We start from the raw sequence: 58,580 nt of genomic DNA on the forward strand, positions 1-58,580 counted from the left end.
GCAACTTGTTACTTTGAGGTCTTTTTACCCTAAACTGCCTAGTCAATTTCTACCTCCAGTTCTTATCCCACCTCCCTTTGAAAAGGTAACCCTAACTGCCATTATAGGATTGGGGCGATGAACAATCTGATCTGACTTTTTCCAGCTGAATTGGGGATATCAAGTGGCAGTATTGGGATACCCTTCCACGGGGCCTCTCATAAAGACTGAACTCTCAGATACAGACAAAAAAGGAATTCCCTTACTGGTGTCTGGAAAGGACTGAAATGTCCAAAGTCCATAAGACATTCTTGATGGGCTCACAATAGTCCCCATCTATTAGATGTTTCCCTTTGACTTCTACAGTTGGTCACCAGAGTGATGAATCCACAATTAACTTTTACACCCTTCCATAGCTGTTTCATCAGCCAAAAGTCAGCGTGATGCCTTTCCCATGTGTCTTCTGGATAGGGAGAGAAGATAATCATGGGCCTGTCTTCCTTAGCTGTGGGCAGTTGCTCAGTGAGCCAAGGCGCGGTGATATTTTATGTATGCTCTAACAAATAAAGCTTGCCTGAAAATCAGAAAGCAAAATCAGCCACTAGTTAGGCATAGTGGCCAGGCAGTGGTGGCACACACCTTTAATCCCAGCACTTAGGATCTTACACCTTTGCTCACAGTACTTGGGAGGCACACACACCGTTAATCCAGCACTGGGGGTGGGGGTGGGGATTGAAACAGGAAGTGATATGGCTGGGTGGAGAAAAGAAATATAAGGAAGTAGGAGACAGGAACTCAGTCTTTTTCAGGCTGAGGATTCAGTAGAGGTAAGAACTCTATTGGCTAGCTGTTCTGCTTTCTGACCTTTCAGCTTTCACCCTGATATCTGACTCTAGGTTTTTATTATTAAGACCAGTTAGAATTTATGCTACACTAAGGTCCTATGACTCACATTTACATAGTATCTTTTTGTAAAGAAGAAAATATTAGTGAGATTGGTTGTCTAAATAACATCTCATGTGGCCTTATGTCTAATTTCTGTCGGAGTGTGATCCCAATTCTCTTAGTCTTTAGTTAAACTTCCCTGCTGATGATGAAGACCATGCTGGTGGCTAAAATTAATCTTTCTTTTTGTGCTGTCAAGACCAGTGCAGCAACTAGTCCTAGGGGTCACTTGGGCTTTAGAGGAACCTCAGACTCTTCTAGTCTTTCTTTTACCAGTTGTCCACCAATGTGAGGTTAAGTCAAAGGCTTCGCTTTATGTACTGTGGCTTCTTTTGAAGCCTCGAGGAAATCTTCCCCACCTTGACCCTCCTTTTGTAGACTGGACAGTGTTTCAAATTCATTGAGTGGGGTCTCCATGGCCTCCATTAACAAGACAAGTGATCAATGGCCTTAGTCCCCAGCTAGAGACCTCATTAACCTCATAGGGAAAGGGGAGAAATACTCTCTGTTTTAGTCTCTCTAACCACATTAGAATTGCCTCCTAGAATGATTATGAAACACCCAGATCATTTTACACCAGTTTGATAATTTCAACTACTATATGCTATTTCAATAGCCAGACATAACTCAATACACTTTTGTTTGACATATATTTTAGCCAGTCCTTGAAACAGCTGTTATCTGACCTTGCCAACTTTAATACAATATGTGATCTCTACATCTCATCCTTTATGTACCTGAGTCAACTTAGTCCTTCATAACTTCCAAAAACTTTCTAGTCTTTTTTTATTCTGTAGCTGTCCAGTCATTATCAAGTTCATTTATCTAAGTCCTTCTTTACAAAGATCATTTCCATATTTACATTCTTCTAACATGTTCTTTTATGTATCACTTCCTTTTTCTAATACCATGAGACATAGGAACATTAAGAAATAAATTTATGATCTGTTGTGAGAAGTTTCTCCCCAGTGTAAGGGGACAAGGCAATATCTATCCCATCCCCATAAGTCCCAATGACAATGCAAAGTACAATTTGACCAAGTCCATCCTGGGGAACCAATGAGTTTTACTAAGCTTACTTACTGAACGTGGTGGAGGAGATACTTACAGGAGTTTGGATACTGTGGTAGTTGAAGTTAAAATGCTCCACATAGACCCATAGGCAGTGGCACTATTAGGAGGTGTGGATTTGTGTGAGTGAGTATGGCCTTTTTGCAGGAAGTATGTCACAGTCATTTTCTGCTGCCTGATGATCTGGATGTAGAACTCTCAGCTCTTTTTCCAACACGATGTTTGTCTGCATGTAACTATGCTCCATGCCCTGATGATAATAGACTAAGCTCTCTGAAACTGTAAGCCAGCCCTGATGAAATGTTGTCCTTTATAGGAGTTGCTGTAGTCATGGTGTCTCTTTACAGCAATAGAAACTATAACTAAGACAAATACCCAAAAGCAGCCACACAGGCATGTCTCCACCTAGTGTGTACAATGGCTCTCCCATAGTTGCAGATGTGGAGCTCACCTTCTCTCTATACTTCCACTGCCTATGTACTTATCATTACACTACATTTCTCAGTGTACATAGGTGGTAAGTCTGATGTTACTCAAGGTAAATTTCCACTTTTACAATGGCTTTATCATAGCTGCATATGCAGAATCCACCTCCTCACAAGTCTTTCCCAGGCTATGTACTCTAGCTCCTCCCCAAAACCACAAGGCCACATGTCATTAGGACTGAGTTGGAAAAGAGGCTGTATACTCATAAGGAGGGGATTTCTCCTTCTATGATGGAATACCAACAGTCAGCAAACCTGGTGGTGATCATCCTTTGTAAGCAGGCACAGCTGATCATCGGAAAGGTGCAATTGCTTTTCCTAATATAGTGCTGAGCAATAAGAATTAAATAAAAGAAAGTTGAATAGAAACTGTATATAAGATAATATAATAAATTAATATTTCCTAGGTACAACCTGTTAAAGTAAACCTTAGAGAAGACCCAAGACAGTCTTAATATAGTGTATGGAATCACTACTATAACCATGCTTTGGGATTTTAATGGGTGTATATAGATGATACAGAGAAACAACAAATACATAACAAAACATCATCAAATTGATGTGTATAGCATCTAGTACAACACAACTAAGAAATCCCTCTTAAAACTATGATGCCCCAGCTTACTATGGAAAGAATTTTGCACAGGTGGTCTCTCTATCCTCTTTGTGGATGAGCATCCCATTAGCTGTTTTTACCACAGACATGTGACCAATAACAGTATATATAAAAGGTGAACAAATATTTACATCCTAACATCCTAATATCTAACAGGCCTGGTTATCATACTCTTTATCTGTGGGGTATTTTAGAGGCAGTCCTCCCTTAGCTAAATTCTACTTTGCAAGATTTACTACCTCCTAATCATTGGTAAATCCTTTATACCAACAATTCTATTTTTCTACATCGCAGCTTAGTAGTGGAGTGCTACCCAGTACATGAGAGGCTATTTATAATCTCCACAAAATTAACTCCAAATGGATCTTACACCTAAATTTAAATGCAAAGTGCTGAATTTCTAGATCATCCTTGAGAAACGGGCTTGTTGAGTTTGGCAACCTGCCTAGGCCTTGGTAGTTTTCTCTAAGGCCCTGGTGGAAAGAGAAGCGAACAGAGCTTCTTCTCTCAAATCAGGAATATGCTTGGGAGAGTTGGTGGAGGTCTGTGGCCAGGGCGTTTGGTTCAGATCCTGAGAACTCAACTCTTTCCACACATGGGGCTGTGGTTATCAGTCCTAATGCCATTGTGGACTTTGTTTTTAATTTTCTTGAGTTACGCTGTGTTCCTCTTGTGCAAAGTTGTCTGATTAGCATCCTTCAGAATTTGCATACTTCCTTTTAAAATTGAACCCATTGGTTTATATTAACAAAAGACTTGCTGTTAAATTGGGCACAAATCTCTAGCCAATCTGGGACAGACAGGTCTGTGCCTTACTGTGGAAGCCGGGGCTGAGAATCCCTGTGCTTTGCTCATGCCACTCACCGGTCCTGTCACTCAGGCTTCACTAGCCAATCAGAGCTCCCAGTCCGTCAGATGGGCGGGTTCTTCCGGGTGCCAGGCTCTAGTGGTCGGCGGAGGAAGTCGGAAGTTGGTTTGTGTATATCACTGCGTGCTCCGTCTTAGGGAAAGCGTGGGTGAGCTCTGCAGGCATGCCATGGTGAGCGACAGGTAGCTGTCCCCAGAGGAGGAGTGACCGGCCATGGTGAGCGTGGGTGCATTATCTCCAGACTCGGTGGAGGCCGGTGGTGTTAGTCCATCCTTGGCTGGGTAGGAGTGAGTAGCCAGACAGTTTGGCTTGTTCCTGCTGGTCCTGTGTGGTTCTTGCAACTGCCCAGGCTTGGGCGGCAGCCTCTGAAAAACTTCACTCCGTGGGCTGCATCTGCGAAGAGCTTTGGGAATGGGACTGTACTTAGAAATATCCTTTTGTTGACATCACTGTGAAATGTTGGCGCCTGTAGAGCTTATATTGTTACCATGGAAGGCAGATTTGCCAAACTCAGAGAGCTCTGATCTATCTAGTATTGTACAGAAGTTCTGCACTTTTAACGTTCCACATTTAGGTTTGGGATCTGTCTTCAGTTAATTTTGTGGCGGTTGTAAATGATATCACACGTGTATATAGCACTCCAGTACTAAACTGTGATGTAGACAAGTAGAATTGATGGTATAAGGAGTTACCAATTCTTAGGAGACATTAAGTCACACAAACTAGAATTTAGGTAAGGGAGGACTGCCTCCCAAATACCCCAAAGATGAGTGGTATGCAAACCATGCCTGTTAGAGATGTAAATGTTTGTTCGCCAGGATTAACATTAAACTTCATTGCCAAAACAAAGGAGACATCCCTGACTTACAACTACTGGAAAGCCCCTCATCAAAGAAAAAGCCTCTAACATGCTGCTCAAGGGGCCATCAGAGGGTTACAAGAAACATGTAGTCCTGGTGTGCCAGAAAGATTTATTAATTCTAGAACAGTGGCATCTCCAGCCTTTTGAAAAGTAGTTTTGAGTTAGGGTTTCCTATGTTGATTGAGGTGGACTTGAACCCTGTCTCTTAGCCCTACAGGGCATTCATTGCCCTTGCTATCCCCCTGACTAACCACCCTAAATTCTTGGATTACAGGTCTGTAGCACCAAATAGTTGAAATATTTAAGTTGAGTCATATAGTGGATTGTCCATTGCGTTAAAAGGAAAAGGATTTGTTTGGGGCATGGCTTCTCCCTTCAGACCAGAAGAGGAGGAACAGTGTACTGTGTACACTGCAGGGGAATCAGACTAGACAATAGGCAGATCATAGACTGAAGTTTAAGGCAGTTAGCTGCAGGGGTCTCCATTTTAAAGGACCTGCTGGGGCAGGGTGACTGTCCGTGTAATTTCCCAGTGTCTATTAATTCCTTCCATGTGAGTGGAGACAGACAGAGTTGGTGGGTGTACAATTTAGGGAGGGTAGCTACTGAGTATTCAGCTTTCAGTTAAGGAACTCTCCTATGCAGATATGTGCAGTTAACTGTGTGGTTGACACAGTTAAGTCAGCTCAGAGGTTTGAGCCCCCGGCCATTGGCTGTATGTAAATCTGTGTCAGCTTACAGCACCCAGCAGCTAACATTTTACAGTGGACAAAGTCATACAATGTCTTATTAATGGCATTCTCTCTACTAGAGAAATGCCTGTTCTGTTTCAAAGTCAGTATAACTAAGTGTTCTTGTAATTATGTTTATCACTTTAAAAAGTCAATTATTGGTATGACTTTTTAAAGTTCATTTTCTTTAAATGCATTACTGCTCTAATCTTTGTTTCTATTTTCCAATGTTTCCTGGCCATGAAGAATTTCATTACAGTTTTTTCTTAAGTGCTATTTGTTTATTTATTTTTTATTTATTTATATCAGTTTAGAGCAGTAGTTCTCAACCTGTGGGATTGTGACTCCCTTTGAGGGATCAAATGACGCTATCACAGGAGTGGCCTAAGAACATTGGAAAACACAGATATTTATATTACAACTCATAACAGTCACAAAATTATAGTTATGAAGTAGCAATGATAATTTTATAGTTGGGGGGGTCACCACAACCTAAGGAAATGTATTAAAGGGTCACGGCATTAAGAAGGTTGAGAACCACTAATTTAGATCAATGTCTCCTGTAGCTCAGGCTTGCCTCACACTATGCATTTGAGAATTGCTTTGAATGTTTAATCCTGCCTCTGCTGCCCAGGGATGGGAAGACAGTCCTGCAATTCCTTCCAGGCTGGGCCTTGACTGGTCTGTGAGAAGGAAAAATATACCAGTTAATGAGTGTCCTCCAATCTCTCAGATTTTTATTAGGACTTACAGATGAAGAGGGAACTGTGTAAGAACTGAGTTCACTGACCAGCTGTAAAGCAGGTGTAGTCACAGCACAGAAAGGGAGGAGCAAGAAGAAACTTTTCCTGCTATGACAGTAGTTGACATTAGCAATGAATAGTGAGGTAATCAATCTTAGATGATATGTAAGTGTCCTGACTGGCCAATTCTTGGGTTCACAGACCAGACAATGAAGAATATGGACAAAGAATTGAACTTTCACAAAACCAAATTACTGTAGTCACACTAGTTGAACCAAAATAGAAGTGTATAAAATGGTGTGGCCCTATCTAATATGACTGTACTTTCCAGGTTTAAGATGTACAACCTGAAATAGATGCCATGAATAGTACTTGGTGTGTGCTAATAGAAATCCCTCATCTCTGGGGCATGTGGGCGTAAAGCCTGTTTCAACTTTTGAGCATAATTTTTTAGGATTATAATTTCATCATTTTCAGTATCTCTTTCTTGCCTCTAAGCCCTCCCATAGACCCTTCACTGTTTTCTAATTCATGGCCTCTTTTTGCTTTAACAACAGTTACTGTTTGAATGTGAACTGTGTTTGGCTGTAGATCCTCCCAGCTATGAAGCAAAGGGTTGGCTGCATGGGACATTGAGTGTGTAATGGAGTGTGCACACAAAGGACCCTGTGCCTTGGAAGAGGAACAGGAAGTGCTCTGGGAATGGAAGATTCTATTAAACTACAAATTTCCCAGACTAGGGCCTTGTCTGACCCTAGCTAGGGTGGAAGCCAGAGCTGGGAAGGCCTGTGCTGCCAGTTATTTATCTAATGTTGATCTCTGCTTACCCAGTGGGGGAGCTGCAAATGTCCTGAGGCCCAGCTTGGTAGTCCTAGCTAATGAGGAACTCTGGAAGGTTGAGTAATCAGGAGCACCAATGGGAGGTAGTTTACAGCTTCTTTCTAGGATTCTTCTCTGGTTCTTCTGTAAAGAGCTATAAGGAAGACCACAAGCCATGCCATGGTGAGTGAGGGGGCCACTGTCCCCAGACCAGGAAGAGCAAGTTGGCTTAGCTGTCAGAATCCGAGCTGCTGGGATTGGATGGACTGTGAACCAGATAGTGGGTCTTTTGGTCCCTGTAGTGACGTGGGCAATGGCACTTGGCCTCTGAGCCTCAGTGAGTATGGATCCCCTGGGTAGGGGGAGGCGCTGCCGCCCTGGCATGGGAGGCTATGCTGCTTGTAATATCACTGTCCAGTGTGCACACAGAGGCATTGTTGTTGGTGTGCAGTGAGAAGCCAGGTTGGAAAACTGAAGGCCTGGTTTCTGGAAGTTCTGAACATTGCATTCCACATTCAGGTTTGTCTTATAAATGTTACAGATAGTTTAGAAAATGGTAGAAATGAGGTGATGGGGATCACCCTTCAGCAATACATAATGAGGATGCTTTTACCTTTCTGCTACTGCCAGCCACCATGGTGAGAATCAGGGAAGTTCAGTTCAGGGTACAAAAGGTGTTTCTGAGCTCTGGAGGTATCTCAGGTTAGCATGGTGTTAAGGAGGTGGATAGGGCGGACTCCACATCTTCTGCTATAATTCATGTGGCAGGAAGTAGATCTTAAATTATTTTTCTACTTGTGTTTTGGTTGGGCGTGATTAGGGCTGGGTTTGCCTGAAACCACAAGGGAGCATGAGTGGGTGTAGAGCCATAGTTGGCTCTGCAGGGAATCACCTCCATTTGCAGAGAGAGCTCTAGAGTATGGAGCCTCTCCGGAAGAAATATCAGTAGCTGAAGGGTCAGAAACAGAACAGTTTAAGGGTTAAGGGTCTCTTTGAGTTAACTTTGTGGGAGTTGTGAAGTCTGTGTTTATTTAATTTCTATACACATAGATACACATTGGTCAAGATCAAACTTTTCCCTGCTTTTGTTCTTGGCTTTTTCTCTCTGTCTCCTTTATTCTTTCACAAATATTGTACATATTCTTGATTATTGTAGATTTTGTGCTAAATATAGCACAGTCACATTGTGTCAGTCTGTGTCCTAATTTTTAATAATCCCATTGAGCCTTCTGAGTATTTCCACTTTCATGTAGATTTAGAATCAGCTTTTCTGTTGTAAATGGTTGGGCACTTTTGCCTGATTGTATTAAATTTTTCATGCAAATTGACCATATACAACATCTTCATATTGACACATCCTCTTCCCAAGGATCATTTATTTACTTATTTATTTATTTAGGTTTTGTTGTTGTTGTTAACCTGTGAAAGAGTTTTAATTTATTGAATAAAAAATACTATGAGGCTTGGTAGGTCGCTCAGTGCATGTTCTTCTTAGGGATGACTTCAGATCTCAGCACCCAAGTTGGGAGCCTCATAACCACCTGCTACTCCAGGTCCAGGGGATCTGATGTCCTCTTTTCTGGTGTGTCACCTGTACACACATGGAAGACATTCACTTGAACACATAAAAATACACATAAAAATGGGGATATATTTGTTTTCAAAAGTGCTTGTATCTTATAAAGCAGTTACAGTAAAACAAGTTGCTTTGGGTATAATACAAGTCATGCAATGTTTCCTTGAAAATCTGTTATCTTGTATTTGGTTTGGAGAAGTTTCCCTTTCCTCACACTGATGCAGACTTACATCTAATCATTCATCATAGAAAAGTGATCCTAACTTTCCTGAGCAAGAAGGTAGATATGTGTCATTAGTGTAACAAAAGTTATATTTTATTATGCTGGTGGTCATCACACTAGATTCATACTCTGAATTCCAAACTAAGATCCTAAGGCTGTATCTCAAAGGCTGCTCACGTGTGTCATGTAAATTTAGCTGAAGGTCAGCTTCAATCTCAATTCAGCTTCAATTCAATCAGATTGAATCTCTGATTCAAGGGTCAGGACCCTCGGAGAAATGTTCTAGCTGCAGAACAGATCAAAGTGATGCCTTTCTAGATATGCAGAGCAGAGCATTGCTCTTGGTCTCTGCTTATATACTGTCCAATGGGCGGGCATCAGTATTCTAGGGCTGTGTCTAGTTATCTTGAGTGAGTGGTAACACTGGTCTTTTGTTATCAGGTACAGCCTTAGGTGCAGTGGGGTTCTTGACTAATCTATTTTTATATAACTAAAAGACTTTTTTTCCTATGCTCATTACATTCCTTCCCATGATCCTTGAGGCATACACAGTGACAATGGGGACCACACATAAGAATTATTAGGAATTTGCAAATTTGGGCCACAGCAGGAAAAGAAGAAAGCATATTCCTAATAGACAAATAAATGCAAGAAAGTAAATTGCAGGCACTAAAACGATAATTAAGCCAAATGGTCAAATCAATGTAGATTATAGGATATTGCTGTGATCCTGCTGGCATATATGTATTTTTCCAAATTTATATTTTTCTAGGTTTGGTATGCACCAATTTGAAGATACTTTCAGAAATAAAAGGAAATGCAATTACTTTCAAACAAAAACATTGTAAAGGGGGGCATGGCAGGGTTTGGGCTGTAGGACTCAGAGCTAAGGAAATCATAGTAGAGTATCATCTTAACTTCAACAGTGTCGGGTAGAAGCATGTGGGCTATAGCTGTGGGACAGGTATTTCTTCTTTTATTAAGGAAAAGAGCAACTAAGAGTCCAGTAAGCTTCATAATTAGCTTCCAGTGTTGTTTCTGGTTTTTTTATATGTTAATATTATGAGAAAGAAAATGATGAAAAATATAAAGCACCAGGCAGACTGGTGAGTTTCCAGAGGCATCTGTCTACTGTCTATGAACAATGTATATACACCCCATCTTTTGCCAAAAATGATAATAATGTAATAAGGCAGAGCCAAGAATCTAGACTACAATATTTCTGGCCTGGGATGTCATAATGGAGATGAAACATTTCCTGAATGAGTTTATTTATCAAAGTTTGCACAGATGTGTCTGCTAGAATCAGCAATTGCTGTTTTTTTCCTTCTGGGGTGATAGTAGTCTCTGGAGCTCGTTGTCATAATTGCTCCTAAAATGTTTACTAAAAAAGCTCAAAATAATAAGGAATTTATATTCCAAAGGGGCCAATATGATGTATTAAAAAAAAAGCCAAAAGCTCTCCTTTAGCTAGTCAAATAATCTATGAGGGGAACCAAGTATAGTCAAAGCTAAATGTCCTACCAATCACATCAAATAAAGAGCATATTTTAAGCTTAATACATTTATGGGGATAAGCAATAGTGTCTGCTTTGAGTACAGCTGATAAATATTGGACTTAGTTTATCTGTCTTCCTGTAGTCTCAGTATCCGTAGTAATCTGATAATCCATTGACTGTAATTGTGGCATATTAAAGGAAAGAACAGTGAAAATGTCATAATGGCTTTCCTAGCATTTCCTAGCAAGTCATCTTTGTGTTCATTATTAGAATAGGGTACCTGAGTCAAAAACATGTCTTTGTTCAAACATTAGGCTAGAGAACTTAGATATATTTACCTGTCCTTAGGAAAAAAAGCTCTAGTAGCATTTTATATAGTCAGACAGCCAAGTTCTTCAGAATAAAAAGTGGAGTCCAATATATCCCTGGTGATGTTATAGATGTCAACTGTGAGGTTGAAGCCCTTCATGGAGCATGCAGTAAAGACTCCATTGCCAAGGTCTGTAAGTTGATTTACAAAGATCTAAGTGGTCAGTTCTGACATATGAAGCTCATTAGACAGAGGATGGGTGGCCCCAAAGATGTTGGCCCTAAATGAGATGGTATATTCTGAGTAGTAGATAACCTCTGTATTAGTCCACCTAGTCTATAGGGAAGAATCAGTGAGTATAACAAACCCATCCCCAGGTTTCCTAGGCAATGGGTGTTTGTGCTAAGCTAATACTGCATCATTTATATAGACTAAGATTAAGTAAATGTATTTTGTAGAATCCATAATAACATGAAGAAATTTGCCTTGGGTCCAGTAGAGACTTACAGATCACTGATTTTGTTCCAAATCCTTTTCAGAAATTCAGAGATAGATCTCTGTGCTCATGGAAAAGTGAGTCTTGCTTGATACATTGCTTGGATACATTCTTCTCTGTCTGTTCCTCTAAATAAGTTGTAGCAGATAATTTTGAGAGATCTGGTTGGCTACAGCTAGTCTCTTCAAACTTTTAGCTGTATATTTGTTAGACTCTGCCAATGATTGCTTTAATACATTTAGTTGCAGATAAGTTGCATGTAATCAGTTTGTGAGAAGTAGCTAGTCCATCAGACAAGGAGTTAATAGCCCATAGTTGTTATTCATTAAGATGATGATTGCTGTATCTGCATTGATGTCCAAAAGAACTAAAGATGCTATGCCAGCTCCATATAAGGAGCCGACCAGCCTAGCTCCAGCAACCATCAATTGTAAAGGTTTTCTTGCAGCAAATCTATTTCCTGGGGAATAAGAGAAGATTGGTAGTTTCCTGAATTCGGGCTCTGGGCAGATTTCTTCAGGTGGGAGCCATGATTTGGAGTTGAAAGATCTTCTGGACCCTAGGTATAATTATAAGTCCTACAGTTATGCTAAGATCAGGCATCACCATGGTCCCCCAAGTAACAATTGGTGGGGAAATAAAGGGATTGACAAATGCCAGCTTGTAGTGGGCTGTGAAAATTTTGTTATTATCCCATCTTCCTCTATCAGTGATGCATGGTATTAGGCTACCTTCTTTGATTTCTCAGGATTTCTATCTCATGGTGAAGACATATCCCTCATCAAATTGAGGTCCTTTCTTCAGAGTTCCTGCATGTGATATATTGAGTATAGGCTTATGGGCCACAAAGTCTCCAATGCCCCATGTCTTGACCTGTGGTAGTGGAAGAATCATGTAGAAATAATAGGAAAGTCCTGGGTGTGTATGTTTCCAGGGTTCCAGTTTGGAAAGATCCATACCTGCTGTTTTCCACCAATGTAAGTTTCTGTTGTCTGCCTTTTTTGGTTTTTCAAGACAGGGTTTCTCTATGTAGCTTTGTGCCTTTCCTGGACCTCACTCTGTAGCCCAGGTTGGCCTTGAACTCACAGAGATCCTCCTGCCTCTGCCTCCCGAGTGCTGGAATTAAAGGCATGCGCCACCACTGCCGGGCCGTTGTCTGCCTTTTTTATGTGATACTTTGGTACAAAATCATGGGATCTAGGGCATCCTCTGGTTGCCAATTGTAACATGTCCACTCTTGAGCTAATGGAATCAATTTGTTAGCGAGTATAATAAGTTCAGGCTGGAATTTCAACAGGCTGGGAACTAATGTTCCATATTCTAGGAGGAATGAACAGTTCATTGTTCCTGGCATGTATATCCAGAGGAATTGGGAAGTCTATTGCTTCATTGTTATAGAGTGTATACATGATGTCACAGGTACAAAAAATTCTTTCTCATTTGGCAAGCAGATTTTTTTCTTTTTTTGGTTATAAAGATGGTTCCCAGTGTCATTGATAATTAGTGGAGTCCATTGTTCCTTTGGTTTCATCATTTTCTTAAAAATATGTCAGTAAATGTAGTTGTCAAGTTGTAAATCTTCTGACAGTGATGTAAGAAAAAGACTGGTAGGTCAGCTAGGTTACTCCATTGTCTCTTCCTCCAGTAGGTTTGTTGTTTCATTGGTGGTGTATTAAATCTTGTGTAGTGGTGGTCCAGTTGATGTTAGAGCATTGATGGACTGCAAGGCAATTTGGTCAGACTTGCCCTCACAAGTCCAGTGATAGTGGGTGATTGCATTGAGATAATCCCAGTATGCAAGAGGTGACAGTAGACAGTAGTCTTGTTTACCATGGTTGGTAACCATCCCAGAGATTCTCTTATGAAGGTTGAGGCCTTTTGCATTAAAAACTGGTGGTATATAGGCCATGTCTGTACAAAATATGGCTGGTTGTGCTAAGGTATTATCTGAGTCCCATAGAACACCATGTAGGCACAAAGTGTCTGGGTATCTGCATGAGTTCTCCTCAGGAGGTGGGGCTTCATTGTCATAAGATGTGAAGGATTGTGGTAGCATGTCAGTCAAGATCATGGAAATCTATAATGCTGTGACCCCAGTGATGTAATTTCTAGTCAGTTATTAATAGATAGAAATGAATCATTTTCTGCCTTCCCTATCATGTGGTTATTTCATATGTTCATCCTAACATAGTAGGGTAGGTTGGGAAATTTGGCCATAAACACTACAGTCACATTTGGCCTATTCAATTGTTGGTATAGTTTAAAAAGTGAATTTGGGCATTTGAATCCATGTGGTTGTGGTATTCTGTTTCAAAAGAGAAAATGCTTCTATGGTATTCTCCTATCAGTGTCTGGGTCAAAGGTACATACAATTCTGCCAAATCATGTGTTCACATGGATTTGTTGTGATTGATGTTGATGTCTCCTCAGTCAAGTAACCTGCCTCCTTATTCTGGTCCCAATCCAGATAATTGTATACTTTTTTTTGGTTTTTCAAGACAGGGTTTCTCTGTGTAGTTTTGTTGCCTATCCTGGATCTCGCTCTGTAGACCAGGCTGGCCTCAACTCACAGAGATTCGCCTGGCTCTGCCTCCTGAGTGCTGGGATTAAAGGCATGCACCACTGTTGCCCAACAATTGTATACATTTTAATTTGCAATCCTGGTAGTTTTATTGTACTGGGGGCCAAACACAGGGTTCCTCTTCAGAATTTTGTGTTTGCTGCTGTTTCAATGTCTGATAATCTCAAATCTTACTCTCCCTTGTAAGGTGTAAGGGTGATTTAAGAGCTATTTCTCTCAGTGGAAGTTGTAGATAGCTGATGCTGCCCTGATATTTCTCCCAATCTGTGTTAAATGGCCTTTCAATGTGTTTCTTTCTTTAAAACTGGTGTTTTCAGCATCCTCTTGGTCATTGGTGGCAATGGTTCTCAAACTTAGGGCAGTATGGACCTTAGCCTTTCTCACTCATCACAGTAACTACAACCAATTGTATTTCCGAAAGCTTCACAATGAGCATATTGAACATAGAATGCATTCCTAGTGTATGTGAGGTTTAGGATGAACTGTTCATGGTCTCAGTCTTACAGTAGGAATCCATCCAAGATGCAGTAGCGTAGGTCACAATATCACACTTTACTCTTGGTTTATTTATATTGTAGCAGTTGGTATAGTGGCTATTTCATTCATTGTTGCTGATGCTGTAGATATGGTTGTTGATCAAGGTGATGATATTCTGACTTTGACCATCTCCGTGGTCGTGGTGACAGTAAAGTGAACAATGGTGTTGTCAAAGATCCTGAGCTTGGCTCATTGGGTAATGTTAAACCTACAGAATTTAACAAGAGGAGTCCCAGGAACAGTGTCCTGGGTTCTTTGGCCCAGGAGATGGATACTAGGACATTGTTCCATCTTGTGTTATCTTTTATTTTCTTGTTAAAGTTTCTATGAGACATAGGGTGTAATTTGTTATGGCCTTGCTTTGTTCTATTTCCCTCTCTGGGCAGAAGGTATAATGCCCAGTTAGCACCAGTGCTAAGTAAATTAATTCTAAGACTTACTATCCTTATGAAAGTGCAAATCATATATATTGGGTTTGGTCCTAGACACGTTATGTTTGTACGTCATCTAATTTTCTAGGGTCCACATTTCCCTTTTTATCTGTGGTCCAGATTGTATTGCCTACTACTGGTATCATGGCTTGTCTCTTTTAAGTCTTGGTATTTCTGTCTTGGTAAACATGTTTATGGGGAATTATTCTGCACAGTCAGGAAATGCCTGGTTGTTATTCTATCTCTAAGTCTGACTTAAGTGTCTTCAAATGGAGAAGCTCTATTCAATCTTTGTCTACTATTTAACTCATAGCATGTAACTTCAATAGCATCTTCCAAGGGGAAATCTTTGAGTTGTAATAAGTTGATTTTAAGCAGTCCATTCCATCTTTCTATATTGCCAACTGCAGTTGGGTTATATGCTAAATGGAAGACCCACTGTGTGTCCATAGTCTGCAACCCCCTCTGGCCTTTAAAACCTGTAAAGTGTGTTCCTTGATGTATATCAGTAATTATTGAGGAGCTATATCTGGCTATGCAACACCAGAGTGTGTATTTTGTTGCCATTTGGTTTGGTCTATGACTTTCTCTAGCTAATCCAAGCTCTGTGCTTACATCTTCAAGAGTGCAGGCATATAGGCCCCTGTGAGTACTCAAGAGTTCAATGAAATCTATTTGTAGTTCATAATTAAATTGTTTAGGAGACCATGTTACAGCTGGTACTCGATGTCTGAATCCAGCTTTAAGTGCTGGACAAAGGAGGCAGTGTCTAATGGCTTCTTTACAAGCCTGCCAGGATACTTAACGATACTTTTATAAAACTATTGGAACAAAGCATGTGTGACTATATGTCTCAATGTTTTATGTGATCTTAGAATTTCTTCTTTACTAATTATGCTAACATTCTCGGGTTTCTTAATTTTCCAGTCTGGGTTCCTTTTAATAGTCGTTCTCATAGATCTGTCTGGATTTAATTTGGTTCTCCCTTTCCCCTCAGTTTTTAGTGTTAGGAGTAAACTTTCAAGTTTACCAACTGTGCGATCTATCATCCTTGATAATTTATTCTGAACTTGCTCCCCAGGAAGTTTTGATAATCTAATCTTAATTGAACATTATGCCAATTTTTCTGCTATTTTATTATTTTTGGATGTCTTGTCTGTGTTGCCTATGTATGGGTTACATAAATTTTGATGTCTTTGCTATGTTCTGCCATTTCCATCCATGCCTCCCTTAACCAAATGTTTTGTCATTTATCTGCCAGTTAGTGGTTTTCCATTTTGATGACCAGTAGCTCTACCATTGCACACTCACCATGAACCGGAGAAGATACAGATTTTCCTTTTCCCTTCCTTAGCTGTTTGTCTTATAGCTAGTGTTGCTATTCAGCATGTTGTGCTGATTTGGTGGTTCCTTCCTCAGTAATAACCATTCCACCTTCCCATTCCTAACCCCTACCTCCCCCTTCCCCACCGCTGCTGCTTTCCATTCAGTTTTGGTTCCTTGAGTGGTTCACGAGCCATCAGTAAACCATTTGCTGGCCAAATGCTGTGACCATTCTGTTGGTTCCCACAGTCCAATAGGTGCTTCTTTTGGGTGAGGGGTGAGTGACTTAGGGATGAGGACTACTGGCACCTGAGCTATTTCCTTAGTGCCTGAAGGCTTAGACTCCTTTGTTACCACATCCTGGTCACCATGGAATTCAGATAGGTACCATTTCCACTGTGATAACTTTCCTTCCATAGCTAAGCCTGCAAAGGACTCTGCCTTTGAGCAGATCCAATCCATTAGTGAGCAAATATCTAAATTCTTATTATTCTCAAAGGTTCAGTAACTCCACCAGGCACCTTCTTAGATCAATGGAAGGGCCACAAGTTCCTCATGCCAGAGCTAAGGAGAATGACTGCTTTTATCAAGCAGATAGTTTCCTTAAGCCCTTGAGGGAATGGAGGTCCTTAACCAAATACCTGACCTTGGGAAGAGGACCTCCTTGGGGACCAGACATTATACTACAATTTAAAAGCAATATTTATTCCTCAGGGGGCATGATGCAGCATTGGCACTGAGCTGTTCACTAATGCATTCCTCTGTGTCCTAGTCTTACAATATGGGCATATTCCCCTCATGTGCTCTCAAATGAGAAGGTCCTGATGTCTTACTCCTTTTTAATTATACCATACCATTCTGATTTCTCTATACTTACTAACTGAACTCTTGTTCTTAATGTCCTTGGGCTCTGGATCTTGATTGTATGCTTTAAATCTCTAACTTTCCTGTTCTTGGTGTAATCAGGAGGGCACAATGGGGATTCCTGTGTGCAGTCATCACACAGAATATGTTTGCACTGTAATGGGGATTTTTTCCAAAGAATTATTTTGCTTAGAGGGACTGCCATTGTATACATTTTCATCCTTCAAAGCCTACACAAAATATCTCAAAGGAAAAAGCATAAGAGAACTCCCAAACACAGTGCATATCATTAAAAATGAAAGTAATAAGGTGCTGGAGAATTGTGGTCTGCAAAGTGGAAATGCCGGAACTTTGTCAAGCAGCAGTGGTAGCCATGTGGTCCATGACACCCATTAGCATTCTACCTAAATGTTCACTTAGGAAAACATCTATAAATTATTCCATCATTTATAGTGAGGCAGTGAATTCCTTTACAGTTGAAATTATTCCTCACTAAATTCTGTTGCTTAATCATTCAACAAATGTTGGACATATATCCTGTACCAAGAGTCATGTCATCCTCTTAAAAGTCAAACTACGATGTGATCTTTTACTTGGAAGCTTTCCTTAGAATTTTTGACTGGACATCTTATCTATTTCCCCTTCCCAGGGTGATCCATGCATCTATCTCCCTTAGGGTCCTCCTTGTTACCTACCTTCTCTGGAGCTGTGGGTTGTAGTCTGGTTATCCTTTGCTTTACCTCTAGTATCCACTTAGGAGTGAGTACATACAATGTTTGTCCTTCTGTGTCTGGGTTACTGCACTCAGGATGATATTTTCTAGTTCCGTCCATTTGCCTGCAAATTTCATAATGTCATTGTTTTTTACTGCTGAATAGTACTCCATTGTGTATATGTACCACATTTTCTTTATCTGTTCTTTGGTTGAGGGGTATTTAGGTTGTTTCCAGGTTCTAGCTATTATGAACAATGCTGTTACAAACAATAGTTGAGCATGTGTCCTTATGGTGTGATTGTGCATTTCTTGGGTATATGTCCAAGAGTAGTATAGCTGTGTCTTGAGGTAGACTGATTTCCAACTTTCTGAGAAACCGCCATACTAATTTCCAAAGTGGCTGTACAAGTTTGCATTACCACCAACGGTGGAGGAGTGTTTCTCTTGCTCCACATCCTCTCCAACATAAGTTGTCATTGATATTTTTGATCTTAGCCATTCTGACAGGTGTAAGATGGTATCTCAGAGTCATTTTAATATGCATTTTTCTGTGATGACTAAGGATATTGAACAATTCCTTCAATGTACATAGAAGCAGACACACAAACACACATACATCCACAAACTTTAAAAAAGCAATATTAGTATTTAAAGAAAACTTTGGATATGTGTGGTGAATAAATTTACATAGCCTTTTAGGAGAGCTTGGTGTTTGCTGTGAATGTAGGGGCCCTGGGTTAAGAATGAGGTGAGCAAGAGACTGACCATAGCCAGGATCCAAGAGTGTTCTTATTCAGCTGAGCAACGCTATGTATGCAATCTTGGTGCTTATTTGTATGCTATTGCCTCTTTATGCTTATAGCACAAACCCTTGTGTAGCCACTCCTGCCCCACTTCTTTCTTGGCAAATTTCTTTATTTGAAACTTCCTATGTTTGTACTTCACCTACATTACTCCTGTGTACCACTAATATTTGTGGTACCTAGGGAGGTCAGAAGTAGATGTCAGATTCTCTGCAACTGGAATTAAAGTTGGTTGAGAGCTGCTATGTGGGTGTTGGGAATCAAACGCAGGTCCCCCAAAAAGTAACCAGTGCTTTTAATTGCTGATCATTTGCTCTAGTCACCCAGTTTTCACTCCCATTGTAGGAAACCTGTTTGATCGTGTCTCTTTTTGACGTTATAGCAGGTTTTTGGGGTTTTTTTTGTTGTTGTTAGTTTTTGTTTTGTTTTGTTTAAGACAGGGTTTCTCTGTGTAACAGCCCTGGCTATCCAGGTACTCACTTTGTAGACCAGGCTGGCCTTGAACTCACAGAGACCCACCTGCCTGTCCCTCCCAAGGGCTGGACCCACTGTCTCTCAGATAGCGCATACTGACCTTGACTTCACTGTGAAACCTTGAACTTCTGATCCTTCTTCTATGTTGCAAGAAGTGCTGGGATTATAAGTATGCACCACTACCACAGCTGTTACACATGTGGATGGTAACATGAATGCTAAACAAATACTCTACCAAGTAGGTGAGCTATATTCCCAGCCCCTATTATAGTGCCTTAATAGAAATTTGTGATTTATGTGTGTGGTTTATATACTACACTATAGGCTTCTAGTAATCATAGAATATTACTGTATTTTATCCATCCCTAAAAATGCTAACACATTATGCTCTATAATCTTCATTCTTGAGAATGGCTCTTCTAATTTGAGGTGTGACATATTGTGTTGGGATGTTATTCCTGAAGTGATTAATGTTAACTGATAGTCCTTTTGAATCAGAAAAAGATGAGAATGCCAATACTACATGAGAAACGTCTTGCACATTTTTACAATAAATTTACTATTGAAAGTAAACTCATTGAAAGCATAAAAGCTATCCTCATTCAGTAATGGCTCATGTTTAAATGTCTTTGAGACTGATTTGACTAATGAATGTTGCAAAGCCATTTGGTAGATAACTCAATGTCTCTTCAATCACAATTGATTTTCACATGAAACACAGAAAACCAAGCTGTGTATTTCACAATTTTTTCATTAATTTCCCTTGTTAGGCCTGTCATTACTGATAAAGGAATTAGGTTATATTTGAGTGAATGTTAGAGGCTCTGAAATGATTTCTTTTGAAGGAATAATAAATATTTTAAGAACTGGTGTCAACATTCTTACTATCATGTGTTTGTATTTTTTCACTCCTGTTTTGAATCTTAATGCTGTAATAATACTTACTTTTGAAAAATCAGCACCCTCACCTTTCCAGTACTTTCCTGTGCAGCTTTTTTGTTTTAAATTAAAAAGCTCTTTTCTGTGTTTAAGAAGCATTCATTTAGTCTATAGGTGCTCAGGTGGTATAGCATACATATTGTGAAAGGGAGAAATTAGTAGCCATCTTAAAAGATTTTCCTTCTCCTTTCCCCTTCTCCCTCCAAAAGTATTTGCTGACCAGCATTTTTTTTTTTTTTTGAATTGGCCAAAAGTTGAACCTGTGGGAAAGATAAGGCTGGGACAATAAATCTGTATATCCTAGACTTGGCAAATTTATTAATTTCCCTTGTTAGGCCTGTCATTACTGATAAAGGAATTAGGTTATATTTGAGTGGATGTTAGAGGCTCTGAAATGATTTCTTTTGAAAGAATAATAAATATTTTAAGAACTGGTGTCAACATTCTTACTATCATGTGTTTGTATTTTTTCACTCCTGTTTTGAATCTTAATGCTCTGGGTGGAGGTGGAAGCCATAACCAATACCCATTGTGCTGTGTCCATTCAGCACACTCTAACCCTGTGAGAGGTGCTCTTGTCACTCAGGCCTCACTAACTGATCAGGGCATCCAGGCCAATCTGTCAATCAGAAGTGATACAAGGTCCTTCTGGCAGCCGGGCTGCAGTCTTGGCCTTGCAGCTGAGCAGGCACAAGTGGTTTTATGTGTATACTGTGAGTGCCTCTGCAGGGAGGGAAGCTGCGAAGGGAGTATGGGGGAGATTGGAAGCCATAACATGAGTGAGCATCTGCTGTCTCCAAATGGGTAGGATAGGTGAGCCCCTGGGGTAACATTAAAGGTGGGGGGCAAATGCACCATCTTTAGTACACCTCACATGAATGTAGTGGCCCTATAAGGCAAGCAGATTATGAGGGTCACTGAAGTTTTACTAAATGCATTTTCATTTCTTTGGTTTGTTTGTTTTTCTTTTTATTTATTCTCTCATACAATACATCCTTACCACAGCTTCCCCTCCCTCTACTCCTCCCAGCCCCTCCTCCTTCCCACTCTCCCAGATCCACTGCTCCTCTTGGTATATCATCAACCAAACACATCATAAGATGCAATAGACTAGACACAAGTCCTTATATCCAGGCTGGATTAGGCAACCCAGTAGGAGGAAACGGGTCTGAAGAGCAGGCAAAAGAGTCAGTGATACCTCCAACTCCTACTGTTAGGAGTTCCACAAAAAAAAAAAAAACCAAGCTAACAAACCACAGCATGTATGCAGAGGACCTGGTACAGTCACATGGGATCAATGATTGCTGCTTCAGTCCTTGTGAGCCCATATAGTCCCTGCTTAGTTGATTTTGTGGTCCATGTTCTCCTAGTGTTCTCTACCCTCTGGCTCCTACAATCCCCTCCACCAATCTTCTGTAGAGTTCTCAGAAACCCAGCTAGTGTTAGATGAGGATATCCACATCTGTTCCTGTCAGCTGCTGGAGGAAGCCCCTCTGATGACAATTGGACTAAGCATAAGTCTTCAATTATAGTAGAATATAGTTAGGAATCATTTCATTGATTTTGTTTTGGACCAGCTGTACTTGATTCTACCCTAGTTCTAAGCCATCTGATTTCTGGTTCCTATTCATCCAGGCAGTGTTGGGCAAGGGTTTCCTCTTGGCTTGGGCCACAACCTCATTGGTTGGCCACTACACAAGCTCTGAGCCACTATTGCCCAGCATATCTTAAAAATAGGACATGTGGGTCAGATATTTTGTGGTTGGGTTGGTGTCCCAATCCCACCACTGGGAGCCTTATATGGCTCCATATTCTTGATTACTTGGAGTCCTTACTAGGGTCACCCTCATAGCTTCCAGGAAGTTTCCACTGCACTAGGTAGGTTTCTACATCACCTCCTAAAAGCTCCCCTATTCTAGTCATCTCTCCTTGCATTCTCTTCCTCTGTCTCTCCCTTACTCACCTGATCCTTCATTTCCTATCACCAATCCACCTACAAAATCTATTTTCTCTTTCTCTTGTGTTTGGTTTTCTACTTCTGTGAAGAAACACAATGACCACAGCAACTCTTATAAAAGAAAATATCTAATTGGGGTGGCTTACTTACAGTTCAGAGGTTCAGTCTGTTATCATCATAGTGGGACATGGTAGCATACAGGCAGACATGGTGCTAGAGAAGTAGCTGATAGTCATACGTCTTGCAGGCAATAAGATGTGAAGTGAGAAACTGGGTGTGGCTTGAGCATATGTGAGAACTCAAAGCTTGCCTCCATAGTGACACATGTCCTCCAACAAGGCCACACCAACTCCAACAAAGTCACACCCTCTACTAGTGTCACTCCTTTTGGGGAGTCATTTTCTTTCAAACCACCACATTCCACTTCCATGACCCCAAAGACTTATAGCCATATCATGATGCAAACATGGATTTAATCTAACTTCAAAAGTCCCCATAGTGTATCACAGTCTCAACAATGTTTAAAAGTCCAAAGTTTGAAGTCTTTTCTGAGATTCATGCACTCTCTTAACTATAATCTCCTGTAGTATCAAGATTCAAAAAGCAGATCCCATACTTCCAACATGTGGTGGCACAGGATATACATTACCATTCCAAAACATAGAGAAGGGAGCATAGTGAGGAAATACTAGACCAAAGCAACACTGAAAACCAGTTGGGCAAACACTGCATTTCCATATCTGATGTCAAAACACTCTTCAGATCTCCAACTCCTTTCAGCTTCATGACTGTAACATACTTCTTTCTCTTGGGCTGGTTCCTTTCTCTGTTAGCAGCTCCCCTTGACAGGTATCCCAAGGCTCTAGCATCTCTAACATATTGGGGTATCCAAGGCAATCCAGACTTCAATTTCACAGCTCATGCAATGGCCACTTTGGGCCTCCATCCATGGTTTTCACTGACAAATGCCTGGCCTCAGTGGATTTCCTTAGTCTCAGGGGCAAATTTCATAGGCCCTTTCTTCTATCCTTAATTCAGAACCATGTGGCCAAAGCTACCAAGTTTTGCTCCTTGCTGGAGCTGGAACATGGCCACCTCATTTACTTACATCTTCAGCCTCTTTCTAATTTCCTCACTGCCTAAACTTGGTTGTCCTTGAACTTGCTCTGTAGATCAGGCTGTCCTCAAACTCAGAGATCCCCCCAAGACTCTGCCTTCCTGAGTGCTGGTGTTAAAGGTATGCACCATCACACCTGGCTCTAAGCTTTTCTTTAATTCCTTTTCACAGATTGGAAATCTAGCTGAGTGGGATCTTGCCCTGAAGTCATCACTCCATTTATTCTATTTCTTAACTTGTTTATCTCCTTAAATACAGGATTTAGCTCCATTTCACTTTCTGGTGCTCCCTTTCTCCTCAAATATTTTTTTCTTGCTCAGCTTGCTCCTTTGCATTATATATCTTCATTACAGTTAACACTAGTAATCATACAAGAGAGTCTATACTAGGCTGTTTAGATTTCCTCTGCCAAAACTCTTCATTTTAGCCTCAGGCAAACTTTTTGGACAAGGGCAAAAAGCAGTTACTTTCTTCACCAGTATATCACAAGAAAAATCTCTTGGCAACATACTAAAATTCTTCATATCTAAAATCTCTTGATCTAGGCATCTATGGTTCAAATCACACTCAGCACCACTGTCTTCCATGCTTTCACTAGCATGGCCCATTAAGCAGCACTTAAAACATTCCACTACTTTCCTAATCCAAAGTACCAAAGTCCAAATTCCTCCAAACTAAAACATGGTCAGGCATATCACAACAATACCCCAGTCCCTGGTACCCATTTGTCTTAACTAGGGATTTTATTACTGTATCGAAATACTGTGGCCAAAAGCAAGCCAATGAGCAACTCCTCTCCATGGATTCTACATCATCTCCTGCTCCAGGTTCCTGCCCTACTTGAGTTCCTTTCCAGACTTCCTCCAATGAAGGACTGTGATCTGGAAGTGTAACTCAAATAAACCCTTTCCTAACCATCTTGCTTTTTGATCATGGTGTTCTGGCACAGCAATAGAAACCCTAAGTAACATACAGGGAAATACATGCATGCCCCCTACAGCCCTCCTTGTTACTTAGCCTCTCTGGATCTGTGGATTTTGCTGTGATTATTCTTTACTTGACAGCTAATATCCACTTATAATGAGTACATATCATGTCTGTCTATGTGGTTTGAGTTGCATCACTTGAGTTAATAACTCATAAAACAAGACATTAACAAACCAAATAATTCAATAAAAAATTGGGTATATATCTAAACAGAACTCCAACAGAGAAATCTAAAATGGCTGATAAACACTTAAAGAAATATTCAACATTCTTTGTCATCAAGGAAATGGAAATCCAAACTACTTTGAGATTTTATCTTATAGCTGTCAGAATGACTAAAAGAAATGACAGAAGTGACGGCTCCTGCTGGCAGGGATGTGGAGCAAGGGGAACACTCCTTAATTCTTAGTTGGAGTGCAAACTTGTATACCCATTATGGAAATCAGTATGGCAGTTCTTCAGATAATTGGGAATCTATCTACATCAAGACTCAGCTATACCACTCTTGGGCATATACCCAAAAGATGCTCTGCCTTCCTACCACAAGGACACTTGCACAACCATGTTCATAGCAACTTTATTCATACTAGCCAGAAACTACTATGTCTATCAGAGAGTGTGTTGATTTATGATTGATGGGGGAAGGCTCTTCCACTGAGGAATATTCCTCAGCAAGTGGGCCTCAGGTGGATAAGAGAGCTAGTTGAATATGAGACAGTGACCAAGCCAGTGAGACAGCCAGAAAACAATGTTTGTCCATGGTTTTTGCCTTCAGTTGCTAGCTTGAGTTTCTATCCTAAGCTCACAAAGTGATGGACTGTAATCTGATAAGAATCAGCCCCCCTAAAAAATTTCATTATCTGGTTAAAGAATTTAATGACAGCAACAAAGAAGCAAGTTAGAATAAAAAAAAAAATGGAACAAAAAAGTGATGTTGTTACTGGTCAGAACCTGGGAATATTGTCTTTTGGAGGAAAATGGAAGATATCCAGACTTTAGTTGGCAAAATGTATACAAAGCATACACAGAGCTTAACTGGCTCTTCTTATAGAACCCAGAAGATGGGAGTGTTGAGAGCAATGCAGACAGTGGAAGTTGAGGTCATAGGATTTCTGTTGGAAATAGAGTCCGTGAAAAATTAAGTTAAAGGTCATTTGTGTGATATTTTGACGAGAAATCTTTATTATTTTGCCTATGCCCGGAGAAATTGAGTAAGTTAACATTAAAATGTAATGGGCTGATTTCTTAGATGGAATATTGAATCTGTTGGATGGCTCTTAATGATGACTCATTTAGGACTACAATGAAAAGTATCAACAAGTGGGGCAGAAATAAATGAAAATGAAAATGTGGTTTCAGATGGCAATCAAGTACTGAAACAGAGACAGGAATTTTCAAGGAGATTTTCACCATTAAAGAAAATGCCCTTGCTCTACAATGGAAGCCTAGGAAGGTACTCTAAGGGTAATACTCCATCAATTAATGGAAGGATTAGTCAAAGTGATTCCTAGTCCCAGAAAGCAGCTTCATACAGAACCAATTGCAGTTGTGATCCAAGTGAGGAATTGTCCATCCTAATTAAGAAGCTGAACTTGGAAGGATCACTTATGTTGTGCTGGTGCTAGAAACAAAAGGTAATCAAAATTTCAGGTTATGAGTCTGTGGTTTCAGTTCAGCACTGTTGCACGTATCTATGTTTGGCAGTCAGAGATCCAGTGTTGAGAGTTCATTGCATGAAGCTGTGAGAATGAAGCCTGGGTTGCATTTTGAGACCACAAGATGTTGATATATCTAAGCTATGAGACATCTGCCGTGGATTGCTGCATATAGGGAGTAGAAGTAGCCAAATGGAGAGATATATAAGTTGCAGGAAAAAATGAGCCATCTAAGGCCTTTGAAACAGAAGTGTCTGAGACAGAGCTAAAAGATTTGATGTTTACCCTGCTATCTTTTAGTCTTGCCTTGGTCCAGTCTTCCCTCACTATGTCTCCATTATTCTCTTTTGGAATGGGAATGGGTATTCTATGCCGTTGTAACTTGTTTTCTGAATTCACAAGATGTCACCATCAAACTATTGTCTTGAATATCAGAAGAGACTGGACATTGAAACATATATGGCCTATTGCAGACTATGATAATCATTAAAGTTATAGTAAATACATTTTTATCACGAGATGACCCTAAACCTATAATGAGTTGGGTCAGAATGTAGCCAGTTGAATGAAAAGCTCCTAGATAGGATGATTTAAATTCTTGTTTCCCTTTGGTGGCTATCTTTGTGGAACCTTTAGTAGGAGGAGTCTTTGTGTATGAAATTCCTCATTGGGGATAGGATTTGCATGTCTATGGCCTCAGCCCATTTCTTGTGTCCTGCTGTCATGACTTCACCACTGTTATACATGATATCACTAAGGCACATAAGATACAGTTTAAACAACTGCTATTCAGTGGTAAGCCATTTTGCTAGCCTGATTTTTTTATTGTTGTTGTTCTAATTTTAGTTTTGAACACAAGGTTTCTCTGTGTAGCCCTGGTTGTCCTGAAAGTAGCTCAGTAGACCAGGCTGGCCTCAAATCAGAGATCCAATTGATTCTGGACCCTGGAGTGCTGGGTTTTAAAGGTGGGCCAACATTCCTGAAATATGTATAAAGGTAGGCCTGGAATATAGGCCTATTTTGTACATGTCAAGCATATGCTGTTGTGCTGAGTTCCACCCACCCACATCTTGAATTTTGAAATTTGGCAGAGGGTATTCCCTTTCCCATGTTGATGATACTCATGACATTAATACTGCCTGAGCCTTCTGAGTCATTGGATTGCAGACGTGTGACATTCTTCTTGCCTATGTGTTTATTTTGAATTCATATGAACAAATATGAATATTTTGCCTGTATGCATGGATATGCACCACATGTGTGCTTGGTTTTCACAATAGTCAGAAAATGGCCTCAGAAACCCCTGCATTTGGAGTAATGGACAGTTGTTAACCCCCATGTAAGTACTGGCCATTGAACCTCCTATCTGTAAGAGCAGTAAGAGATCTTAACTGCTGAACCATCTATCCTTCTGTATGTTGTATATTAATGACCAACATTTACATTATTAATATTTTCACCTGTTCATGTGTAACTACACTCCCTTTTAGTAAGATCTTAACATCACAGTTTAAACTGAGGCACTTCAGGTTTCTGGAAGAATAATACAGAACTAGAGTGAATGCATACCTCTTTGTAAGAACTTTAATAAAAACCTCTCAGTTCTTTCTACCTTTTTTTGTTTGATTGATTTTTTTTTTCACCTACCTCTGCCTCCAGAGTCCTGGGATTAAAGGCATGAGTGAAGACACCCAGCTTGCCCACCTTTTTTATGCTTTGTAATCGTTCACTCAATTACTCTGATGTGTTCTCAGTATTGTTCACCTGTTTGCTTCCCTCTCTATGTCTGTTAATAGGCATTTCTCTTACAAGAATATATCCTATTCAAAGGGTGCAAAAAGGACAGAGGTGAACCTTTTGTTCAGTTTCCTTCTAAAATGACTTAGTGATTACATTTGAAGTTCTATGTCGTGGAATAAGTGTGGGGAGCACCAGAATTTTATAAATATATTGTCAAAGAAGTATAAATTTATAATTTTTCCAGCATGATGCTTTTTTTTTTTTCTACACATGTATGGGATATTTTAGAATGGAGTGACCTATGATGATGTACATATTCACTTCTCTTGGGAAGAGTGGGCTTTGCTGGATCCTTCCCAGAAGAGTCTCTACAAATATGTGATGCGGGAGACCTACAGGAACCTCACTGCTATAGGTAATACTGAATTTTCCTTCACATTTTAAAATAAGAGAAGAACTGTTTCTTGGTTGTTGATACACTTCTATAATTTTGATCGAGAAAATGGAAGTATGAGGTGAATAAATCAGGTATGGTTTTAAGGTTCACTGGAGATCGTGACTTAAATATTGCACAATTTCCAATAATATATCATACGTTTTCTCATACATTATTTTAGGCTGCAGTTGGGAAGACTGTAATATTGGAGAAGGTTGTCAAAGTTCTAGAAGACATGAAAGGTAATTTGCATGTACAAGCATGATGCAAATGTGTCTCTGAAGAAAATTTAATGTGTCCTGCAAGTTGTAAAAGCAACAGTATAAATAAACACAGCTTAAAGTGTATTGATGATTATTAAATTCTCACAAAGCCATATACCTCCATGTCAGGTAGCTGATCTGTGTTTGCAAGACATTCCTCTAAGAAAGAAGAAAAGGAAACAATGCCTTAACTGATATCACCATTTGAATCATAGTCCCATGAGAACTATACTGTAGAACTGCCAATCCATTTAGTTTCATACTACTCAGATATTGCAAAAGGTATAGACATTGAGTAGGTCATAAGTATATGTCTCAAACCTTCTAATAAGCAATCTTCCATAGTAAGGCTAGTGTTACTCATGTACTTGTTACTTTACTAAGTTTATTCAGAGGGGCAGTTTATGAGAGTCAAGAAGGTTGTTGTGGAGAAACCTTAATCCCTGTACCACAGAAAGTCAAACTGTATATACAATGTGGAAACCTTTTCTTTAATAGATTTCCCATATGTCACTCTGAATAGAAGCCATGTGCACATAGGGTTATGGAAAGAAGAAGTTTTTCTCTCTGTCTCCCAGAACAATTAGAAGATATGTAGCAGTCCCCACTTTGAGTAGACTTGTTAAATGTGATACAATTCAGAATTTACAAGTTTACAATTAATTGGTTTTCCAACTTTATTGGGAATACATCAACCACCTCATACTGCAGAAAATCTCTATGAGTATTGGGATATATGAATATGTCTGTTTGTCATGATTCACTTTGCAAATGCTATATGACTCACACTATAGGAAAATTTATGAATGCAATAAGTATGATCAAGCTCTGAGTTTTTCCAGTTCTTTTCAAATATGTGAAAAATCTCATATAGAAAAAAGATGGTATAAATGTGGGCCATGTAAAAACAGCTCTTACTATCACAGGTATCTTCAAAGACACAAAACAGCCCTTACTGAAATGGAACACCAAAAGTATAAACCTTAATATCTGATTGATCTCTACAACTAGGCCAAATTGTAAAATTAATTTATAGAGATATGAAGATTCAACTGTGTAATGTATTAAAGCTTTTACATATGCCACTTATCTTCACAGGCATGAAAGAAGTCATACTGGAGAGGAACACTATGAATGTAATCAGTGTGGTAAAACCTTTGGAAGTCATGGTCATCTTGAAATACATAAAAGAACACACACTGGAGAGAAACCCTTTGATTGTAATCAGTGTGGCAAAGCCTTTGCACAACACAGTTATCTCCAAAAACATAAAAGAATACATACTGGAGAGAAACCTTACAAATGTAATCAATGTAGCAAAGCCTTTGCACGTCATAGTCATCTTCAAAGGCATAAAACAACACATACTGGCGAGAAACCCCATGAATGTAATCAATGTGGCAAAGCCTTTTCCCGGCACAGTTATCTCCAAATACATAAAAGAACACATATTGGAGAGAAACCTTACAAATGTAATCAATGTGGTGAAGCCTTTGCATGTTACAGTCATCTTCAGATGCATAAAATAACACATACAGGAGAGAATTATGAGTGTAATCAGTGTGGTAAAGCCTTTGCATGTCATAGTACTCTCAGGATGCATAAAAGAATACATACTGGGGAGAAACCTTACAAATGCGATCAATGTAGTAAAGCCTTTGCTTGTCACACTCATCTTCAAATACATAAAACAACACATACTGGAGAGAAACCCCATAAATGTCATCAATGTGGTAAAGGCTTTTCCCGGCACAGTTATCTCCAAATACATAAAAGAACACATTCTGGAGAGAAACCCTACAAATGTAATGAATGTGACAAAGCCTTTGCATGTCATGGTCATCTTCAAATGCATAAAACAATGCATACTGGAGAAAAACCTTATGAATGTAATCAGTGTGATAAAGCCTTTGGACGTCACAATCATCTTCAAAGGCATAAAAGAATACATACTGGAGAGAAGCCTTATGAATGCAATCAATGTGGTAAAACATTTGCACATCACAGTTATCTCCAAATACATGAAAGAACACATACTGGAGAGAAACCCTATGAATGTAATCAATGTGGTAAAGCCTTTGCATGTCAGAGTAGTCTCAGAATACATAAAAGAAGACATACTGGAGAGAAACCTTATGAATGTACTCAATGTGATAAAGCCTTTGCACATCTTAGCAGTCTCCAGAGACATAAAAGAACACATACTGAGGAGAAACCATACAAATGTAATAAATATGATAAAGTCTTTGCATATATCTACAGCCTTTGAAATCACGAGAAAGAATCATCACAGAAAAACTATAAATGTAGTGAGTGTGGCAGTTTTGTACTTCATGGTAGTCTGTACAAGAATAAAACTTTTAGTGTTTAATTGGTCTGTTAAAGACTTTGCATATCACAATAATCTTTGAGAAGCTGAAAGACCTTGTACTAAGGTACTCTGACTATAAGGATTTGTTAAGATATGTAGCCAGCACACTTACATTCAATTACAGATTATTTATTGTGGAGAAAAAAAATCTGACAATTGTCAACAATATGTTCAAGCATTATGATGTCTCTATTTTGTTTGTACCTGCAAACTTATGTGGACAAAAGCCCTGTGAACTTAAATGATAAGGTAACCCCTTTTAGATTTCACACTTCAATTATGTGAAATAACTCATTCATGTGTATGAATGAATATTTATGGATGTATAATAGTGCCTTCTCTGTTGCTGGGATAAAACATAATGTCTAAGTCACCCTATGAAAGAGTTGGCCCTTGGTTGCAGAGGGATAAATGATCACCATGAAAGTGGCAATGCAACAAGTACCAGATATGGCAGCTAAAGCAGGAAGCTAAGAACTTACATCTTCAATCTGCAGCATGAAACACACAGGAGGAACTGAAAATGATGTGTGGGTGTAAACTCTCAGATCCAACCCCCACTGATATTTCTTCCAGCAGGGTAGCATTTCCTAAATCTTCCCAAATGATACCACCAACTAAGAAGGATTGATTTTTCTGATTTCTTTCCTACTTGCTTATTTGTTTTAATTTTAATTATGTGATGTCAGTGTGTCTTTGTGTGTATATGGGCATGTGCATGCTGGTTCCCAAGTAGGTTTAGACCATTGGATTTTCTTGTAGCAGGAATTACAGGATGTTGTCCAAAACCTGACCTTGGTCCTAGGATTAAACTTGTCATAACTTCTTGGCTCTGTCTCTAGCCCTGTAAATACTTTAAGGCCTTTTAAAATCATCTTTATATCAGGAAATAGGGAAGAAAAACTCTGTTCATGTAAATGATTTGTTAAAGAGTTTATACATCACAATTGTCTTTAGTTTCAAGAAAAAAAATCTTTTATCTTCTCTTTTTCATCATAGTCTTGAAGGGAGTAAATTATTTACCATGTTCACTCAAGACTAATGGTGGAGACCACTGTATTGTGTTTTATATTTTGTAACATTTGAGCTAGATATTAAGCATGATATGTGTGTGGCAAATCCATTTACTGAAGTATATATTATGGTTTCTATAATCCATCTGTGGCTTTTATTCGTCTTCTAATGTGCTTTTATTTAGTGATAGGTATTTTCCAGCTGTAATGTATAGAATGACATACCCATCATCTAAGTGGTCTATTTTTTATTAAATATCAGGCAGTGTGACTGTAAAAGGGTGGTGGGTTGTTACTCCTAGCTTTGTTTTTCATATTTACAAATTCCTTTGAAATGTTGTTTGTTATCCAGTATGGCTTGTATGTCAGTAATTAGTCAGGGGATACATTTGAACTCATGACAGTATGTGTCAGCCTCCTGAGTACAAGTCCAAGCATAGATGATGTACCACCAATGTTTGCTATTTTGTCAACATGTTTTTTGTTAAAATGCTTAATAGAAGAGAATATAAGAAACATTAAATACCTCATATGTGTATCCAAAGCAGCATTTTTATCTGTCTGGTAGAGATGTAATAATGTAGGATAATCAGCAATCAATTGTATATTTCACAACATAGCTTGATGTGCTATGGATATGTATATATCATTTGACGTTCCATGCATTCTTATGTCGCAATTAGTTGTCTGTTTGGCCCTTCATCTTGAAGTACTGCCTTCTAAGGAAATTATCCAGAGATTCCAGATAATGTAGTGGTAATGAGATTTATTTTTTTAAAAACCATTTTGCCACCCACCCGTGCCACCCATCGTGGCCTGTGGTGGTTGGGAGAGCCTGCCCTGAAGTTCTGAGAGGAGAGCTGCTTCTGCCCCTCACCAGCTATAGCACTGCAAATCCTGCACCTCACCTGGGCAGCACAATAGAGCCAACCCTGTTGTTGGGAGTGCAGGTGAGCCAGCCCCAAAGTTGTAAGGATGGGAGAGCTGGCCCCACTATCCATCTCTCATGCCATGGCATGGTTGGAGAGATGCCCCCCTTCCCCCTCACCCCTTGCTGTCTTTGGCAGACAGAACTGACCCCCTCGTCCTTACCAGCTGTGACATTCAGGAAATTGTTCCCTGCTTCTCTACTGGGCAGCACAGTGGAGCTGAAACTGTTGGTGGAGGTGTGGGTGAGCTGGACCTGAGAGTGGGATAGTTGGCCATGCCACCCACATCTGACATGTAGTAGGGAGGGCAAAAGAAAGATGCCATCCCCCACTCATGCTGGCACCTGTGGTGGGTGAGGGATCTGGAACTCTCCCCCTTACTAGCTGCAGCACTTGGAAAAGCAGGTCCTGCACCTCACCTTGACAGCACAGTATAGCTGAGCCTATTGACATGGGTGAGAATAAACCAACCCCAAGAATGTGAGCTTAGGAGATTGGGTCCCATCTCTTGTCTGCAATATGGTAATGTGGGCAGGGAAGAGATGCCCCTTGATACCTGTGGTAGGTGGGAGAACTTGTCCTGAGGTCAAGAAAATGGAAGAGTTATCCCTGCCCATCACCATTTGCAGCACTTGGAAGAGTGGCTCCTGTACCTTGCAAGACAGTAAAGCTGACCCTGCTGGTGTAGTTGTGGGAGTGCTGACCCTGAGGGCATGAAAGCAGGTAGACTGGCCACACCCCTTGCCCATTCCTGCAAGGGATGAACTGGCCAGGACAATGACAGAGAGCTCACTGTGGTCTTGAGGATGAAGGAGAGCTGGTAGGCTGACCAACCCTGCAGCTACTCAAACTCAGAACTAGGGTTATGAGTTAGCACACCCCAAAGTCCACCGTTTTTTTATCTCCTGGAGTACATGAAGGGGTCAATCCTGCAGACCCAAAGCTGCAGGATCTCCATGACACAGGTCAACAACAGGATATCCAAGAGGAGTCCCAATAAGGGCCCAGTATTGGTAGTGTAGCAGAAACCAGAGGTGTCTCTACAATGAACACTTGTAAGTAAAGATATATGGATAAAAGGGTAAATTATGTGACTCACTGTTGTCACACTACAGGTTCCATGAAAAGATTTTTCTTTGTTTTCATTTTTTTTCTCTTAAATTTTATTTTGTGGGGCAGGTTGCAAAGGCAAAGTGTGGATACAAAGGAATGGGTAGTTAAATGGGATTGAGATACATGATGTGAAAAACACAGAATAAATAAAAAACAAAGTTAAAAAATATTTCTGTTGCGTGTGTGTGTGTGTGTGTGTGTGTGTTATTAGGCCATGACAGATATGTGGAGACTGGAAGATAATTTTGTGGGGTCTACTTCTCATCTTCATATGGTGATCAAGATGAGGTTACCTTCCTTGCCTACCAGACATTTCCCATTGAGCTGTCTCAGTGACGCTCAAATAAAATTAGTTGTAACATTACATCAGTAAAATATTATCTTTTCAGATTGTAAATATATCTTCATCCAAGGATGGAATAAAATAGGATAGTTTGAATAATAAATCTGATTTGCAAGTGATAATGATATTACTTCTGTATATTTCTTTTCCCTTTTTTGGAATGTATTAGTTTATTTGAGGCGCTAAACACTTGCTCATCACACTTTCTCAGACCCACAAATGAATGCCAGAGAATTGTCTCAGAGGGTAAAATTGGTTGCTACTAAACCTGATTACTTGAGTTTAATCTCTGGGAGACCCATATTATTCCTACAAAATTTATCTTATTTCTCCACTTGGGCTATTGTATATGCACACTTCCATACTAGCACATACACAAATAAATTTTAAACCCAAATAAGTGAAATTGAGGTCACTTGCAGCCTAAAGACTCCCTGGTTTTATCTCTAGAACTCACATAGGGGAAGTAGATAATAGACATCGGTAATTTGTCCTGCTTCTGCCACATATACATCATGGCACAGGTATATACATGCAAACATAGTTCAAACATATTTGAATGGATTAAATTAACAAAGAAAATAGACCAATTATTGAGAACATATGAAATCATCTGCCAGTTTAAATTATTATAGAATTTCAAAAAGTATTACTGTTCATCAAAACATTGATGGCTCCTTTTTAAATCTTATTTTATTATTTAATTCTCTGATTCAAGGATAGGTCAATTTTAAAACATCTCAGCTGGGTTTACAGGTACATGCCTATAATCCCAGATCTTGGGAGAGATTGGCAGGCTGATGTGTTTGAATTTGAGGTCAGCTTGATTCACATAGAGAGTTCCAGGACAGCCATAGCTATGTAGTGATATCCTGTCTCAAAAAAAATCCCAAAAGAAAAAGCACATCTCAATTTATGGAACTTCTTCTAATATACTCTGACTGGTTTCAACAGAACCTTTTGTTATTATTCACGTTAAGAGAATTGTGTTAACAATGAAAATGAGAAGCAATGTGTAGAGTCAATTCACAGAGAGCTAGAAACCCATTGAATCCTTTGAAAGCAATCTAATGGGGACTTTTCCCATCTTCAAGTGACAGGAGACAAAAGGAGTAATGGGACATTTTCATCTGCATTATGACATATATGGGAGCTGGAGAGTTGGCTCAGTAGTACTGCTTCTCTTGGGTACCCAAGTTTGGTTCATAGCACCCACTTCAGATGGTTCAGAAGTACCCACATTTACAGGTCCAGAAGATCTGATGCATTCTCTGGCCTCCTAGGGCTTAGATGTACAAATAGTGAAAAGACATATACAAGATTCCATATTTTAGTTTTCTTTATGTATGTTATTTTACAAAAAAAAAAGTTTAAATTATGTGTATAATTTTTGCCAATGTGTATACCAAATGCATGTCAGGTACCAGTGGATGCCCAAAGAGGATTTCTGGTCCTCCATGACTATAGTTATAGACAGTTGTGAGCTGTCTTGTGGGTACTGGGAATCAAAGTTAAGCCTGTGAATGTGCAGCCAGTGCTCTTAGCTGCTTGAGCCATATATTTGGCCCCATCAACATGTCATTATAGCAATAAGGTGTGAATGCATGATCCTGAGTTCATCTTTATCTCAGTCTTGATGATCCAGAAGAAATACAAGATTTATAGCATCAGAAACTCAGACATGATGCTTAAAGAAATTTCTGAGCCCAAATCTCCACAGAATGAGGCAAGAGTACAAAAATGACCAGGAGAGAAACAAACACAAGTCTTTAAAAAGTGGGTGAATGCTTAATCAAACCCACAAGACTTGAGTTTATCTCCTGTGTGATAAATAGGCAGCAATGGGAGCCCCAAAAGTACACATGTCAGGAATACCCCTACTGGAGATTATGCTTCCAGCATAGAAAAGGAACATGCAGGCATGAAGACTGACTTGTCTGATGCCTGTAAAACCTTCATATAAGATCCCTGAGTAATGGTGACTTCAGATGACATCAAGGTTATCAGGAGGTCCTGAGACTTAAACAGAAGTCATTCTAAGGCTGGACAATCAGGTAGCTTTGGGTATGAAAGCCTGGGGATCAAATGGCCAGCAGGCAATGCTCAGGGTGTACCCAAAGACAAGCTGACTCCTGCTGGGCTGTCTGTTTCCACTCTGCTATGGAGGGTCAGCCCCAACCACATCTTCAACTCTTTCCCTTTTTTGGCAACTACAGGTCAGTGACAATACCCTGAAGGCCCCCACTTGCAGTACCCACTTGGACCTTAAAGCTCCTCAGTCTTCACCCTGTCATCCCTGTCACCTGCCTTCCTGCAAGGAAGAAGGATATTCAAAAGAGGTATTTATATCTCTCCCTTTGGCTAACAATTAATGAAACAGTAGACCCCATGAAATTCTAATTTACCTAGAAGTCTCATTGTGGAAAAGGACTGAGTACCCCAGATGAGAATGTCTCTACTGAAGAAATATTTATTCCTTATCTGACCACCATGCAGGAGAAACAAGAGTTGAGAATGGGGAAGGGTTTTGGGGATGGGAAATTTTCATTATATGGCTTCATTAGATTACTTAGTTTTGCATATCTTTTGCATTCTATCTAAACCTGTTAGCACCCCAAGGATGGATAGGCTAACTTTTATTTTTATCACTGTTCCAAATTGGTCACACTGAATAAATATCATGTCTTCAGTTTTCATTAATAATTTACTTTTTTCTTTTCTTTTTCTTTTTCTTTTAAGAATAGTCTTACTACACTGTCCTAGGACATCAGAGAGATCTGCCCACCTTGCCTCCAGTGTGCCTATATTATATAGGTGGGAAAGTCACAACTGGATAACTTGGTTCTTTTTGGCTTACTGAGGATGAGTGACTGAGCCTGGTTGTTAGGGTAGCCAATACATAGGCTCTGGTCCTAATTCCAGTAACAGAAGAAGGTTACCAACACATGCAGCCCTCCTTCCTTAAATTCTACTGTCTTCCAACTATGAGTAGTATTGTTTTTCCTTATCACTAAGTCTGTTATAATTCATCAAAGAATCTGCACAGAGTTCTGCCCTTATTCTACAGATGGTGAAACCCTGGCATACAGATAAGTAGTTTTTGAATATAGTTAAGTATAATTGCTCATCTTACTCATTCTGTCATTCTAATGCCTCACCAAATGAAGTTGAAGTCACCTAAGCCAGGTATGGGGTACAGACCTGTAATCATGGTACTTAGAAAGCGGAGGCAGGAATTTCAGGATTTCAAAGTCATCCAAGGTGAGAATGATCAATGGGGTATGGTGAGAGGCCCATGGAACGAAGGGAGACTGTGATTGGCTCAGGACAATGTCTCTATTCCCTGCAGCTCCAGAACTTCAGAGCCATGACACTAGCAACTGTCAACTAAGGTATTTACTCCCCAATTTTTCTATTCTTAATGTTTCCTATTTAAGGCAGCCTAGGTCACTTTGGGGTCAGACTCTTGCTGCTCATTAAAATGTGGAATTCTCCAGCAGGTGGGAGAATTAGCCTCAGGCAGGGATGAGCTCCCTAATTGCATATGGAGGGCAACATGTTCTGTCCTGAAACCATATACACACAATGAACAGAAGTGGACCCAGCAGATTTTATTCATATATTTGTGCATATTTAATCACACATGCTTAACAAGGAAGAAATTGAAAGGGAAGGAATTGGGAAAAGATGGAGAGAGGACAAGAAAGGGGGAAAGTGATATATACATTTTAATTAAAATTATGAAAATAAATTTTAAAGAAAAAAGCAGCTAGTGTGATAGATTAGCAGTTAAGAGCACTGAGAGCCCAGGTTCCATTCCCAAAATCCCCCTAGTAGCTAACCACCTCCTGTAACTCCAGTCCCAAGGGATCTGATGCCCTCTTCTGGCCTCTGCAGGTACTGCTCACAGACACTTGCAGGCAAACATCCATATACAAAAACAAAAAGTTTAAAAAAATGGGATTTTCTGAAGTGATGTCACAGCCCTGAAACAGACTGCAGGCAAGGCTAGTTAAAATGAACTCCTTCTGGGACTGCATTGAAGCAACTGTGGGCTTCCTCTGAGCCAGCATGCCCAGAGGCTAAAATCATTCTCATTCTGAGGTTAGAATAGCTCGGCAGTACTGTTCATCTAAGAACGTCATCTACAGTGCTGATAGGTGACTTTTCCTTGATATTTTCTGTATTTCTGTTCTCTGCTGTTCGTGTGTGTGAGGATTAAGGCAATGATACATCTTTTAAATGTAGATCATATTGTGTGATCTAAAAGATAGATTTTCTTAATCTTCATCTGCCTAAGTGGCTAGACTTGCCCTGATCCTAAAAGAGACTTAAGGATGATATCATATATGGAACGCAAAATCTGTTCTAGGGTGGCTCCACTTTTAGCATTAGCCGGAGCTGGATGCAAGCTGTTATTAAAGAGGTTTTTGTTCATTAATCTTTTAACTTTGTGGCGTTATTTCTCCCTGGGAAGGCATATTAATTCTAGAAGAGCTGTAACTCCAGCTTTTTAAAAAATGTTTCTGAGACAAAATCTCTTATATTGGTTGGTCCAGATGTCCTTAATCCCAGCCTGTTGCTCCCCAGGGCAATGACCTTACTTTGCTTTTGATTAAGTCAAAATAATTCTTAAATTAAAGGGCTGTATAACCACTGAGTTTTAAAATTATCCATTTGAGTCATGTAGTCAACTGTAGGATTTGTGTATGGAGCATGGCTTCTGTCTTCAAGTCAGAACAGGAGTAATAGTTTATTGTGTACGCTGGAGGGGGAAACAGGATAGGCAATCAGCTGCTAGAATCACCTTGTGAAAAAAGACCTGATTGTGGTAGGGTTAGTGATTTTGTAATTTCACAGCATATACTAATTCATGTTATGTGAAGAAAGGCAGGCCAGATTGATGGGTGTATAATTTGAGGTTGTCTGTAGCCAATGATCATCTAATTTTCTACTAGGAGGCTCTCCTTTGCAGATATGTTCAATCTGGGTCAGCACAGTGAAGTCAGTTCAGAAGGTTGAGACACAGGCTATTGGCTGTAGTTGTGTGTGTCAGGTTACAGATCTCAGCAGCTAACATTACACAAAAGGGCAAGGTCAAACAGTATTTTATTAATATCATTCCCTCTATCAAGAAATGGACTCCTCTTTTCCAAAGTCAAGATAGCTATATGTTTTTTCAGTTATAATTTTCTTTTTAAAAAGTCAGTTATTGGTTTCACTATTTAATTTGATTTTCCCTAACACCTTTTCTAATCTTTTATTTGTTTTATTCTCCAATGTTTCCCTGTCATTAAGAATTCCTTTATGGGGCTGGAGAGATGGCTCAGTGGTTAAGGGCACTGACTGCTCTTCCAAAGGTCCTGAGTTCAATTCCCAGCAACCACATGGTGGCTCACTACCACTTGTAATGAGATATGGTGCCCTCTTCTGGCCTGCAGGGACACATTCAGGCAGAATTTAAAAAAAAAAAAAAAAAAGAATTCCTTTGGATTTTTCTCAGGTGATGTTGATTATGTATTTTCTTTAGAGAAATTTCTCCTGTAGTTCAGGCTTGCCTTATACTATATAATTGAGAATTGCTTTGATCATTTTAATCCTGCCTCTGCTGCCCAGAGCTGGGAAGACAGTCCTTTAACTCCTTCCAGTCTGGGCCTTAACTAGTCAGTGAGAAAAAAAAGTAGTGAATAAGTGTGCTTCAATCCCTCTGGCTTTTATTGGATGTGTACAAATGAAGAAGACTTGTGCAACAATTGAGTTCATTGACCGACTTTAAAGCCGGTGTAGCCACAGCACAGAAGTGGAGAGGCACGAGGGAGGGTGAAAGCTTTCCTGTTGAAAGTAGTTGACATTAGCTATGAGTACTGAAGTAATCCATCTTAGATGATTGCTAAGTGTCCTGACTGGCCTCAGACCAGGTAACCAAGAGTCTGGATAAAGAATAAAACTTATTGTGAGAACAAGTTATTGTAGTTACTCCAGTTCAACAAAAACAGAAGAGCTGGGTAAAATGGTGTGCCCCTGCCTAACAGGACTGTTATGTTCCAGCTTTAAGATGTTCAGCCTGAGAGAAATATCGTGAGTAGTACTTGATGTGCTGTAACACAAATCTCTAGTCTCTGAAGCACATGGCCATAAAGCCTGTTTTAACTTTTAAACATTTTTTATTATAATTACATCATTTCCGCCATCTCTTTCTTGCCTCAAAGCCCAAATGTGTAAGTCATTCCGGACTAGGCCTTGACTGGTCACTGAAAAGGAAAAAGAAACAGGGAGTAAGTGTCCTAACGCAGCCCAGGCTTTTATTGAAAGTGGTGCTTGTTTAAGAATGGGAATTTATTGTTCATGCTTGTAGGTGGAAGATTCTCTCCTGCCTGCCTGTTCCCAAACACCCAGCAGCCACTTCCCAAATAATTGATGCAGAGGCTTAATATTACTTATAAATGCTCAACTGGTAACTCAGGCTTATTACTAACTAGCTCTTGCACTTAAATAAACCCACAATTCTCTCTCTGTGTCTGTCTCTCTCTCTCTGTCTCTCTCTCTCTGTCTCTTTCTCTGTCTCTCTCTGTCTCTCTCTCTCTCTCTCTGTCTCTCTCTCTCTCTCTGGTTTATTGAGACAGGATTTCTCTGTGTAGCTTTGGAGCCTGTTCTGGAACTCATTCCGTAGCCCAGGCTGGTCTTGAACTCACAGAGATCCCGCCTGGCTCTGCCTTCCAAGTGCTGATATTAAAGGCATGCACCACTACCAACCAGCTCCCATAATTCTTATCTATGCTTAGCCACGTGACTTGGTACCTTTTCTCAATGCAGCATTCTCATCTTGCTTCCTCTGCAACTGGATGGCAACTCCTCACTCCACCCTTCCTCTTCCCAGAATTCTCCTAGTCTGGTTGTCCCACCTATACTTCCTGCCTGGCTACTGGCCAATCAGCATTTTATTAAAACGATTTCAGGGACAAATCTTTACAGTGTACAAGAGTGTTATCCCAGAGCATTTCTCTTTTTTTTTTTTTTTTTTTTTTTTGTCTAATTAAATAGGAAGATTTTTAACCTTAATATAGTAAAGCAAAAACAGTTATTAAGAAGAACGGTAACTTATCCTATCCTTTTGCATTTGACAAAATTAGAGAAAATACTTAATTATCTATCTTGGCAAGTCTAAAGTTTTGTATCTTATTTGTCTTTTATTATAACTAAAAAAACCTGTAACTGTAGCTATCTAGTCTTCAACTCCATTAAAGACTCCAGAAGGATGTCATGGTACCTAATGACAGGGACATCAGGCTGCCTGGATGGTTACCCAAAGTTCCTTTGTAATGTTGGGGCATCCGTCTTCAGCATACAAGCCTAGCCTATCTGACAGACTTATCTATGAAACAGGATTTTTGAAGGACTGCCCCACCTTGTCTTGTTAAAGTTTGCTAGTCTTTACTTTTGTGTCCTGCTTGTCCAATTTGTTGAGCATACTGTCAGCGGTCAAGACAAGGCACTTTCTTTGCCCACAGGGCTAGCTTTTGCCATTAAAAAAAAAAAAAAAAAAAAAAAAAAAAACCTCCATATGGAATTTCTTCAATGCTCATCATCCTCTTTGAAGTAATTGGTGTGCCGGGAACAGACATGTCTCACTGTGGAGAAAAGTCTAAGTTCTTAAAACATTTTAAATGCCATATTCTGTAGGTCTTTGAAATGTTTGAAGATTGCCTATCTATCTGAAATATATCTCTGTATGACCTTGAAAACATATCTAACATGACTATAAGTTTGCTATTATAGATGACTATTAGTCTGTATTTCTTAATTACATATTACATTCTTAAATAAGCTGCATAAGCAAGAATAGAAGTATACATACAGTATAACAAAACTGACTTTAAATTTGTATCAGTAAACTAAAATTCATACTAATGTAAAAATATGTAAGATTAACAGTTGTCTTTTGGATTAAAGTAGATTTAATAACCTACCCTTTTTTCCCATCATTTCTATATCATACCTCCCTTTCTTCTTTTATAAAGAGATTAACTATGACCAATAACAATTTGTAACCAAACCCCTAAACAAAGACAAACACCCATAATCCATTTTTTGAGAATGTGGTGTAGCTTTTTAGGCTACTTCCTGATGACTGGAGGTGCTGTTAATCTTATGGGGACCTTGAGAAAATTTAGGATTATAGTCAAGTCTTGACTGGAGTAGTATGTGGATCATCTCAGCCAGCAGCTTTGAAACCTTTCTGGATGCAGAACTCAGAGGAAACTGCATCAGAGGTGCTCTGAAACATTGGATCATCTGGGTCATCCATTCCCATTGGAGATTTTTCAGGGGGTCTTCCTTGATCAAGTCTGATTTTTCTTAACACAGAATGAATACATGGCCTCTCATTTCCTGTGAAAATAAAAGCATAACCTCTGCTCCAAAATAACATCTTTTGACTTAAATTTTGAAGTCAAGGCATTTTCAAAATATATAGGTTAACCAGCAGCATTTATAATCAAATATTTCTTAGCAGATGTTGCTCATTCCTCAGCTGTCAAACATTTCAATGACAGCACAATAGCATACAGTATACAGACTCTCTGTATTTCCATCTTTACATGGCTTTCTTATATTATTTACTCTTTTCAAGAATTTTACTTTATTATTTTAAAACTGTATGTTTCTTTTTTATGACTGTCTATATCTTCTCTTTACTCTCCCGAGCCTATGTAAGAGTATTTTTAAACACATTATAATCCACTTAGAGGGTTTTTGTTTTTGTTTTAATCTGACCTTATTGCATATCTCAATTTTTTTCTGACCACATGAGCATTTAAGCTGCTAATTGGACATGGCTAGTACTAAAGCTGTAACTTTGGTGGCTGACTCTGCCCTAATCCTTGGTTCCTTGAGATACTAGTCTCATGTCAGAGGCATGTTTACCACCAGCTCTGAAAGCCATGTTTACTGCTCCAACTCTGAGAAGTTTGGGTCTGTGCTGCCACTGAGTAGTGTGCCACCTGCTGCTCATAAACTCCATTTAAGTGTTTGGCAGCAGGGCTTCTTAAAAGAGCCACACCATTTTTATCACTAATACTGAGTCAGCAAACTATGTCTTAAAGGAGCTGTACCTCTGCTCACTGCCAGCAAACAGAGCCTACCAGAGAAAAGATGGTTACCAAGAAGCTGCTGTTTACTCCAATTTTGTATGTTTAGAATCCTTTTTTTAAGATTTCTCTGGTTTTATATGGAAATTCTTGCCAAAAGTTTGGGCACGACATGTTGGCAGAACTTTCTTTCCTGCCAACAGTAACTCAGACTTATTACTAACTAGCACTTGTACTTAATTTAACCCATAACTCTTATATATGTTTAGCCACATGGCTTGGTACCTTTCCTAAGTGCGGCATTCCCATCTTGCTTCCTTCTGCACCTGGCTGGCGACTCCTGACTCTGCCCTTCCTCTTCCCAGAATTCTTCTAGTCTAGTTGCCCTGCCTATACTTTCTGCCTGGCTACTAGCCAATTGGCATTTTATTAAACCCATTTGAGTGACAAATTTTTACAGTGTACAAGAGCATTATCCCACAGCACACACATGACAAGCCATTATGGTCACAGTACAGAAATAAAGGAGCTTGAAAGTTTTCCAGTTTTGTCTGCAATTTGGATTACCAGTTAATCAATTATAGGTGATCGATATATGTCCTGAGTGGCCATTTCTTAAGCTCCACAGTCCAGGTTTCTTGGCCTGGAGATTCTGTTCTCTTGAACAAGGACATTTTTCTCTTAACAGGCCTTCCTTATCACTTTTAACATTTCTCCTTACTAAGGCCACCAGAATCACTTAGCATCAGAAATCAGAGCTCCAAAACACTTTTGGCATCTTTGGCCTCTGGCAAGGGTAAAACTGCTAAGAGTCCCAGTGACACTTCTGGCTTTTATTAAAGAAACAACCAGTTAGTTTTGGGGGGTCTTTTTTACCCTAAACTGCCTAGTCAATTTCTAACTACAGTTCTTATCCCATGTCCTTCTTAAGAGGTAACTCTAACTGCCATTAAGGGATTGGGATGATGACCAACCTGGCTTCTTCCAGCTGAATTTGGTATCAGGTGGCCCTTCCAGAGGGCTTCTCATTAAATGCAAACTCTCAGATGTATAGACAGGAAAGGAATTCCTTCACTGGTGCCTGGAAAGAACTAAAATGTCCAAAGTCCCTAAGACATCCATGATGGGCTCCAGTAGCCCTCATCTATCAGATGTTTCTCTTTGTCTTCTATGGTTGGTCTTCAGAGTAACCCACAATCAGCTTTCACACCCTTTCATAACTGTTTCATCAGCCAAAAGTCAGATGGTGCCCCTTCCATGGGGCTTTTGGAAAGGGAAAAAAGAGGTTTTTAGCCATCATTTAATTTGGGTGTTAAAACAATCATGGGCCTGTCTTCCTTGGCTGTGAGCAGGTGCTCAGTAAGCCAAGGTCTGACATCTCACATTTAGGCAACATCTTTTGTGATGAAGAAAATAGTAATGAGATTGGTTATTCTAAATAACATCTCATGTAGACTTACACCTAATGTCTGTGGAGTGTGATACCTTGGGATGTTAGCAATTCTCTTAGTCTTGTTAACCTTTTCTCTTGAGTGCTGAAGACCATGCACATGGCCAAAATTAATATTTCTTTCTGTACTGCCAAGGCCAGTTGAGCAACTAGTCCTCAGTGAGTCACTTGGGCTTAAGAGGAACCTCAGACTCTTTTAGCCTTTTGTTTACAGTTGTCCATCAATGTGAGGGTAAGTCAAAGGCTTTCCTTTATGTACTGTAGCTTCTTCTGAAGCCTTAAGGAAATCTTTCCCACATTAACCCTCCTTTTTGTTGACTGAACAATGTTTCAAATTCATGAGTGGGAACTCCATGGCCGCCATCAATAGCCTTAGTCTCCAGGGACCTCATTGACCTTGTAGGGAAGGAGGAGAAATATTCTTCCATTTAGTACCTCTAACCACATTAGAATAACCTCCAAGAATGATTATGAAACACCTATAAGATCAGTTTTTATACCAGTTTTAACTGATGTATAATATTTCAATAGCCAGACGTAACTTAACAAACTTTTGTTTGACATACAGTTTAGTGCGTATTTGAAATAGTTGATATGTGACCTTGCCGACGTTAGTACAATTTTTTTTTAGTTTTTTTTGGTTTGGTTTGGTTTGGTTTGGTTTGGTTTTTTTTTTTTTTTTTTTTTTTTTTTTTGGTTTTTCGAGACAGGGTTTCTCTGTGTAGCTTTGCGCCTTTCCTGGAACTCACTCTATAGACCAGGCTGGCCTCGAACTCACAGAGATCCGCCTGCCTGCCTCTAACTCCCGAGTGCTGGGATTAAAGGCATGCACCACCAGCGCCCGGCACAATGTATGATCTCTAAATCTCATCCTTTATGTACCTTAAACAACTTACTGAGAACTTCATAACTTACAAAAGCTTTCCTGCCTTTTTTTATTCTGGAGCAATCCAGTCATTATCATCTTCATATATCTAAGTCCTTCTTTACTGAGGCCATTTCCATATTTACATTCTTCTAACATGTTCTTTTATGTACTGTTTCTTTATTCTAATACCATGAGATATAGAGTCCTAAACAAATATATTTATGATCTGTTGTGAGAATTTTCTCCCCATAAGTCTCAATGACAATGCAAAGTAAAATTTCACCAAAGTTCACCCTGGGGAACCAATGAGTTTATTAAATTTACTTACTGAACATAATTGAGGAAGTACTTATAGGAGTTTGGATACTGTGATGGTTTAAATCAAAATGACCCTCATAGACCCATAGGGAATGGCACTATTAGGAGGTATATTCTTGTTCGAGGATTGGTGTCACAGTCACTTTCTTCTGCCTGCTGGTCTGGCTGTAGATTTCTCAGCACTTTCTCCAGCACCATGGCTGCCTGCATACCACTGAAGGGGAAAAATCAGTAGCCCTTTAAAGAGTCAGCTCCCATCCCAAGGTATCTGCTGACCTGTAGATGAATTTAGAGCTGACCATAATTTAGAGTTATCCTATAAATGAACCCAGAAGCTGACCAGTAGGTGAACTTAAACTGGAACAATAAATTTGAATGTATATATCCTGGACCCAGTTAACAGAATATCGGGAGTGAAAAATTTATGTCTCTGTAGATACCCTGCATCCTGTCAGCCATTAGTTAATTCCATGCTTATAGTAGTAACTTCAAAGAACTATTTCATCCCTAGCTCCCTCATCCATTCTAAGACACTAAGATATGTAACCCACTGCATGTAAACTTTTCCTATATAGACCCCTTGTAATGAGTATTTGGGGCTTCCTCCTTCACTCACTGTAACTGAGTATCAGACAAAGTCCCTGCCTGGACTTGGCTTGAATAAAGAAACCTTTTCTTTTTGCATCAGAAGTTGGCTCCTTGGTAATGTTGTTGGGGGAGGGGGGCACTTGTGATGTAGGCATAACACCACCATGCTTCCATCGTAACAATTGTGGGAGCCCATTCTCGGGTTCCTCGTGGCTTTACCCAGCAGGTCCGCATAGAGGATGATTAGACCACGGGCCTGAGTGCAGGTGTCTGAGATGGTCTGCACTTGGCTGTGCTGGGGGAGGAGGTCTTTTGCTCCACCCCTTGGCGTCTCTATAAAAACCCTGGGGCAGAGACAGTCGGGGCCCGTTGGAATAGGTTCCAGGCCCTCTCGAGGCTATCCTTTATTTTCTATCTGTTTATCTCTGTGATATTCTCTGCAATAAATCCTTCTATCTAATATTTCCTGCTGCTCGCACTCAAGAAAACTCTGGGGAACTGTGGGGGTGGTGGGTAAACGCCCCACAAACAATAATGGATTAAACCCTCTGAAACTGTAAGTCAACCCTAATGAAATGTTTTTTCTTTATAAGAGCTGCTGTGGTCATGGTGTCTCTTCATAGAAAGAAAAACTCTAAGACACATACCCAAAAGCAGCCACACAGGAATGTCTCTCTCCACTTACTATGTACAATGGCTTTCCCATAGCTGCATATGTTGACCCTACCTTCTCTCTATACTTCCACTGCCCATATGCTTAGCATTATATTACATTCCTCAGCATACACAGCCATTAAGCCCTCAAGGTAAATTCCCACTTTTATGATGGCTTTCTCATAGGTGCATATACAGAATCCACCTCCTTCCAAGTCTTTTTCCCAGGCTATGTACTCTATCTCCTCCCCAAAACCATAGGGTAAGATGTCATTAGGGCTTAATTGCACTGCCTCTATGAAAGAGGCTGTATAATCCATCAGAAGGAAGGGATGCCTCATGTGATGGAATATTAACAGTCAGCAAACCTGGTGGTGGTCATCCTTTGTAAGCAGGCACAGCTGATCTTAGGAAGGTGCCAGTTGTTTGTCTTAAGATAGTGCTGAGCAACAAGAATAAAATAAAGGAAAGCTGAACAAAAACTGTATATAAGATAATGTAATAAATTAATATTTCCTAGGTAAAATCTGTTAAACTAAAGCTTAGAAAAAACACAAGACAGTCTTCATACAATACATGGCATCACTACTATAGCCATGCTTTTGGTTTTTAATGGGTCTGGATAGGCAAGACAAATAAACAGCAAATACATTAAAAAATCAACAAATTAATATTACAGCATTTAGCACAACACAACTTAAGAAATGCCTCTTAAAACTATGATTTCTTACTACATCTTACTACAGAGAGATCTTTACACAGAGGGTCTCTCTATCTTCTCTATGGATCAGCATCTCATTAGCTTTTTTCACCACAAACATATGATCAATAACAATATACATAAATAGTGAACAAATATATCTTAGCATTCTAATTAATCTCTTAACAGGCCTGGTTAACATACTACTTACCTTTGGGTATTTTAAAGGTAGCCCTCCCATTGCTTAATTCCATTTTGTGTGACTTACTATCTCCCAAGCATTGCTAAATCCTTTATATCCATGACCCACTTAATGAGATGCCATTTATAACCTCCACAAAATTAACTCCAGCCGGGCGGTGGTGGCGCACGCCTTTAATCCCAGCACTCGGGAGGCAGAGCCAAGCGGATCTCTGTGAGTTCAAGGCCAGCCTGGGCTACCAAGTGAGTTCCAGGAAAAGGCGCAAAGCTACACAGAGAAACCCTGTCTCGAAAAAAAAAAAAAATTAACTCCAAATGGATCTTATACTTAAATATCAAATTCAAAATGCAGAACTTCTAGAAGATACTTGAGAAACTAGGCCTCACTGAGTTTGGCAACCTGCCCAGGCCTTGGGAGGTTTTCTTAAGGCCCTGATGTACAAAGTAAAAACAGAGCTCCTTCTCAAACACCAGGAACACGCTTGGGAGAGCTGGTGAAGGTCTGGGGACGATTCTTCAGGTCCTGAGAACCCAACTCTTTCCAAACACAGGGTTGTGGTTACCACTCCCAACACCACTGTGGACTTTGTTTACAATGTGCTTGAGATATCCTGTGTTTCTTTTGTGAAACATTTGTTTGATTAGCCTCCTTCTGAATTTGTATACTTTCTTTTAAAACGGAACCCATTGGTTTACATTAAAAAGAGACTTGCTGTGGAATTTGGCACAAATCTCCACCCAATATAGGGTAGGTCTGTGCTTGGGGTGGAAGCGAGAGCTGGGAACCTTTTCAGCTCACCTGATCCCCAAAGGAACTATTCCTGTCACTCAGGCCTGACTAGCCAATCAGGGCCTCACACAGACCTGCCAGTCAGATGGGAGGGTTCTTCTGGCTCAGTTCCTCTGCTGAGGAAGTAGGAAGTTGGCCTGTGTGCTGTGCTCTGGGCTTCTCTAAGGGGAACGGAGGGGATGAGCATGAGCGATCTAGGCTGCAGCACCAAGGTGAGCAAGGGACCTCCGTCCCCAAACTGGGAGAAGCGGCCAGTGGAGCTATGGGAGAAGGTGTGGTGGATCCTCTTCTGACTGGGTGGGAGCCAGCGCCAAATGCAGAGTTCAGCATAATCTTGTGTGGTCCTGTGTGTTCTTACGTGTTCTTTGTAACTCCCTGTGGCTGAGTGTCAGCCTGTGAATAACTTTACTTCAAGGTCTGCCTCTGTGCAGAGCCTTGGGAGTGGTTCTGTGTTTAGAGATATCCTTGTTGTTGTGGTTCTGTGTTTAGAGATATCCTTGTTGTGGTGGTTCTGTGTTGTCGACATCACTGTAAAATGCTGGTGCCTGTAATGCTTGTATTGTCTCTATGGAGGACAGAATTGCCAAATTCGGAGAGCCCTGGTCTCTCTAGTATCTTCCAGAAATTCTGCACTTTTAATATTTAACATTTTTTAAGGATCCATCTGAAGTTAATTTTGTGGAACTTGTAAATGCTATCTCCTATGTAGAGTAGCACTCCACTGCCAAACTGTGATGTAGATGAGTAGAATTGATGGTATAAGCATTTACCAATTCTTAGGAGACATTAAGTCACACAAAATAGAATTTAGGTAATTGTCTCCCAAATCCCCAAAGATAAAGTAGTATGTTAACCATGCCTGTTAGAGAATAATATGATAAGACTGTAAATGTTTGTTCACCAGGATTAACCAGCCATTAAACTATATTTCCAAAACAAAGGTGATGACCCTGATTTACAACCAGCCGAAAGCTCCTCCCTACCCCCATCAAAGAACAAGCCTCTAATATGCTGTTCAAGGGGCCATTAAAGGGTCACAACCAACATTAAGTACCAGTGGGCCATAAAGGTGATTTAATTCTCTAACAGCTACATCTCCAGCACTTTTGAAAAGTGGTTTTGAGGTCTCTTATGTTGATTGAGGTGGACTTGAACCCTGTCTGCTTCCCCACAGGGCATTGCCCTTGCTATCCTTCTGACTAACTACCCTAAATTTTTGGATTACAGGTCTGTAGCACACAGAGTTCTAAAATTACCAGTTTGAGTCACATAGTGGACTGTCTATTGCAGTAACAGGAAAAAGTATTGTGTGTGGAGCATGGCTTCTCCCTTCAGAGCAGAAGAGGAGGAACAGTGTACTGTGTGCACTGCAGTGAAAAACAGACTAGGCAGTAGGTAGATCACAGACTGAAGTTTAAGGCAATGAGCTGCAGGGGTCTCCGTCATAAAGAAGGGCCTGCTGGGGCAGGGCGAGTGACTGTGTATGTAATTTACCAGCATGTATTAATTTCTTCCTTGTGAATGAAGGCAGACAGAATTGATAGCTGTACAATTTAGGGTGGGTAACTTGAACTGCTAAGTATTTAGTTTTCAGTTTGGGAACTCTTCTATGTAGATATGTGCAGTCCTGGTTGACATAGTTAAATCAGCTCAGAGGTTTGAGACACAGGCCATTGGCTATAAATCTAGATCAGCTTATAGCACTCAGCAGCTAACATTTTACATGGACAAGTGATAAAATGTCTTATTAATGGCGTTCTCCCTACCAGGGAAGTACCTACTCTCTTTCAAAGTCAGTATAGCTAAGTGTTCTTCTAATTATTATGATTTTAGAAATTCAGTTATTAGTTTCCTCTTTTAAATTTCATTTTCTTTAAATTACTGCTCTAATCTCTATTTGTTTCTATTTTCCAATGTTTCCCAGTCATTAAACTGTCATTCCATTTTTTTCCTTAGTGCTATTTATTTATTTACTTATTTATGTCAGTTAGAAGCAGTGGTTCTAAACCTGGAGAATCCTGGCTCCCTTTGGGGTAATCAAATGATCCTATCAGATTCATCTAAGACCATCAGATATCCGGGCAGTGGTGAGGCACGCCTTTGATCTCAGCCAGCGGAGGCAGAGCCAGGAAGGATCTCTGTGAGTTCAAGGCCAGCCTAGTCTACAGAGCGAGATCCAGGACAGGCACCAAAGCTACATAGAGAAACCTTGTCTTGAAAAGACCATCAGAAAACACAGATATTGGGGCTGGAGAGATGGGCTCAGAGGTTAAGAGCACTGACTGCTCTTCCAGAGGTCCTGAGTTCAATTCCCAGCAACCACATGGTGGCTCACAACCATCTGTAATGAGATCTGGCACCCTCTTCTGGCCTGCAGATATATATGCAGGCAGAACATTGTATACATAATAAATAAATAAATCTTTAAAAAAAAAAAGAAAGAAAACACAGATATTTATATTATGTTTCAAAACAACAGTAAAATTATAGTTATGAAGTAGCAGTGAAATAATTTTGTAGCTGGGGTGGTCACCACAAAGAGAGGAACTGTATTAAGGGCTCACAGCATTAGGAAGGTTTAGAACCACTAGTTTAGAGTAATATCTCCTGTAGCTCAGGCTTGCTTCACACTATGTAACTGAGAATTCCTTTGAACATTTAATCCTGCCTCTTCTGGCCAGTGCTGGAAAGACAATTCTGCAACTGCTTCAAGGCTAGGCCTTGACTGGCCGTTGAGAAGGAAAAATAGACCAGTGAATGAGTGTCCTCCAACCTTTCTGGCTTTTACTGGAAACTTACAAATGAAGAGGAAATTGTGTAAGAATCAAGTTCCCTGGCCAACTATAAAGCAGATGTAGTCACAGCACAGATAAAGATGGCAAAAACGAAGGTGGAAGCTTTCCTGCTATGAAAGTAGTTGATATCAGCAATGCGTAGTGAGGTAATCAATTTTAGATGATGGATAAATGTCCCGACTGGCCATTTCTCTGGTCCACAGATGAGGAAATCAAGAATGTGGATAAAGAACTGAACTTATTGTGAAGCCAAGTTACTGTAGTTACACCCGTTCAACCAAAATAGAAGAACTGGGTAAAATGGTGTGGCCCTGCCTAACATTACTGTATTTTCCAGTTTTAAGATGTACAGCCTAAGAGAAAAGGCATGAGTAATACTTTGGTGTGCTCTAATACAAATTCCTCTTCTCTAGAGCACATAACCATAAAGACTGTTTCATCTTTTAAAAATGATTCTTTTTTTTTTTTTTTTTTTTTTTTTTTTTTTTTTTTTTTTTTTGAGAGAGGGTTTCTCTGTGTAGCTTTGCGCCTTTCCTGGAACTCACTCTGTAGCCCAGGCTGGCCTCGAACTCACGGAGATTCACCTGGCTCTGCCTCCCGAGTGCTGGGATTAAAGGCGTGTGCCACCACCGCCCGGCTTAAAAATGATTCTTTAGGATTACAATCACACCATTTCCACCATCTCTTTCCTGCTTTCAAGACCCCTCATGGACTCCTCTTGTCTTTGTAATCCATGGCTTCTCTTTGCTTTAACAACACCTACTGTTTGAATGTGACCTGTGCTTGGCTATAGGACTTCTGAGGTATGAAGGGTTGACTGCACTGGACATTGAGTGTGTACTGTAATGTGCACACAAAAGGACCTGTCCATTGGAAGAGGAACAGGAAATTTGCTAGGAGAATAGAAGATTCTACTGAAATACAATTTTCCCGGACTAGGGCCCAGTCTACTCCTTGGATGCAAGGACAGAGCTGGAAAGGCATGAGTTGTCTGCGTCATTTTATCTCTGCTCATCCAGTAGGGGAGCTGCTAATGTCTTGAGGCCCAGCTGGGTGACTCTAGCTAATACTGGACTCTGGGAAGGTTTAGAAATCAGGAGGACTAGTGGGGGGTAGCTTGCAGGTTCTTTCCAGGATTTTTCTCTGATTCTGCTATAGGTAGCTGTATGGAAAACCACAGCCATGCAATGGTAAATGTGGTGGCCACTGTCCCCAGATCAGGAAGAACATGTTGGCTCTGCTATCAGAGTCCCAAGTGCTGTGACTGGGATGGACCATGACTCTGTTGCTATATGTGGTGACCTGCTATATGTTGCTATATGTGGTAGCCTTCCTGAATATGGATTCCCTAGGGAGGGAAGACTATGCTGCTCTGCCATGGGAGGCTGTGATGCTTGTAATATCACTGTCCAGTGTGCACACACAGGCATTGCTTTTGGTTTGCAGTGGGAAGAGAGACTGGGAAACTGAAGGTCTGGTTTCTAGAAGTTCTGACTACTGCATTTCACATTCACTTTTGTGTGATAAACTTTACTTTAGAAAGTGGTAGAAAGGAGGTAATGGGGAGCACACTTCAGTAATACTTGATTGGGAAAATTCAATTCCAGGGAACAAAAGGAGTTTCTGAACTGCAGAGGTTTTTCGGGTGTGCATGGGATTGGGCAGGTAGATAGATTCCATATATTGTGCCATAGTTCATGTTGCAGGAAGCAGACTTTAAACTATCCCTCAACATTGTTTTGTGTGTGGGCCTCTGTGAGGCTGGGTTTGCCTGAAATCACAGTGGGCAACAGGGAGGGACTATGGAACCATAGCCTACCTTTCTGAAGACCTCCATTTCCAGAGAGAGCTCCAGAACCTGGGGCCTCTCTGCTTAGATGAGAGATCACTAACTGAAGGGTCAGAAATGTAAGAGTTTAGGGGCCACTTTGAGTTATTTTTGTGAAGTCTGTTTTTATTTAATTTCTATACACCTACAATCCTAGGTTACATTGGTCAAGCGTACATTTTCTCTGAGTTTCCTTAGGTCTTTTTTTTTTTTTTTGGCTTTTTCTCTCTATCCTCTTATTCTTTCACAAATATTGTACATATTCTTAATTGTTGTAGCTTTGTCGTAAGTACTGAAGTCCATTGTCAGTGTGTGTACTATTTCCTTTTTTTTTTTTTTTTTTTTTTTTTTTGGTTTTTCGAGACAGGGTTTCTCTGTGTAGCTTTGCGCCTTTCCTGGAACTCGCTTTGGAGACCAGGCTGGCCTCGAACTCACAGAGATCCGCCTGGCTCTGCCTCCCGAGTGCTGGGATTAAAGGCGTGCGCCACCACCGCCTGGTGTGTGTACTATTTCTTCATAATCCTATTGAGAACTTTGAAAGCAGCACTTTAGAATTTTCCACAGATATCAAATATAATTAGTTAAAACCATGTTGCAGTTATAGTTGATGTAAAACTGCACATTTTTAGTGTGTGTATTCTGATACATTTGGGCATATTACCTCAATTCACCAACCCCATAATCACAAACAACACAGTAAACCATGTTGTCCAGACCTCCTTTTTCTATCCATGTGTTCATGTGTGTCTACAGTATACAGAGTTCTAATAAAATGACAGAATTGCTATGGATCCCAGCAATTTTCTCAGTATAACTTCCATGCACTTGAAAGTAGTATTATGAAATATCAGAATTCCCATGTTCATGGTAGTTATGAAAATGACTGCCTAAATTTGAAAATAACCTAAATGATTGCTTGTTAAGAACAAGCTGGGTGTCTCAGGAGGACATTATGGTACATGAAAGAGGACAACAGCAATGGTTAAAGGATTAGACACTTATAGAGGACTCTGACAGTCAGTGCTGTATTGGTCATGGAACAGCATGTAATTACAGCTTAGGCTCTGTCAACTGACCTCTTTCTCCCATCCGATTTTAGTCTCTAATGCACTCTCATTTGTCAGCCAGCTCTGAGAACTTCAGACATCCTGTCTACATTACATAAATTAAAAATGGACAGAAAAAACACAGAATCTAGCTGAAGTAATCATCTTCCAAGGGTTTTTCTGACAAGTCTTTCATACAAGACTTTAACTTGCTTTTCTAGAATTACCCCAACATATTTTATATTATTTGAGACTATTGTGAAAGATATTGTTGCCATGAATTATTTTTCAGTCTCATTAGTATATAGGAGGGATACTGATTTTTTTTAGTTCATCTTGTATCTAGCCACTTTGTTGAAAATTAATTGACTGTAGTTTAGTAGTGGAATTTTTAGGGTCACATTGTATACTATCATATCACCTACGAATAATACTTTGACTTCTTTCCCAAATGATATCCCATTGATCTCCTTCAGCTGTCTTTTTGCTCTAGCTAGAACTTCAAGGACTTTATTGAATAAATATGGAGAGAGTGGATGGCCTTGACTTGTTCATGATTTTAGGGGAACTGGCTTGAGTTTCTCTCCATTTAATTTCATGTTGGCTATAGGCTTTCTGTAAACTGTTTTCTTTATGTTTAGGTATGTACCTTGTATCCCTAATCTCAACAAAGACTTTTACCATGAAAGGGTGTTGTATTTAGTCAAATGCCTTTTCAGTGTCTAATGAGATGATCCTGTGCATTTTTTAAATTTTGGCTTATTTATATGGTAGATTATATTTACTGATTCTCACACATTGAATGATCCCTGCATCACTGAGATGAAGCCTACTTGGTCATGTGGACGATCCTTTTTATGTATTTGGGGATTCTGTTTCCAAGTATTTTGTCAAGTATTTTTGCATCAGTGTTCATGAGAGAAATTGATCTGTAATTCTCTTTCTTTGTTGAGTCTTTATGTGCTTTGGGTATCTGGGTAACTATGGCTTCATGAAAGAATTGGGTAATGTTTCTTCTGTTTCTATAATGTGGGATAATTTGAGGAGTATTGCCATTAACTCTTCTTTCAAGTGTAGAATTCTGTACTAAAACTGGCCCTGGTTTAAGAGACTTGTAATGACTACTTCTATTTCACTAGGTGTTTCACATGTATTTAAATTGTTTACTTGGTCTTGGTTGATCTTTGGTAAGAGGTACCTACCGAGAAAATTATCCATTTCTTTTCGATTTTCCAATTTGGTGGAGTACAGGTTTTTAAAGTTATGTCCTTATGAGTCTGTGAGTTTCCTTGGTGTATGTTGTTAGGTCCCCATTTTCATTTCTGATCTTATTAATTTGGATATTTTCTCTCTGTTTCTTAGTTAGTTTGGATAAGGATTTGTCTATTTGGTTGATTTTCTCAAAGAACCAACTCTGTGTTTCATTTATTTTTTGCAGTATTCTTTTTGTTTCTATTTTACTAATTTTAGTCCTCAATTGTATAGGTTGTTGTCTACTCCTTTCTAGTATGCTTACTTTGTAGTGAGAAATTTAGTAGGGCTATTGTTCCTGGTGTAAACTCCAGAGTGATGTCTCACCTAGGCTTTGAAGTAATTGCTTTGTAAATAATCAGTAATTATTATCTGAGATTTATAGAGTTGTTTTTCCTATAGTAGTTCCAGAGCTTTTGCAAAACTTCAGTCACAAGACCTTCCTGGCAAACAAGGAAATCTTGTAATGGCTGAGAATTATTTGGGTGATGTGTTCCTTCAGACAACTCCTAGATCAGATCAAATGTTCTAGTATGTGAATACTGACTTGTTAAAAAAAAAGTACTGTTTGTGTAACAATCAATAAAAAGGCTTCTACAAGGCTGCTTGGGGTTCAGTCCACTGAGGCTCACCTGTCTGCTCCTTTAAGACTTCATTATTTCCTCAGTTGTCTCTCTTTCTTTGGTTGTCCTGAATGAAATGTTTTATCAACATTATTTCCTTTTGTTGTAGAGTTTCAGGTGTGCTGTTAAGTTGATAGTATGTAGGCACTTAGTACTAGGAACTTTCCTCTTAGCACCACTTTCATTGTGTCCCAGGAATTTGGGTATGTTGTATATTCATTTTCATTGAATTCTAGAAAGTCTTTAATTTCTTTATTATTGTTATGACCCTGTAGTCATTCAGTAGAGAATTGTTCAGTTTCCATGAGTTTTTAAGTTTGCTGTTGTTTCTGTGGTTGTTTATGTCTAGTTTTCATCCATGGTGGTCTGATAGGATGCTGGAGATTATTTCAATTTCCTCATATCTGTTGAGACTTGCATTGTCTTTCAGTATGTCATCAATTTGGGGGAAATTTTCATGAGGTGCTGAGAAGACGGTATATTCTTTTATGTTTGGGTGGAATGTTCTGTAAATATCAGTTAGGTTCATTTGATTTATAACTTCAGTTAGCTCTAGCATTTCCTTTGTTTTGTTTTTGTCTGGAGGACCTGTCCATTGATGAGAGTGGGGTATTGAAGTCTCTCACTATCAGTGTGTGAGGGTCAGTGTGTGACTTAAGCTGCAGAGGTATTACTTTTACAAAGGTGGTGACTGTTGTATTTTAAAAATGGCTGAGGCAGCCTTAGTGAGTGGAGTCAAGGAGCATGGTAGAAGGTTACACACACCAGGAGATAGTGCTAATGAGAAAAGTTTTGTTCGGGTTTTGTTTGTTTGTTTTGTTTACTTTGTTTTTTGGAGACAGGGTTTCTCTTTGTAGTTTTGGTGCCTGTCCTGGATCTCGTTCTGTAGACCAGGCTGGCCTCGAATTCACAGAGATCTGCCTGTTTCTACTTCACAAGTGCTAGGATTAAAGGTGTGGGCCACCACCGCCTGGTGAGAAAAGTTTTGTTGTTAAAGGGGGAAGGGAGAAGGAAAGAGAGAAAGGGGAGTGGGGAGGTGCGCACACCCTTGTGGCAAAAAAAAAAAAGGAAGGGGGAGGGGTTGTGGTGGTATTGTGTTCTCCAAAATATTGTGCATGCTAATAAATTTATCTGGGGTCAGAGAAGAGAACAGCCACAATATTAAACATAGAGGATAGGCAATGGTAGCACACACCTTTAATCCTAGCATTCCAGAGGCAGAGATCCCTCTGGATCTCTGTGAGTTCAAGGCCACATTGGAAACAGCCAGGCATGATGACACACGCCTTTAATCCCAAGAAGTGAGCCTTTAATCCCAGGGAGTGATGGCAGATAGCAGAAAGGTATATAAGGTGTGAAGACCAGGAACTAGAAGCTTTTGGCTGGTTAAGCTTTTAGGCTTTTGAGCAGCAGTTCATCTGAGATCCATTCGGATGAGGACACAGAAGCTTCCAGTCTGAGGAAACAGGATCAGCTGAGGAATTGGCAAGGTGAGGTGGCTGTGGCTTGTTCTGCTTCTCTGATCTTCCAGCATTCACCCCAATACCTCGCTCCAGGTTTGTTTTTATTAATAAGATCCTTTAAGATTCGTGCTACAGGGGGTTTTCTCTTAAAGAGGACTTTACATAAGATGATGTTGTCAGGATGCTGGATGAGTGGGTCCGAATGCTAACAGTGACTTTGGATTTGTGGCATAGATGTTAAGAACTGAAATGTTATCTTGGTGGATTTTCCCTTTGATGAATATGTAGTGTCCTTCCCCATCTCTTTTGATAAAGTTTTGTCTGAATTCTATTTTCTGAGATATTAAAATGACTACACCTGCTTGCTTCTTAGGTCCATTTTCTTGGAATATCTTTTCCCAGCTTTTACCTTTTGATAATGTCTATCCTTGATATTTTTTGTATGAGGTACAAAGTTGGATCCTCTTTTAACATGCAATCTGTTAATCTGTGTCTTTTATTGGAGAATTGAGCCCATTGATATTGAGCAATATCAATAAACAATGATTGTTAATTCCTGTTACTTTGTTGTTGGTGGTGGTGGTGGTATGTTAATGTGAGTGTATACATGTTTGTGTGTGTGTGCTTCCCTTATTTTGGTTTTGCTGCTGTGAAATTATTTCCTTTGTTTTCATGTGTGTAGTCATGGGTTGGATTTTTCCTTTTTAGCACCTTCTGTAGTGTATTTGTAGGTAGATAGTGTTTAAATTTGACTTTATTATAGAATATCTTATACTCCATTTATGGTGAATGAAAATTTTCTGGGTATAGTAATATGGGCTGGGATCTGTGGTTTCTTAGAGTCTACCACATATGTGTCCAAAGCCCTTCTGGCTTTTAAAGTCTCTATTGGGAAGTCGGGTGCAATTCTCACAGGTCTGCCTTTGTATGTTACTTGATATTTTTCCTTTGTAGCTTTTAATATTCTTTCTTTGTTCTATATGTTTAGTGTTTTGATTATTATGTAGTGAGGGGACTTTTTTTCTGGGCTAACATATTTGTTCTTTTGTATACTTCTTGTACCTTGATAGGCACCTACTCCTTAGGTTAGGAAATTGTTCTTCTA

At 39.8% G+C, this 58,580-nt stretch overlaps 1 protein-coding gene across 1 annotated transcript; it reads left to right on the forward strand.

Annotated features, from left to right (window-relative positions):
* The first annotated feature begins 4,045 nt into the window (after positions 1 to 4,045).
* On the forward strand, positions 4,046 to 30,711 carry LOC131894181 (zinc finger protein 431-like). Its single transcript, XM_059244390.1, has 4 exons — positions 4,046 to 4,180; positions 27,635 to 27,761; positions 27,964 to 28,024; positions 29,144 to 30,711. The coding sequence occupies exons 1-4, from the start codon at positions 4,178 to 4,180 to the stop codon at positions 30,312 to 30,314; spliced, it is 1,362 nt and encodes a 453-aa protein (XP_059100373.1). The 5' UTR covers positions 4,046 to 4,177; the 3' UTR covers positions 30,315 to 30,711.
* The last annotated feature ends 27,869 nt before the right edge of the window (positions 30,712 to 58,580 follow it).

Source organism: Peromyscus eremicus, chromosome 17 (assembly GCF_949786415.1).
Source record: "Peromyscus eremicus chromosome 17, PerEre_H2_v1, whole genome shotgun sequence".
Lineage (NCBI taxonomy): Eukaryota > Metazoa > Chordata > Mammalia > Rodentia > Cricetidae > Peromyscus > Peromyscus eremicus.

Bases quoted from the DNA above. Each gene is read 5' to 3' on its own strand.
- LOC131894181 (XM_059244390.1), top strand. The intron at 27,762-27,963 runs GTAATACTGAAT...ACATTATTTTAG, and splicing joins CAGGAACCTCACTGCTATAG to GCTGCAGTTGGGAAGACTGT. The intron at 28,025-29,143 runs GTAATTTGCATG...TTATCTTCACAG, and splicing joins AGTTCTAGAAGACATGAAAG to GCATGAAAGAAGTCATACTG.